The 72,089-nt window shown below is 33.7% G+C and overlaps 3 protein-coding genes across 3 annotated transcripts; all 3 read right to left on the reverse strand.

Moving 5' to 3' along the window:
• Positions 1-2,368: 2,368 nt before the first annotated feature.
• LOC127733712 (uncharacterized) lies at positions 2,369-22,284 on the reverse strand. Its single transcript, XM_052243026.1, has 7 exons — positions 22,088-22,284; positions 21,448-21,679; positions 20,966-21,239; positions 18,266-18,525; positions 8,894-9,131; positions 7,603-7,706; positions 2,369-3,623 (listed from the first exon to the last, which is right to left on the reverse strand). Exons 1-7 carry the CDS (start codon positions 22,282-22,284, stop codon positions 2,703-2,705), a joined length of 2,226 nt encoding a protein of 741 aa, XP_052098986.1. The 3' UTR covers positions 2,369-2,702.
• A 16,986-nt stretch (positions 22,285-39,270) lies between these two features.
• LOC127733713 (uncharacterized) lies at positions 39,271-46,126 on the reverse strand. Its single transcript, XM_052243027.1, has 3 exons — positions 46,009-46,126; positions 43,585-43,718; positions 39,271-39,439 (listed from the first exon to the last, which is right to left on the reverse strand). The coding sequence occupies exons 1-3, from the start codon at positions 46,105-46,107 to the stop codon at positions 39,271-39,273; spliced, it is 402 nt and encodes a 133-aa protein (XP_052098987.1). The 5' UTR covers positions 46,108-46,126.
• A 2,089-nt stretch (positions 46,127-48,215) lies between these two features.
• LOC127735739 (uncharacterized) lies at positions 48,216-52,994 on the reverse strand. Its single transcript, XM_052246024.1, has 2 exons — positions 51,668-52,994; positions 48,216-49,369 (listed from the first exon to the last, which is right to left on the reverse strand). Exons 1-2 carry the CDS (start codon positions 52,212-52,214, stop codon positions 48,384-48,386), a joined length of 1,533 nt encoding a protein of 510 aa, XP_052101984.1. The 5' UTR covers positions 52,215-52,994; the 3' UTR covers positions 48,216-48,383.
• Between the last annotated feature and the right edge of the window lie 19,095 nt (positions 52,995-72,089).

Here is a 72,089-nt window from a genome sequence, read left to right on the forward strand (position 1 = left end):
AAGACAACAAGCCATCTTGTCAGGATTGTAAGAACAATAAGTGCAAAGCTTTCAAAGAAGAGGAGATTCAACAAGTTTTATCGTCAGTCAGAGGTAACGGTACATTATATTATAAACTTAAGTTTACCGATAAATTAAGAAACACAGAATGGTATTTTCCGTGCAAGGTCCCAGCAAAATTAATACGAGAATTTCATGCGCAACGAACAATGAGTGGTAAGAAAAGAAAACGCCCATTACAGCAGAATAAACATAAATTTTTCACAAAACCGGATCCAGCTGTTAATAGTGTACAATATATTTCAAGTAAAGTCACAGCTGATATAAGCACACAAACTGAAACCATCAATGAACAAGATCAAGCAAAAGAACATCAACAATTATTAGCCGTAAGAATTGTTAACAACCGACCATACTTTTTAATTAAATCTGGAAATACTACAAAATACAAATCAATGACTTCAGTACCAAATACTGCACGACAAGTTTTGATAGATCATAAGGAACATTTCAAACAAGCCCTTTTACAACAAGACATTCAATTTACTATGGAGAAAAGATTAGGAAAGGAAAATCAACGCAACTGCAGTTTTCAAATAGCCTCCGATGGAAAAATACATGAAATTCGATACAACATAGATGGCACAAAGGAATATTTATCAGGATACAGAAATCCAGTCATTGCACCAGAGTGGGATACGTTTGATAGTCTGTCAAATGCATCAATAAATAACTTTATAAATGTATTAGAAACACAATACAAGATAGAAATAAGTATGCGGAGAACATAAATTTGTGAATAGTACATGTACATTTGTGAAATATGATAGTGTTTTATAGAATGAAAATAATGAATTGTAGCTACTATTTTTATAAAGCCACAAAAATGGCCAAAGAATAGATTTTGGAATAAAGCCACATAGATTGGTATTTAGAATATTATAGAGTATAGCCACATAGATTGGCAAATAATGAATTATAGAATATAGTGATTGTTAAAAGATAGATACCGGTATTGTAAATAGAGTGTATGTCTTGTATTTTTATTGTAATACTAGCTAGTATGTTTTTTGTTGTTGTTTTTTATGTTACATTTTTTAAAAGTATATTGACAATCAATGATTAAAACCATTTGGAGTTGGACTGGTCATTCAACTCCACACCCTGCACTTGTATAGGGCTGACCACTTTATACAAGGAGCATACAGCATAAAACATTTTCTTCATTTTTATGTATTTTTCAGTCTTGAATTCTTCTTTGCATATGTTTTGTCTTATTTTTGATTTTCATTATTTTGGCTTTTCATATCTTATCTGGCAATTTTCTTTATCTACCAATTTTGTCTCAAATTGCATTTTTTCATCTTGTCTTGCAAAATATGCTATCTTTATATATACATTTTCTTGTGTATATCATTCTACAAAACAGTTTATTCTTCACTATTATTGTATATATATTCTTTTATTTTGAATGTTTTTTTTTTGTACATATGTATATTTTCTCATGTTTGGGGACAAACATATTGGAGAAGGGGGGAATTTGTCATAGGTGTTCTTTTATGTAAAAGTTTTTAAAGTGAATTTTATTGAGAAAAATATATTATTTTAGAAAATATGAAATTATGAAATAATTGCATGACAAATTTTGATTTAATTACTCAGGTAAATTTTGTGAAACATGTCGCTTGTTAATAATTGCTCTGAGCAACATTTTGGTATCTTGTCAATGGTCATTAATTAATATGAGCAATATTAGGTTTTAATTAGTATCATAAATGTAATTAACTTGTATCTCTGTAATTGACATTATTCATATTTCACCTTTGGACATTTTTGAACAATAGTATTAATACTCAAATTATCTCAATTATCAAAATTATCAATGCCTGTCATTTTATGAGTAGTTTTCAGCATTCGCCTTAAATATCGGAGTCAAACAGTTATTCGTCAGTGTAGTCTCGTCGGTGTTATCCAGATAGGAGTGCTTCAAAAGCCAACCAGGCTCAGCTACTCAGGAGAAACCAGTACTCAAAAGACAGCTCAACACAACTGTAATCGTTCAAGCCGGACAACATTAACTTGGAATATTTCGAACATTTTGGACTTAAACTCAAACTGTGAATGGATTAGTGAAATTAGTGACTTTGTTATTTGGAACATTTGGACTTTATTTATTTGTAAATTGTTTTGGCATCATTATCATCATTTAGATCTGTTATTATATAAAACTGTTAAACTTGCTGCTTGCTTTATAGTTTTGCCTGCCATCGCTCAAGTCTTGTGAAAGACTGACCTCCTGTCCCTTGGGTTGTGCATGTTCGATAGTCCCCCTTAAACTCGACGTGCACTGGCCCTTGGTGACAGATATAAGAAGATGTGGTATGAGTGCCAATGAGACAACTCTCCATCCAAGTCACAATTTGTAAAAGTAAACCATTATAGGTCAAAGTACGGCCTCCAACAACACGGAGCCTTGGCTCACACTGAACAGCAAGCTATAACGGGCCCCAAAAATGACTAGTGTAAAACCATTCAAACAGGAAAACCAATGGTCTAATCTATATAAAAAACGAGAAACGAGAAACACTTATGAACCACATCAACAAACGACAACCACTGAACATCAGGTTCCTGACTTAGGACAGGTGCAAACAAATGCAGCAGGTTAAAAACTGTATCATTTAAAGCTGCTCCTAAAAAATTTACAAAACTGTACAAGATTTGGACTTCTTTTGTTCTTTTTCCTTTTTTGGAGCAGTGTTCTGTTCATTTTTATTTTGATACACTGGCTCTGGTGGAGATTCAGCAATTGTGTTGGTGGCAGCGGCAGGCTTAGGTTGTCTTACAGGAGATGGTTTGTTCTCTGTTGATTGTGGACCACCAGCCCCTCTGGTATTTCTGGAGCTGACAGGTCTTAGAGACATACTCTGATGTGCAGGTTTCGACTCTGGTTCTGTATTTCCAGATTTTTCATCATTATCCTCTTCCTTAATGCTTTGTTTTTCTTTATTTGTATCCTCACTTTGCGTAATCATTGGCATATGATCTATTTTCTCCATTAATTCATTCAATTTTGGAGACATACTCTGATGTGCAGGTTTCAACTCTGGTTTTGTATTTCCAGATTTTTCATCATTATCTTCTTCCTTAGTGCTTTGTTTTTCTTCATTTGTATGCTCACTTTGCGTAATCATTGGCATATGTTCTCCTATTTTCTCCATTAATTCATCCAATTTTGGTCCAGTCCATGTCATTTGTACTTCTTCATCACGATAAAAGTTAATAAACAATAATTGGGTAAAGACCATACTCATTGGTCCAGAAGGTGGCCAATCCATTTTCTCTAATAGCAATGGTATAATTGGTTTCTTCAAAGCATCAGCCAAACTCACTTCCCTACGACAGTTAGCTGAGAGTGAATACTTTTGTGTGATACAGGTAAGTACTACCTTACACCCACGTACACCAGAATCTATTTTCTCATTCAATGAGTCTCCACCACCCATTTGGTAGATGTCCATCCAACAACTCAGACCCATCCCCGTCAATCTTTGGTAAAAGGCCATAATCTGTTTCTGTTTACCCCATTGGTAGGATATAAAGATATCTGGTGACTTCTTGTCCTAAAATTATGAAGAAAAAAACTTCAAATTCAACAAATAAATATTTGTGAATGTTATTAAAATAAATAACTAGAGGCTATAAAGAGCCTGTGTCGCTCACCTTGGTCTATGTGCATATCAAACAAAGGACACTCTCCAACATTGTAGAGGAGAATAGACTTCATGACAAAAACCTCTGTTTTGTTGATCTTTTAGTCTGTATAGTTTCTCTCTATCTTCTTTAGTTTTTGCTCAAAACACAAAAGAGGGTAAAAAAAATCCTCTTTTGAGGGCAATCACTCCTATGAAGAGTGACAGTCTACTAACTATATAGGCAAAATTTGACTTTTTAATAGATGTTGCCTTGCTGATCATTTTATGTGATTTAAAGTGTTTATTTATCTATTATAATTTAAATCATATAAGGCATAACGGAAAATAAATGTTTTTCTCTAAATATCATAGTTTCCATGATAATAGGAAAAAAATGAAAAAAATGGTAAAATTTGTCATTTATGGGCAATAACTCCTATAAAAATTTGTGTAACAGTTTTGAGGCATATAGACAATTGGTAGAGCTCATTATTCTGAACATTTTTACTCCTTTCAGATTTTCGATATTTATAAAAGTTCAAAAAATAATAGACAAAACTATTTTACCACTATGTTCTATTTTTAACTATGTCGGCCATGTTGGTTGGTAGGCGGGGTCATCAGACACATTTTTTAAACTATATATATTCTAATGATTATTGTGGCCAAGTTTGGTTAAATTTTACCCCTATGTTCTATTTTTAGCCATGTCAGCCATGTTGGTTGGTAGGCGGGATCATCGGACACATTTTATAAACAAGATACCCAATTAAGATTGTGGCCAAATTTGGTGAAATTTGGCCCAGTAGTTTCAGAGGAGAAGACTTTTGTAAAAGATTACAAAAATTTACAAAAAATTGTTAAAAATTGACTATAAAGGGCAATAACTCCTTAAGGGGTCAATTGACCATTTTGGTCATGTTGACTTATTTGTAGATCTTACTTTGCTGTACATTATTGCTGTTTACAGTTTATCTCTATCTATAATAATATTCAAGATAATAACCAATAAAATGCTCTGCTGGGAGCAGCTTGATACGACCGCAGAGGTCGAACCCTGAACAGTTGGGGCAAGTATGGACACAACATTCAAGCTTGATACAGCACTGAATTTGGATTGTGATTAAATATTTGACACAGCATAGGTTTCTCACACAGAATGAATGTGGTCTAAGAACTTAAAATTTTTTAATTTACCTATTCAAACCATATCATTATTATTTGCTTTTATATATAAATCAGAAATAACCAATTTAAAATGGAAAATTTTAAAGAAAAAAAAAGGAAAAAAAAATCCCCCCGCCTAATTTTTTGAACCCCCTTATGATTCATCACCCCAAAACTCAATCCCAGCCTTCCCTTTGTGGTATGGTACCTTGCAGTACAATTTCAGAGAGATCCATACACTTGAACACAAGTTATTGTCTGGAAACTAGAAAAATGCTTGTTTTTTGGCCCCAAATTCCTAAACGTTTAGGGCAATTACCCCCAAACTCAAACCCAGTTTTCCCTTTGTGATATGGAACCTTGTAGTACAATTTCAGAAAGATCCATACACTTACACACAAGTTATTGTCCCGAAACTAGAAAAATGCTTGTTTTTTGCCCCTTTTTGGCCCCTAATTCCTAAAATTTTGAGGCAATTACCCCCAAAATCAATCCCAGCCTTCCCTTTGTGGTATGGTACCTTGCAGTACAATTTCAGAGAGATCCATACACTTGAACACAAGTTATTGTCTGGAAACTAGAAAAATGCTTAATTTTGGCCCCTTTTTGGCCCCAAATTCCTAAACATTTTGGGCAATTACCCCCAAACTCAAACCCAGTTTTCCCTTTGTGATATGGAACCTTGTAGTACAATTTCAGAAAGATCCATCCACTTACACACAAGTTATTGTCCTGAAACTAGAAAAATGCTTGTTTTTTGCCCCTTTTTGGCCCCTAATTCCTAAAATTTTGAGGCAATTACCCCCAAAATCAATCCCAGCCTTCTCTATGTGGTATGGAACCTTGCAGTACAATTTCAGAGAGATCCATACACTTGAACACAAGTTATTGTCTGGAAACTAGAAAAATGCTTTTTTTTGGCCCCTTTTTGGCCCCAAGTTCCTAAACACTTTGGGCAATTACCCCCAAACTCAATTCCAGCTTTTCCTTTGTGATATGGAACCTTGTAGTACAATTTCAGAAAGATCCATCCACTTACACACAAGTTATTGTCATGAAACTAGAAAAATGCTTGTTTTTTGCCCCTTTTTTGGCCCCTAATTCCCAAAATTTTGAGGCAATTACCCCCAAAATCAATCCCAGCATTCCCTTTGTGATATGGAACCTTGTGGTACAATGTCAGAGAGATCCATACACTAACACACAAGTTATGTCTGGAAGTTACAAAAATGCTTATTTTTGGCCCCTAATTCCTTAACTGTTGGAACAATAACCCCCAAAATCAATCCCAACCTTCCTTTTGTGGTATTGAACCTTATGGTAAAATTTCATAGAGATCCATTCACTTAAACTAAAGTTAAAGTGCAAAAACCCATGTGTCTTCAGACATCGACGACGACGCCGCCGCCGCGGCCGATGACGCCAACGTCATACCAATATACGACTGCAAAATTTTTTTGCGGTCCTATAAAAACTGCAAAATTTCCTTAAAATTACCAATTCAGGGGCAGCAACCCAAGAAAGGGTTGTCTGATTTGTCTCAAAATGTCATGGCAGATAGATCTTGACCTGATGAACAATTTTACTCTAAATACTTTGGTTTCAGAGATATAAGCCAAAATCTACATTTTACCCCTGAGTTCTATTTTTAGCCATAGCAGCCATCTTGGTTGGCGGACTGGGTCATCGATACCCCAATGATGATTGTGACCAAGTTTGGTTAACTTTGGCAAAGTAGTTTCAGAGGAGAAGATTTTTGTAAAAGTTAACGAAGGACGACGGACGCCAAGAGATGAGAAAAGCTCACTCAGCCCTTTGGGCCAGGTGAGCTAAATAATATTAAACTAGTTCTGGTCAACAAGCACTGTATGCATGCATGTGCAAGAGTCAAAATGTGACGTCTAGTACTTACAGTATAATCAAGTGCTCATGCATGAGTGTGATGACAAAAACTGTCTTTTGGAAAGAAATGAAGTATTGCTTCTTTTTTTTTTCTTTTTTTTTTTTGCCTAATGTTTTGTCTGTCTTTTTTAATCTATGGCTCTGAATGTGACACTATCGATCCATTATTTGCACTAAAGGTTTCAGGCCCAAAAATCATTTCCAAAGTACTTTATTTCATAATTGTTTGTAAAACATGGATTTTGTTCATGCATTCTATTTGGAAATGGCAGATTTTATGTGCTAAACAAATTGTATTTTTTCAGTAATTTTATATAAGTTAGTAGATAATAAACATATAAAACAAGATCTTTTCAAATTTATCACTTTCTCCAAAACTACAAAAGTTGGTCAGCTTAATTGAATCAACAACATAGTATTTCCGTCTTTCCTATCCTTTTTAAGCAGTTTATGAGTTTTGAAACAGACTCATCAGAATGTGTATAATTATTTCTGGAGTAATAACATAGCTACTTTTCCAACATGAAACCCACATAAAAAAAACTTGGGGTGAACTGAGATGCTCCAGAAGGGTTCCCAAAACAGAAATAATACAGATTACATAAAAAATCTTAAAAATATTTCTTCTTTATAGCTTAATAAATTCCAAACAACTGAAAAGCCGACTCTTGTAATCCTTGAGCCAAAGCAAGCTTGATGTATGTGTATAAAAGTCTAGAAAGGTCAAACATCAGTATAACTAACTATACAGTTATTTAATCATTTTAATCTACAGACAAAAATTTCAAAGGATAAAATCCAATGGTAAAATTACATATGAAAATGATTGCGATATTACCTCGTCTTTGATTTCTTTCTGCTTGGCTTGGCTCTGACTTTGTTTCTTCTTATTCTTGTCTATCACTATAACTTCCTGTACTGGTATCCACCATTTCTTGTACACTGTTAATACAAAATAACTGAATTTAAGACAAATCAAGTAGTGAGGCGGAAGGACCATTTGAGGGAATTTCGAAATTGAGCCATATAATTTGCTGGAATTATGGAATAGACAGTTATTTCATCAGGCATCCGAGAATTCAGGATTTAACATGATGTGGGAACAGACACATTATTTTCACAGGAATTCTGGATCTGACATTTATTTTCTATGGAATTTGGGATGAGACCCCGACCCTCCAACCCCCCTTCTAAGACCTTATTTAAATGTTCAGGCCTCTTGAAAAATTGACAGACTATTACTGGTTGCTATAGAAACCTAATGGGCAATATAAATGGCATTTTAGACAATTCCAATTTTTTTAATAGCTGCATATTCCAAAAGGACTCAATAAAAAAGAATTTAAAAGACCTAATGACCCATTATCCAATGTTTTACACCCCAACCCCCCATTTTTAGTCAATTTCATTAAAGACACTAACTCTGTGTTAATATTAAAGCAAAATTACCCATTTGTTCAAGAAAAGCCATTTTAAAACTGTCCATTCATTTATTTAGGGGGGAACCAAATGTTCAGAGAAAAATAAATTTCATTGTAGAATACTTCAATTTTGTGTTATTACCTATACTTACTTGATAACAGGGTTTAATATATAATGAATAAAATGAATTTTGTGCGGACATCTCGATGATAGTGAATGAGATTGAATTAACAGGTATACCAAAAATGCCTGGCCATTTTGTTATTTTTTTCTTTCACTAAACAAAGGAATGGGGTAGTCTTAATTTTCCAAATCTTTGGATTTCTCCATTTTTATACAACACAAATCTGCTGTTACACAAAAGTCACATTACTACATACAAAAAAAGACATTTCCATAAATCAGATTGAAATGTTACCTTAATACTGTCGGATTCTACAAGTATCATATTTTAAGGAGAACATATTCTAGTGTGAGTTTATGGATGATTAAAATCACAAACTTTTATTCTCCAAAAATAAACATAAAATCACAAAAAAAAAAAAACAAACCGAACAAATAAGCAATGCCAAAATAAGTCTAAAAGTAGTTTGATGGAATTTAATTTTGTAATTTGTCTTTACATTGCATTTTTATTTTACAATTTCTTCGGAAAAGTGAGCAAACTTTTATTTCATTGTGCAGTTTTTGCAAGAAAAAATACATACTATCATCAAGCAATGTTTCATCAGGCAGAATACCATAACAATTCAGCTGCATCAGCATTTCCTGGAACTTGGCAACAGGCCAAATTCTGTTATCATCTGTCTCTTCTCCAGCTCTCTGGAAAAACCTTACAAAAAGATACTCGCTGAAGATAGGTCCCATAGATCCTTTAGGTGGCCAACCCATTTTCTCCATTAACAGTGGTATCATTGGTTTACCTAAGCTTACAGATAAATTTACCTGAAAGTAATTAATACTTTATAAATTATGATTAGATGCTGTAACAATGATTTTGAGTGGGGTGGGAGTAAGGGGATCGAAGCTATGTACACAAAAATACCCAAAAAAACAAAATTTAATTTCACAATGACCAAAAAGTTTACCAGTAATTTAATTTCAGCAGGGAGAAAAATAACTATATGAAAAAAATACCTATCAATCAAAAACTATTAACATGGAAGTAAGTTAATTAAAATGGACATAAATAGTTCAACCACCATTAAATAATAATAATTCTATATCATCAGCTTCTGCAGGAAAAATCTGTGAGTAAATTCTTATAACATTCATTAATTCTAACTTAAGGGCATACGATACAGTAGAGATCCCTTGTTGATTTTTTCTTGAAATTTTGGTAGAAGGTCAATTTCGAGGGTCCCGGTAAAGTGAGAAACGGAACAGAAACAAAACAGAGCGAAACGAAACGAAACGAAACGAAACACAGCGAAACGAAATGAAACGAAACACAGCGAAACGAAACAAAACACGACGAAACGAAACACGACGAAACGAAACAAAACATGTAAATTGAGAAACGAAACGAAACAAAATCTGTATTTTGAGGAACGACCTATAGAAAATCTTCCTGACATAGCCGGAGATCAATGTGGGTTTAGAGTGCCCTTTTGATTGAAATCATCTAATCGTTTGCCTAAAAAATCGTCAAAAAAACAACATTGGTGCATGGTATGTTTATCTTTTTGGACAATTATGCCTCCCCTTTCCTTAAACTCTGGATCTGGCTTTTTTTGTATACAAAAGATCTCATTTAATCCAAAGAGAACGTGTGATTAACGGTTTATTCGAACACACATTACACACTGGGATTAACTACACTGGTTGCCGCACTAGAAAGAACGCATTACATACCAGTTCTATTGTGCTTTGTATTTTTCTATGCTTTATAGTCCCACACATTGTTATCATTAATAATATTATGATATATTAGTATGTATAACTTTTCATTCGATCACGTCTGTTAATATCATTGTATATGCAATAATCTGAAATAGATTTTTATCATTTATTGTTTATGAGTTTGTGCCAAGAAAGGTATTTGATTCATGAATGAAACACTTACATGTACGTATCCCAAGTGAAATAACCATAGCCAAAATATGTAAATGGTATGGACACTTTGCCATACATAACTTTAGGTAGTAGGATCCAAATGTTCAAGTTGAATGAATTCACCCTATATGTGGCTACAACATTGTCAAGTCCGACCTGGGACGTCAAAGGGGGGATTGACCACGTTGCGACCTGACGTCTCTTTTGAAAGTACATGTGACCTTTAAAATGTTTAAACCGAGAATCAAATCAATTTATGAGTTTGTGCCAAGAAAGGTATTTGATTCATGAATGAAACACTTACATGTACGTATCCCAAGTGAAATAACCATAGCCAAAATATGTAAATGGTATGGACACTTTGCCATAAATAACTTTAGGTAGTAGGATCCAAATGTTCAAGTTGGATGAATTCACCCTATATGTGGCTACAACATTGTCAAGTCCGACCTGGGACGTCAAAGGGGGGATTGACCACGTTGCGACCTGACGTCTCTTTTGAAAGTACATGTGACCTTTAAAATGTTTAAACCGAGAATCAAATCAGTTTAGAACTGAATAGTTTGCTTAAAAGTGACCTGGTGACCCGAGGCAATTTTGATCGTGACCTTGTGATCTAAAGTGGGTACTGGAGCAAACTTTTCTCCTTTTATTCATACAATATTGTATGTTCGACTCGTTATGTTCTACTTTCTTTTTTAAACTTACGGTACCGAATATTGTGTTTTGTTATTCGCCATTTATCTTGACAGACGCATGTTACTAGGCATTGTATCTACCACATTTTCAAAAGATAAGCTACGAAGTACATACGGCATCTCCATACAGTTGAAGTCGATGGTACCTGTTGCAAGTTGTTTAAAAGGTTGATATGAGTTGAACTTGTAACGAGATTATGTCTTGCCTGATTTGCAACAAAATGAAAGAAGAATGTCATCATGGTCATGGACTGCCATAATACAAAATCTTTGAAACTTAAAAAATAAAGATGAAACGAATACAAACTGGAATATGTTATAGTTATTGATCAAGCAAGTCGGTATAATATATCATTTAATCTGCACGGCTCGGGTGACCCTAACTGACCCGAACGAGCAGATTAAATATATACCGATTTGATTGGCCAATAACTGTTTTAACACATGACACCATCAATCTATGTGAACATTTTGGAAATATATGCGGACGATATTCCGCAATCCACGGCTCCTAGGAAAGTTTCTTGTAGGATAAAGAAAGGGGGAAATACGCTTTTATGTAGTTAAAATTGGGTAAATATTAAATTATTAACTTTTTTCATATTTAGGTTTTCTTCCTAAAAAATTGTTACCGGTACATTATTTTGAGAATTGCGATTTAATGGTAGCTTTTTATTTTTTATCATTTCTGTTAAATTTATTCACAATTTGTATATAAGTTATAGTGACGAATTTGAAATGGATATTTTGTGTAGACACCTATCTATTGTTGAAATTATACTATATGTTGCCTTCTAGATGGCCTTAGTTTGTTCTTGTCATTTGGTTGCTGTCTTATTGACGTGTAACCTACATTTCATACAGTTTTAGTTCCGTTGAGTGTACTTTTAAATAGGTGCATGAAAAATCATAACTAAACTGGTTATTGTGTATAGATTAATTGTCTTTCTTTCCCTCAATAATTCTAAGAAGATGAACCAAAGAGAGATGTACACAGGCACTTGTTTCTATCAATATATAATACATATGAATAGTCGACCTTCCCATGTGGAGATGTACCTAAATTAAAAATATTAATATGTAAACAGAAAATAATGTTACACTTTTCAATCTTTGACTTCCCCCCCCCTCCACTGTATCAATTTTAAAGACATGTCGCTTCTAAGCAAAATCTGATTGATCTGTAGCTTATCCCCAACCTGTTTTGATACAAACTTAAATATGTTCCTCATTAAATTCGATCCCAAAACTTAAAAGGCATACATATCTAAATAGTCGTAATTAATTCCATTGAGCATGAAACTAATCCAAATCAGATTTTATTTATTTGGATATTTTAAAATACATTTCTTTTTCGGCAGAAATTACAAAAAAAATAATTATTATCTGGTTTGACTGGGAAACACTGATTTCAGATGTACATTGTATACAAAATATTATAAAATATTTTATGTCCCACCCTTTGAGTGGAAAACATATCATGTTTTAGCATAAAATCGTCTATTTTGGAGTGAAAAAAAATTTGATGTTTTAAATAAATTAGATGTTTTTGATGGTCCTTTGGATTCTGTTGACAGTTTTGACTTTTCTACTCTTTACACTACACCTCCACACAAACGTTTTCCTATTTAATAAAATGGTCGTTTGGAAAATCTGAATGCGAATTTTCTACTCTTTACACTACACCTCCACACAATCTTATCAAACAAAAGTTTTCTTATTTAATTAAATGGTCGTTTGGTAAATCTGAATGCAAATATATTTGCTGCAATTCATTTAAAGCCTTATTCTCTAATGAGAAAGGTAAATATGCTAGATATACTTACTGGAGGTGTGATGAGATGATTGAAGCTGTTAATTTCCCCTTGATAATATTTATGTACGATTTGGCAACAAATTTATCGACAGGTTGTAGGTATTCCAATGGGCACTAATTGCGCCCCTTTAATTACAGACTTGTTTTTGTACTGTTATGAATCATAGTTTATGACCACACTAAGTAAAGACCCGTCAAAATTGCATTTAATTGATAAATTCAACAACACTTACCTTTATCTTGATGATATTTTTTTGTTAAAAAATCAAGAATTTTCTAAATATACTGCCGAAATTTACGACAAAAGGGACGATTTTTCGTTCCTGATTGTTATTTATCCCTTTTTGGATGGTGATGTTCCATTGGCACCATCTTATCGTGTTTGAATTTCACAACTCGTTCGCTATGCCCGTGTCTGTTGTGACGTTTTTGATTTTAACGAACGTATTACTGGTAAATTATTAAGCCAGGAATTTCGTTACCACAGATTACTTAAAACTTTTACTAAATTCTTCCATAGATATAAAGATTATGAAGTTCAAATGGGATAGCACATCCTAATCTTTATGGAAATGTTGTTTACCGTGCCCGGAAATTTAGAAACGATCCTGGTAAACTTGTCGATCCTTGAAATAAACTTATTCTAAAAGGTTACCAATTCAACACTGTAATTAGATCATTGAAAATTGTTTTATTGGTATCAATATTGATTTTGTTGTCAGTAAATTAAAAGCAAACTAAATATTATTGTTATATTCATATAAACATTCATGGATCTACAATCTGTCGATACCTATCTCTTGGCATTGCACAAGGTCGTGTTTTTCCTCTGACTGTTAATGACGTCTTTACACTAAATCCATTGGATGTTGGATGTGTACTGATTAATAATTTAGTCTTAGATGCATGATTTTTTTACAAGTATACCCGGCCACGTCCACTCTGTGTGTTTTTGTTAGATGTATGTTATTTGTATCCATCTGATGAGTTAAGCCTTTTTCAACTGATTTTTATAGTTCGTTCTTATGTTGTACTGTGACACCACTGTCCCCGGTTTGGGGGAAGTTGGGATCCCGATAACATGTTTAACCCCGCCACATTCTGTATGAATGTGCCTGTCCCAAGTCTACAAGAGCCTGTAATTCAGTGGTTGTCAATTGTTGAAGTGTTACATATTTGTTTTTCGTTCATTTTTTGTATAAAAATTAGGCCGTTAGTTTTCTCGTTTGAATTGTTTTACATTTGTACGTCATTTCGGGGCCTTTTATAGCTGACTATGCGATATGAGCTTTGCTTATTGGTGAAGGCCGTACGGTGACCTATAGTTGTTAATTACTATGTCATTTGGTCATTTGTGGAAAGTTGCCTCATTGGCAATCATATCACATCTTCTTTTTTTATATTCGCTATATGTACACTCTGTGATATTTTTAAAATTTTATATGGAATTACACTCCTTTCAAAATCGAGGGTCCGCCCCTATAGGTAAGAGTACTTTTGAGCTGTGCAGTATATCTGAGGTAGTAAATGCACACCTTTGCTGTGCATTATCAAGATTATAGCACAGTTAGAACAAAGAGATTTTACTCATGTCATATGTTAAATATCCATAGGACAGTATGACTCGCTTAAAATATCAAATTTTCATCTTTATTGAATCGCAAATTATGGTTCAAATTCCTAATTTGGCATACATTTCAAAAAGAACATGTCATAATGAACATGTGCATAGTTTCAAGTTGACATGAACACAACTCCATTGTAATTTAATCTACCTTAACAAACAGAATAAACCTAGTATTGGACTGACGGACTGCAGCACAGACCAGAAAACATTATGCCCCACTACCATAGGCGGTACATAAAAATCCTAGTCACAAAGATAAGAATGGGCAATTTTGTTTGAGGCTGATATTCAGACGATCCACAGTACGTAGTAACAGCTATTCTAATTTCAATGTTCCCTCATTGTTGCACGTGACAAGAAGCCTTAATATTAGAACAGGCTCTGTAGCATAGCTGACGCACCTAAGCCTCACATTTAACAAAAACAAGTTGATTAATTGCAAATATTGCACGAAGATACCAATGTAAATGAGAGTAATTTTTTCAAAGTTGAATGGAATATTCGGTGTCTTCAGCTATGCACATATCTCGTCAGGAAGATTTTCTATAGGTCGTTCCTAAAAATACAGATTTTGTTTTGTTTCGTTGTGTTTCGTTTCGTTTCGTCATGTTTCGTTTCATTTCGCTGTGTTTCGTTTCGTTTCGCAATGTTTCGTTTCGTTTCGCTCTGTTTCGTTTCTGTTCCGTTTCTCATTTTACCGGGACCCCAATTTCGATGTGTACTTTTGAAATATGCAAAGAAAAATATACCTTCATGACTTACTTTTTGAGATAATTTGGTTCGAAATTTGCATATTTGAAGGAAAAACCCTGAAATTTCATAAATAAGGACTTTTAAGGAAAGTACCAATACTTTTGAAAGAACAGTCATAATTTATCCGGGTGTTTCGTACAATGTTCTCTTGATCCATGGCATCAGCATGTTGTAACAAGTTAATGGTTGACATAAATAATTATATCCGAAATTCTTTTAATACAAGTGAAATAAAGAAGTTGAAAATATTTTTGCATCTACACAGAAGTGCAGAAAAAATTCTATCGTTGATTTTTTTTTTAAATTTTGGAGGAGCGTTCTTGAAACAGGACTTGATCGATTGCAAAAGAAAAAACTGGGGGTCCATGTGCTTGTTTTTTGAACAAAAGCAATAAACCTTAATTTTTATTGGCAAACGGCACCAAACTATGTTGGAATAAGTTTTATCCGCAACAACGTTGTGAAATCTTTCCCACCGTTCACTATACTACGTTGTCAATTTCAGTGGTAAAGCCAAGGTGTTTTTTTTTTTAAACTAATGATATTAATCATAAAAATTAATAAAGCTGGCTCCTCGTAAAATAGCATCATATTTGCCAAACCTTTATGAATTGTTACGAAACTTGGATAGAAAAAGTATTCTAGTAAATTACTTTTTAAAAAGAAATGTTCGGAAACAAAACAGATATATATAATAAAAAAATTAATTTGCATCTCTGTCCGACATTAGTCATACAATTCATGTAGACAACACAGCTTGAACATAGTTTTAATTATTCAAAAGGCCCCGACATGACAAAATGTGCAACAATTATAAAGTAAGGGGATGATATAAAAATAAGAACATTTGGTATGATTGCAAAAGAGACAACTATCAACCATAGTTCAAATGACGAAGATAAACGCTATTAAAGGTAACCCTACGGCCTTCAAAACAAAATAAAAAAAGAAAAAGAAAATGCCACACCGTATAGTCAGCTTTAAAAAGCCCCGACATGAAAATGTGAAATAATTCAAACAAGAAAACTAACGACCTACTCTATAGGCATTACATGAACACAAAATCATACCCACATTAAATCGGGTCAGCTTAGTCAATTACAGTGTAGTATAACATTTCATACAGCAGTCAATATTAGAGCATGAAATTGAATGATTCTGTATCAATAGATTAGTTACCTAAGCTTGTTTTCAGGGTACTTTTTTTTTATTACGGTACATATAATCATTGAATTACTTGTCTGTATTATACCTTCAATCTAGGAGTGAGTGCAACCACATTGTTTGTCCGGTCAAACAAATATTTTGTTTCTTATCTGAGAAACTACTTTACAAAAAGACTTCGTAATTGATCAGTAACTTAACATCAATGAGTTGCAACTCTGGTCTGTCAAATACCTAATTCCTGTGTGCCGATTTTCCTCTCTCAATATGTACATAGAGGATATGCTTAGCACATCAACGGGTGCGTTTTTGTTTTTGGTCTATAATACGGGGCTTATAACTGAGTCATTTTAACTGACAATTCTTCTTCATACACTTATATATTCCACGGGTTAATTTCTAAAAATGCCGTTAAACTCTTTAATGTACCTTTTCAAAGTCAGGAACAGTAAGATGCGCTGTCATTATTTATTACGTTTTTTTGTCATTTTGTTGATAGTCTCTGTTAAATTTATCCGTACAATTCTCATTACGATTTAGAGTTAGCCAAATGGTGAAGTTACTATATAAATTACTTATGTTTTTTTTTGTGTAGTTGGGTTTCTCTCTCATCGACGTCTTATGTTTTTCATATCTCTAATTCATTTCCTATATGAAATAACAGACATACAAAATTAAGAATGTGGATTTGATTTTTTTCCCATTCGAAGTTAATATTGTTGACTTCCTTATTAATGAATAAATATAACAATTCTCGTGATTTGGCCGATTTTCATTGCAGGTACTTTTTTCAAATTCGCGCAATCGGGATTATGACGTCATTGGATTTTCGCAAATGTGACATCTAAAGCGACATCCCCAAATGTAATCGTTCTTATAAGAAACATCGCGAAATTACAACGTACTGATTAACAACGTCGCGAAAACAACACGAAAAGTTTTGAAAACGTTATTATCTGCCCCTGCTACTGTATCGTATGCCCTTAACTAAAAGACATGAATGAAATGAGATTATTTAAAAGTATTTTTCAACCAACAAATTGTAAACTTGATAAAGTAAATAATTACTGATTTTTAAAGCATTAGGTTATTTGAAACAAGGAGAGATAACTTGTTTTCCAAAATTATATATGATTTTACTTCATTTAGCACTACCACATTAAAATTATCTAATTTTATTGTGGAGTTTTGTTTCTGATATTCAAGATTCATTATTTGACAAAAACTGTAAGATTCACCGAGAAATGCTTATACTTAAAAAAAGATGTGCATAAATGAGATTCTATTAAACAGAAAGATAACAGCAAATATTAACATTTTAGTTGTAATTTACTTGCACATCGGATATTATCCATTCAAAGTTTTTTAACTACTTTTGAAATTTGTACAGTATTTCAAACTGAGGGCTGTTCAAAATGTTTTTGTGGTCCGCGATTGGGAGGCACTAAAATTGATTAATTGTAGATGGTTGCAATTTCTGTAGAATTTTATAACAATTATAAGTCCAAACTAGAGGCTCTAAAGAGCCTGAGTGTTGCTCACCTTGGTGTATGTGCATATCAAACAAAGGACACTCTCCAACATTGTAGATGAGAATAGGACATGGGACATCTTTTTTAAACTAGATACCCTAATGATGATTGTGGCCAAATTTGGTTAAATTTGGTCCAGTAGTTTCAGAGGAGAAGATTTTTGTAAAAGTTAACAACGACAGACGATGACGACAACAGACGACATCGACGACGGACAACAGACGCCAAGTGATGAGAAAAGCTCACTTGGCCTTTAAGGCCAGGTGAGCTAAAATTATATCATTGGTGGTTGTGGTCTAAAAAGTGACTTCTGTACACCCCATGCTTTTATTTCAGGAACAGCCCCGAGCTCTATTGAGTTGTTTTGTTGTTTTTTTAAAAAAATAATCAAATAATTGTATGAAAATATGAATTAACACTTGTCCTGTAATTACCTCTCTATTACAATTTGGAGACTGTGCATATTTTTCTGACACACAACAAATGATGACTTTTGCTCCTCTGATACCATTGTCAATTTTCTCAAATAATTTATCTCCTCCTCCCATCTGACCAATGTCCATCCAACATTCATATCCTGCCATTTGTAGGTGGTTACGGATTAGTTTGACCTCATCCTGATGACCCCACTGGTAACTAAGGAACACAGCAGGAGGGGAGGCGTAATCTACTTCTTCATCTTCTACAACATCAGCTGAACAAAAAAATGTTGATTTTTAACAGAGTATTGTTTGGAGGGAAACTGTTTGAGGTATAGTTGAATCAAACATGGTACCCTCTTTTAGTATTCAATGAAAAAATGGACTGAAATTATCAAGTTTAAAATTAAAACATAACTAAATTTGTATTCTTTTCGAATGGTTTTTTGGGATGTATATGTACACATCCACGTTTATTTTCTATTTAGAAATTGTTTTATCTATATATAACATCATACATATTTATTATAAGGTTAAATCCTAACTATCCTACTGCCTGTCGTTACTTTTATTTTGGCATTGCACAAGTCATGTCTTCTTTGACTGTCCATGACGTTAAAACACTAAATCCCTGCCTGGGATGTAATTTTATTGATTTTAGTCTCTGATGCATGATTCTTTATTATTAATTGTTTTTGGCTTTTAATTACTTTTCAGTAACTTCAAGTACTCTCAAATCATACTTTCGTGTTAATTTGACCTGTTGACACAATTTGTAATGCATTTCTGTTATTCAATGTTTACTTATTTTGTGTTATATCTCGTCTCACTATTTTTTAATATGTACTACCTTTGATAAGTATTTAGTATGACGATAAATTTTCACTTCTGTACTCGTACTGTGAACAACAAATTTATTTTGTAAAAATTGTGTCTGTGCTCCTAATAACAAAATTATTATATTTATATTTACCTGTGTATGATACTTTATTTAACACAATTTTGTCCTAGGTTAAAGTTGTCTTTTCGACATTGTTATATCTTTTTTATTTATATTGTGTCATAGATCAAACTTATTCGTTCAGTGTATATTTACCTGTTTTTGTCTATATGTCTTTTTGATCGAGTTAATCGAGGAGCCTGTTGTTCAGTGGTTGTCGTTTGTTGGTGTGGTTGATAAGTGTTTCTCTTTTCTAGTTTTTTATATAGATTAGACTGTTGGTTTTCCTGTTTGAATTGTTTCACACTAGTCATTTTGGGACCCTTTATAGCTTGCTGTTCGGTGTGAGCCAAGGCTCTGTGTTGAAGGCCTTACTTTGACCTATAATTGTTTACTTTTTACACATTGTGACTTGGATGGATAGTTGTCTCATTGGCACTCATACCACATCTTCTTATTTATATGATTCACAAATGGGGAACCAGAGAAATAGTAATTAAAATTAATCCAAACTAGAGGCTCTAAAGAGCCTGTGTCGCTCACCTTGGTCTATGTGCATATTCAACAAAGGACACTCTCCAACATTGTAGACGAGAACAGAATTCATGACAATAATCTGTTTTGTTGATCTTGTATTGCTGATCATTTAGTCTGTTTAGTGTCCCTTTTTCTTCTTTAGTTTTTGCTCAAAACACAAAAGAGGGTAAAAAAAATCCCTCCATTCGTCTTAATTATAGATCTTGTCTTGCTAATCATTTTTGCTTATTTAAGTTTTTATCTATCTATTATAATTCTTAAGATTGAAGGCAAAAAAGAAAAAAAAGTAAAAATCGTCATCAAAGGGCTAAAACTCTAATGAGAAATCGACTGATGATTTCGACCATGCAGACTTATTTGTAGAACTTGTCATGCTGATCATTTTTGCAATTAAAGTTTCTCTCTATCTATTATAGTTTTCAAGGTAATAGGTAAATATGAACAAAAATGGTAAATTATCATTTAAGGGAAATAACCCCTATAAGAAGTCGTCTATATGGACATTTGGTAGAGCTCATCATTCTGAACTTTTTTGCCCCTGTCAGATTTTCTCTATTTATAACAGTTTTTAAAATAATAGACAAAACTTGCATTTTACCACTATGTTCTATTTTTAGCCATGTCAGCCATCTTGGTTGGCATGCGGGGTCATCGGACACATTTTTTAAACTAAATACCCCAGAGATGATTTTTGGTTAAGTTTGGTTAAATTTGGGCCAGTAGTTTCAGAGGAGAAAATTCTTGTAAAAGTTAACGATGACGACAATTGACAACGGATGCAAAATGATGAGAAAAGCTCACTTTGCCTTTTAGGCCAGGTGAGCTAAAAATGAGGCTTCAATACATCTTTAATCTGCAATCACTTTGTATAAAGTTAGAATAATGTTGAAGGTAAAATGTTTATAACTTAAGTATAAGCATAGAAAAAGGCAGGACAACTTTAACAATATTTCAAAGAAAAATAACAGATGAAAGACATTTAAACATTTTAAGTGTTTAAAAGCCATCATCTATCATGTTATGACATGTTTAAAAATCTTTGCTATTAAACTAACTGAAAGCTATCATAACATAATTACTCTTTATATTACACATTTCTTGTGTAGTATTTTCTACCATTATTCCTATTTGCTCTAAATATAAAATAAAAATGATTCCACTTTTCTCCTGCCTTTATAACATTTTCTACAAAGGCAGCACCATCTATCACGTTACTTAGTATGAGTAATTTCCCTTACCGACTGCCTTCATAGCATTTTCCACAATAGCAGCACCATCCATTCGGTTCATTTCCTGTAAAGCTGTTAATACAGCATAGTTTGCCTCCCTTGTTTTGTGTGTAACATACCATTCACTGAGAACAGCCATACAAGGATCATGTTGTGATGCCCACGCTCTGATGTCATCGTTACTGTAACCAAGACGTTGGGCCAGTAATCTCCAATCATGTTCTGTTTGTGGATTCATTATCTTTGTTAAATCTCTTGACCATCGAGGTGCATTGGTCATTGTCTGAAATGATGAAATTAATCAACTGCTATAAACATCTAAATTTTTAAAAGATATTTGTAAAAGTTATGAAGGAACTGGTTCAGTATTTTTGTCTTCCCATAATATTGCTATAACAAATCTTACATAGGTTTTTTTTCAAAATATTTATGTTCTTTCTAAAATATCAAAATATTAGTTTTAAACCTAATTTCAATATACATATAAATACCTTCATGTCAACTTCTTCCACTTTAATTTTCATCTCCTCAATATCTTTCTCAGCAAAGTCTACCCTCTGAGTGACAGTATCTAGCCCCTCCCCTAATTCCTCAATGTTTTCATCATGTTCATCTATTCGAGTGGTCAGTCCTACTACAGCCACCTCTGTGCCGGTCACTCTTTCGTCTAATTGTTCCACATCCTCCTGAGTTTCTTTCACATCTTGGGCTACTGTTTCCAAACTGAAGTTGTAAATTATACATGGGAGTATGATTAACAGGCATATGCATGTGCAAGTACCACAAAAATATTTACATGAAAGGTGTAAAGGTAAACAACTGTATATCTGGGTTTTTTTCTTGTGTGTTTAATTTTTGCTTTGTTCTCGGCAGCAAAAGAAACACAAAAATTTAACTCAGCGTAAATTTCCTAAACTATTTTCACAAATTGCCTTTTCTGTGATGTCATAACTTCATTTACTATGCATCATTTATCTAAATCTAACGTTCCTAATTTTGAAATCACTTAACTTTAAAAGAGACATAAATGGAATTTAAAATAATAAATTCAAATAATGCTCTTATTACACCCGATCCTTTGACTACTTGTATACAAAATTTGGTCATATTTATTTTCTAGCTTAAGCTTACCTTCTTCCTTCAATTTGATCAATCAATGCAACTATCTGTTGTTGAATAGTTGTACTTTGTTCATTCTGTTTTTTTTGTGTAAGATAGTCCATATGTGGACCAAACATTTCTGGTCCATAAATCACACACAGATCACGTAGTCCTATCAATGTTACTGTAACCTGAGTAATATCTGTAGCTACCTTCAACACACTCATAAGATAGTTGAAAACAGGATCTTTGAATTTCTGTTGAAAACAATGTACATTGCAATCTCTAGCTATTTATAAACAAATGGATCTACTGAATGCAATTTAATGTATAACAGAGCGAAATAAGATTCATATAAAATCCTTAATCTGTTACTCGACTGTGCAGTTTGAAACATCTAACCAAACTGATCAATTGATTACAAAATCAAAGCGCGAATGCACTGTAAAGGCAGTTACCTAAAGGTCGTGTGATTTTACAGTCCAGATTGATTATAATCATGTTTAAACATGTACATCTTACAGCTATTCCATACACCAAATATAGATGACCTATTACTGACGGTAATTGGGGAAAAAAGACCAAAACACAAAAAATTGACAATGACAAACGAACCATGAAAATGAGGTCAAAGTCAGATGATACCCACAAGACCGACATGTACACCTTACAATCATTACATACACCAAACATAGTTGACCTATTGCTTATAGTACCTAAAAAATCAGACCAAAACACAAAAACTTAACATTGACCAATGAATCATGTATATGAGATCAAGGTCATATGATACCCGCAAGACCGACATGTACACCTAACAATCATTTCATACACCAAACATAGTTGACCTATTGCTTATAATACCTTAAAAAACAGACCAAAACATATAAACTTAACATTGACCAATGAACCATGTATATGAGGTCAAGGTCAGATGATACCCGCAAGACCGACATGTACACCTTACAATCATTTCATACACCAAACATAGTTGACCTATTGCTTATAATACCTAAAAAAAACCGGACCAAAACATAAAAACTTGACATTGACTAATGGACCATGAGAATGAGTTCATGGTCAAATGATACTGACACGAAAAACATGTACACTTTACAACCATTCCATACACCAAATACAGTTGACCTATAAATGTTTATAGTACTCAATAAACAGAAAAACAGACCAAAACACAAAACCTTAACATTGACCAATGAACTAAATGTATGAAAATGAAAAATACACCATATATAGTTGACCTACTGCTTTTCGTATCTGAGAAACGGACCTTATCACGTAACTTAAACCTTGATCACTGATCCATGAAATGAGGTTGAGGTCAGATGGCCCTGTCTGAGGGACAAGTAGACATTGCAAATTATTGAACCCATATACCAAATATAGTCAGAGGCAGATTTAGGGGGGGGGGGGGGGGGCAGGGTGCCCGGGCCTCTCCTTTTGTGGAAAAAAATTGGTTGATTATAGAGGGAATCACTGAAGCATGACTTGAGCGGGCCCCCTCTTAGACAGTCAGTGGGCCCCCCTCCCCCTTATGAAAATTTCTGGATCCGCCACTGATAGTTATCCTATTAATCATAATAAGTGAGAAATGCACATGACAAAAAAACTTAAATTTTTTTAAGCAATCACTGCTGCACCATGAAAATGAGGTCAAGGACAATGTACATATGATGGTCGGAAACTTCGTGATATAAGGTATCCGCATACAAGGTAATGTATGAAGCTAACAGTTCTTCCACCTTCTGAAATATGAAGCTTCATTCAAATAGTTTACCCCGCCACAGGATAGTAATCCCCATGTCTTGCATACTACAAATTTCGTCACAGGCATGTAAAACTAGAGGCTCTAAAGAGCCTGTGTCGCTCACCTTGGTATATGTGCATATTAAACAAAGGACAAAGATGGATTCATGACAAAATTGTGTTTTGGTGATGGTGATGTGTTTGTAGATCTTACTTTACTGAACATTCTTGCTGCTTACAATTATCTCTATCTATAATGAACTTGGCCCAGTAGTTACAGTGGAAAATATTTTGTAAAAATTTACAAAAATTTACAAAATTTATGAAAAAATTGTAAAAAATTGACTATAAAGGGCAATAACTCCTTAAGGGGTCAATTGACAATTTTGGTCATGTTGACATATTTGTAGATCTTACTTTGCTGTACATTATTGCTGTTTACAGTTTATCTCTATCTATAATAATATTCAAGATAATAACCAAAAGCTGCAAAATTTTCTTAAAATTACCAATTCAGGGGCAGCAACCCAACAACGTGTTGCCTGATTGGTCTGAAAATTTCAGGGCAGATAGATCTTGACCTGATAATCAGTTTTACCCTATGTCAGATTTACTCTAAATGCTTTGGTTTCAGAGATATAAGCCAAAATCTACATTTTACCCCTATGTTCTATTTTTAGCCATGTCGGCCATCTTGGTTCGCGGGCGGGGTCATCGGACACATTTTTTAAACTATATACCCTAATGATGATTGTGTAAAAGTTTGGTTAAATTTGTCTTAGTAGTTTCAGAGAAGATTTTTATAAAAGATTACAAAAATTTACGAAAAATGGTTAAAAATTGACTATAAAGGGCAATAACTCCTTAAGGGGTCAACTGACCATTTTGGTCAAGTTGACTTAATTGTAGATCTTACTTTGCTGAACATTATTGCTGTTTACAGTTTATCTCTATCTATAATAATATTCAAGATAATAACCAAAAACGACAAAATTTCATTAAAATTACCAATTCAGGGGCAGCAACCAAACAACGATTTGCCTGATTGGTCTGAAAATTTCAGGGCAGATAGATCTTGACCTGATAAACAATTTTACCCCATGTCAGATTTGCTCTAAATGCTTTGGTTTCAGAGATATGAGCCAAAAACTGCATTTTACCCTATGTACTATGTTTTAGCCATGTCGGCCATCTTGGTTCCCGGGCCGGGTCATCGGACACATTTTTTAAACTATATACCCTAATGATGATTGTGGACAAGTTTGGTTAAATTTGTCTTAGTAGTTTCAGAGGAGAAGATTTTTGTAAAAGATTACAAAAATTTACGAAAAATGGTTAAAAATTGATTATAAAAGGGTAATAACTCCTTAAGGGGTCAACTGACCATTTTGGTCAAGTTGACTTAATTGTAGATCTTACTCTGCTGAACATTATTGCTGTTTACAGTTTATCTCTATCTATAATAATATTCAAGATAATAACCAAAAACGGCAAAATTTCCTTAAAATTACCAATTCAGGGGCAGCAACCCAACAACGGATTGTCAGATTCATCTGAAAATTTCAGGGCAGATAGATCTTGACCTGATAAACAATTTTACCCCATGTCAGATTTCCTCTAAATGCTTTGGTTTCAGAGATATAAGCCAAAATCTACATTTTACGCCTATGTTCTATTTTTAGCCATGGCGGCCATCTTGGTTGGTTGACTGGATCACCGGACACATTTTTTAAACTAGATACCCCAATGATGATTGTGACCAAGTTTGGTTAAATTTGACCCAGTAGTTTCAGAGGAGAAGATTTTTGTAAAAGTTTACGGACGACGGACGCAGGTTGACGGACGCAAAGTGATGAGAAAAGCTCACTTGACCTTTCAGGTCAGGTGAGCTAAAAAACCACAATAATTGTAGAAAATAATATAAAAAGAAGATGTGGTATGATTGCCAATGAGACAACTCTTCACAAGAGACCAAATGACACAGAAATTAACATCTATAAGTCACCCTACGGCCTTCAACAATGAGCAAAGCCAATACCACATAGTCAGCTATAAAAGGCCCCGAAATGACAAATGTAAAACAATTCAAACGAGAAAACTAACGGCCTAATTTATGTACAAAAAAATGAACGAAAAACAAATATGTAACACATCAACAAACGACAACCACTGAATTACAGGCTCCTGACTTGGGACAGGCACATACATACAGAAAGTTGAGATTACAAGAAATTTTGTTTCTAAAATAATAATTTGAACACTAAAAAATTTTTTTTAAAAATGTCCATGCCCAAAACGCCTGTGCATTAACTTAAAAACGAAAATGTCGACAAGGTAAAAACTCTCTAGATTTATTCTAGTGTATGCAAAATAACAGATACATCAAGTTATATGGTCATGATCATACGTGTATGGTCCAAATACTCATATAGTCCGGAACAGGTATACAAGCCTGTGTTTGTGTATGGAGAACTTTGTCTGGCATGTCAGCGATTCTAAAGGTAGAGAATAGGGTAAATGAATTGTAAAATAGAAAAACAAAGGATATGGGGTATCCATCGTTAACTTACTACTCAAATACTTTAATATATATTAGCTATAAAAGCAATGTCTATATGACATTGACAAATGTTGTTTAACAACTGAAGCACTGGTCTTGGAACAATGGGTCATGTAAGAAGTACAAGCTGGCTGCCTGTAATACACTTGACTCTGTACTAAAGTAATCCTAATCCTTGTAACAGTTTGTGTAGTTGTTTATCTAAACACTGAGAGGCTGTCAATTGTCTTTGAGTCATTGCTGAAGGTCCTAAATGTCCACATTGGAGTGTGAAATAGTGAGCATTTCTTTGCTGAGTTGTAAGTTTATCAATTTTTTTGGCATCAAAACCTTCTGATTGATGTTTTGACAACAAGATTCCACTTTTCTATCAATGCCATTATTTACTTTGAATAATCATCTCTTGCATGTGCCATAAATAGAAGCCATACCAAGCGTTTAATATTCGATCACCTGTTGTTTGTTCAATCAAACTATTATCACTTGTTAATTAGCATTGGGCCAGGGTTTAAATCAACGAAAGTTTCGTTCGGTACTCTCTGGTTTTTACATCTTCAATTTATATAGGTAAAAACATGAGTGTATCGTGTCTGCATACATTCCTATAAAAATCTGTAATTTGTCGAAAATGTAAAGTGTGGCTCCCCATTACCCACAGAATCCACAAGAATTGGTATCCAACGAATAATAATGAATCCACAGTAAGCTATTTTTCTGTTTTTGTATATACAACACTAAGGTATTTATAAATCCTTTGCTTTGTTTGGTTTTGAGTGCATGCGCTGTTCCTGATTCAGCATGAAGTAAGTGTAATTTTGTTTGTAAAAAAAATTCAAAAACTTTCTATTACACTATAAGACCTTATTTTTGAAACAAGAAATTATTCTAGTCTCTTAAATAATGATTCAACTTTGTGTTGCTTCTCTTAAGACATTTAATAACTTTGTTGAGAAAAGGATTTAGTTTGAGAGAATATGATTTATTTATTAGTTGTAATTGGCTTCGAACTAGCTTTCAGTAACTGTGAGTACACTTATTTTGTTGTTTTGTGTCTATTGTTTTTATGTTAGTAGTTTTTGTGCCTCATACCAATCTTTTGAGTGAAGCCAATTGCAACTGATTTTTACAGTTTGTTCTTATGTTGTGCTGTAACACCACTGTTCCAGCTTAGGGGGATAGTTGAGCGCTCACAAACATGTTTAACCCCCACATTCTTTTTGTGCCTGTCCCAAGTCAGGAGCCTGGAGTTGTGGTTGTTTCATGTCTGTCATATTTGTTTTGTTTTTAATTAGGACATTAGTTTTCTCATTTGAATTGTTTCACATTTTTCGTGTTGGGGACTTTTATAGCCGACTATAAGGTATGGTTTTTGTCGAGCCTTCAACTTTTGTCAAAAAAGCGAGACATAGCAATCCTACATTCCGTCGGTGTCGGCGGCGGCGGCGTCCACAAATATTCACTCTGTGGTTTAAAGTTTTTGAAATTTTAATAACTTTCTTAAACTATCCTGGATTTCTACCAAACTTGGACAGAAGCTTGTTTATGATCATAATAAACATAGTATCCAGAAGTAAATATTGTAAAAAGAAATTCCATTTTTTCCGTATTTTACTTATAAATGGACTTAGTTTTTCTGCCAGGAAACATTACATTCACTCTGTGGTTAAATTTTTTAAATTTTAATAACTTTCTTAAACTATCCTGGATTTTTACTAAACTTGGAAAGAAGCTTGTTTATGATCATAAGATAGTATCCAGAAGTAAATTTTGTTAAAAAAAAAATCCATTTTTTCCGTATTTTACTTATAAATGGACTTAGTTTTTCTGCCAGTTAACATTACATTCACTTTGTGGTTAAAGTTTTTAAAATTTTAACAACTTTCTTAAACTATCCTGGATTTGTACCAAACTTGGACAGAAGTTTGTTTATGATTAAAAGCTAGTATCTAAAAGGAAATTTTGTAAAAAATTGTTCCATTTTTCTGTATTTTACTTATAAATGGACTTAGTTTTTCTTCCAGTTAACAAAACATACAGTCTGCAGTTTAAGTTTTTAAAACATTTATTAAATTCATAAACTATCCTGGATTTTTACCAAATTTGGACAGAAGCTACTTACAATCAAAAGATAGTATATAGAGGAATATTTTTATTTATTTTTTTCCTCATTTTTGTTGAGCCTGCGATTAACAGCAAAAGTAGGCGAGACACTGGGTTCCGCGGAACCCTTACAAATTTTTTTAATGTTGAAGGCCGTACGGTGGCCTTTTATTGCTTATATATCTACATCATTTGAACTCTGGTGGATAGTTGTCCCATTGGCAATCATACCACATCTCCTTATTTTCATAGTGTATCAAATATTGATAACAGAGCTAAGACATAATAAAAGCCAGATGATGTTTTGAAAGGAATTATTTAAAAAATACTTGACTGTGGTTAGGGTCAAATGACAATTCTAATATGACGTGCTTCTTTCGCTTTGTAAACACCACCGTGATAAAATTCTTGATATATCTATACTTAGCGCAGACTCAGAGATGTACATATTAATGGCTGTTACTATTTACCTCCACGTAAATCCACATGTATCGTAACCTATGTGTTAACACTACTTGGAATTCGTTGTGTTCAAATTCAAATTGAAAAAGAAACTACAGAACCGTTATTCCTATTCTAATATAATGCATAACAAAAAGAATTAATGCATAAGATCTTAAATAAAATGCTTCGCTGGGGCGCAGCTTGATACGACCGCAGAGGTCGAACCCTGAACAGTTGGGGCAAGTATGGACACAACATTCATGCTTGATACCGCTCTGAATTTGGATTGTTATTAAATATTTGACACAGCATAGGTTTCTGACACAGAAAGAATGTGGTCTAAGAACTTGAATTTTTTTAATTTACCTATTATGGTCCAATGTCCAAAATCAAAATACATGGTTAGATTCAGCATATCAAAGAACCCCATATATTCAATTTTTGTTAAAATCAAACAAAGTTTAATTTTGGACCCCAACTTGGACAAACTTGAAAACTGGGCCCATAATCAAAAATCTAAACACATGTTTAGATTCAGCATATCAAAGAACCCCAAGAATTCAATTTTTGCTAAAATCAAACTAAGTTTAATTTTGGACCCTTTGGACCTTAATGTAGACCAATTTAAAAAAGGGACTTAAAATTAAAAATCTAAATACACGGTTAGATTTGGAATATCAAAGAACCCCAATAATTCAATTTTTGATGAAATCAAACAAAGTTTAATTTTGGACCCTTTTGACCTCGATATGAACCAATTTGATAGCGGGGCCCACAAATAAAAAATCTAAATACATGGTTAGATTCAGCATATCAAAGAACCCCAAGAATTCAATTTTTGTTAAAATCAAACTAAGTTTAATTTTGGACCCTTTGGACCTCAATGAAGACCAATTTAAAAAACGGGACCCAAATTAAAAATCTAAATACACGGTTAGATTTGGCATATCAAAGAACCCCAATAATTCAATTTTTGATGAAATCAAACAAAGTTTAATTTTGGACCCTTTTGACCTCAATATGAACCAATTTGATTGCGGGGCCCACAAATAAAAAATCTAAATACATGGTTAGATTCAGCATATCAAAGAACCTCATATATTCAATTTTTGTTGAAATCAAACAAAGTTTAATTTTGGACCCCAATTTGGACCAACTTGAAAACTGGGCCCATAATCAAAAATCTAAATACATGTTTAGATTCAGCATATCAAAGAACCCCATATATTCAATTTTTGTTGAAATCAAACAAAGTTTAATTTTGGACCCCAACTTGGACCAACTTGAAAACTGGGCCTATAATCAAAAATCTAAACACATGTTTAGATTCAGCATATCAAAGAACCCCAAGAATTCAATTTTTGTTAAAATCAAACTAAGTTTGATTTTGGACCCTTTGGACCTTAATGTAGACCAATTTAAAAAACAGGACCCAAAATTAAAAATCTAAATACACGGTTAGATTTGGAATATCAAAGAACCCCAATAATTCAATTTTTGATGAAATCAAACAAAGTTTAATTTTGGACCCTTTTGACCTCAATATGAACCAATTTGATAACGGGGTCCACAAATAAAAAATCTAAATACATGGTTAGATTCAGCATATCAAAGAACCCCATATATTCAATTTTTGTTGAAATCAAACAAAGTTTAATTTTGGACCCCAATTTGGACCAACTTGAAAACTGGGCCAAAAATCAAAAATCTAAATACATGTTTAGATTCAGCATATCAAAGAACCTCATATATTCAATTTTTGCTAAAATCAAACAAAGTTTAATTTTGGACCCTTTGGACCTTAATGTAGACCAATTTGAAAACTGGACCCAAAATTAAAAATCTAAATACACTGTTAGATTTGGCATAACAAATAAATAAATGCGATCAAAGATTTTACAAATCTAATGCGCCATACTGTGCAATTAAAGATTACTTCTTGAAATTTTTCAATATTTGAAATTTGAAAAAAAAATATTTGAAGAATAATTCTTTTTAATTTCTGAAATCTGAAATGAGAAAAAATTGACCCCCCACAATTTCTTTTTATCCCCCCCCCCTTTTTTCCCCCAAAAAATTCTTTCCCTCAAGATATGGTCATAATCTCAATTCAAATTTCCAATGGAGTTGGCAACCATAATTACCCATTTAAATTTACCATAGTGCTAACTTAATCTATTTTATAATAGAATTAAAAATATAGTGTCAAATCTTTCATATGGATTTTTTTGTAAAAGAAAAAGATGCAACATTTGCAGATATTTTTACTGGTCTTCCTTTATAAATATGCATTTCTTTAAACATAATTTAAAAGCAGTGTAAGGGAAGTAACCAAAACGTTGTATTTGGATTACCTCCCTTACACTGTTTTAAATTATCTTTATTGTTCATTAACCATTACTTTATACATAATTTAAAAGCAGTGTAAGGGAGATAATTTCAATGATGTATTTGATTTATCTCCCTTACACTGCTTTAAATTATGTTTTGTACTAAAGTATTTGTCCATTAACCAGGACAACCTTGTTTTTCCCCCTTTTTTGCCCCTAATTCCTAAACGGTTTGAGCCATAACCCCCAAAGCAAATCCTAACCATCCCTTTGTGGTATGGAAACTTGTAGTATAATTTCAGAGAGATCCATACACCGTTCCACAGTTATTGTCTGGAAACTAGAAAATGCTTATTTTTGGCCCCTTTTTGGCCCCTAATTCCTTAACTGTTGGTACCATAACCCCCAAAATCAATCCCAACCTTCTTTTTGTGGTATTTAACCTTATGGTCAAATTTCAAAAAGATCCATTCACTTAAACTAAAGTTAGAGTGCGAAAACCAATGTGTCTTCGGACGACGACCATGACGACGCCGGACGACAACGACGACGCCAATGTCATACCAATATACGACCACAAAATTTTTTTGCGGTCGTATAAAAATGTAAAATATATAAATAAAATAAAATTCCATGAAATTTCAGGAATCATCTCGGCATTAACATCATGTCAAAACATGTCGTCATACAAATGAAAACTCTCAAGCTGAAGATTATTCAGTCATGTGTACGCTCTAAATTCGGATAATATCGCATTAAAATGAAGTTTTGAGGTAGGTGTTGTTTCATTTTCTATTCTATTTCATCATTCGTACATTCATGGATTTCAGCAAGTCAACATGGCGGCTCACTCCTTATTTTCGACATGTCAACTGTGGATTTGACAGTATAAGTAGCGATAGAAAAAAAATGCTTGGGTTAAAAATTATAAAGATTGAACACATTTTTTCTAGTGGTTATTTAAGAAATAATTCATGCAAGCCTTGATTTATTTGAAATTTGTAGCTTTTATCTTACAGGGGGTAAAATAGAACAGCCATACACAAGGCAATCTTACCTTTGCTTCAGTTTTTAAAATTACCATATTCGTCCTATTAGAATCGAAATAATTCATGCGAGCGATAGATATGTTACCATTTTAACATGGCCTGGGCCGTTAAATTCATTAATTTTATCCCTCACTAACGCTCAAGATAAAATTTGAATATAACGGCCCAGGCCATGTGAAAATTTCCAACAAATCTATAGCTTGCATGAATTATTTCTTAAATTACCAACCTTAATTTTCTTGGTCACATTTACTAGTGTATTATTCACATAATGCTGCTCCATTGCAGTAACTGATTTGTCTCCAATCAGTTTGTCCATATATTTTTCAAAAATGATTGGGTTAACTTTAGTGGCTTTCTCCATAACCATCAAGACTTGAATTCTGCTATTGCTATCATTGTAGTGATTGTTCATCAATGTGTCTGCCACTTTCTGAGTTATCATCTATTGTGAAGACAAAAATGTCATTCAATAATACTGAAACTGACATAATGGTTACTTCTCCCACCTTTTCACAAATAGAACCAAGATTGAAGATAAAGACTATTATCATGGTTATAATAAATCTATTTCTCATAATATAAAGATTGAAAGTAGACACCAGAAACCACTATAATTTGTTCTCAGTTTCCTGGACTTAAAATTTTACTGTACACTCTTAAAATTGTGTAAAACATTTTATAGTGAAATACACTCCTAAATTCATGAAAATATTTTTAAAGTGAAATATATCAGTGTAAAATATACTATTAAGGAGACAGTACTGACTAATTTATGTAAATAAACTCATCATAGATACCAGGATTGACATTTTGTATGCCAGATGTGCATTTCGCTAGACTCATCAGTAACTTCAAATCAGCCTTTGTCATCATCTTCTTGTAAAAGATTTTGTCTACTGTCCTTGGACATTTTAGACACTGCATATATTGACTGATTAAGAATTTAAAACACATGAGTTCTGTATTAATTTCAAGTTTTTAAACCAAAAATATTTTCATATCATTAACAATTTGCAACACTATTCCTACATGTATATGTCCATATTAAACTGAAAGCATTTGTAGAAACGCTTCTAACATACCTCTGGATATTTATTTGAAAGAGCAAAAAATACTTGGATCTGCAGAGGCCATGTATCTTTGTCATCTTTACAGGTATCAAGGAATTTATCCATTCTGCTTTTCAAGGCATTAGGACTAAGTTCAACTACTCTATAAAAAAAACCTGAAAAGAAAAAAAACATCTAGCATAAGGCGAGGGATGCTGTTTTCCATAATTATGTTACATAACGGATTTTAAAAGGCCAATCCTTTTCTTCCAATATTAGATAAATTAGTATGATTGATAACAATTTCATATTTTTAAAGATTGATTCACATTGATATAAACTAGAGGCTTCAAGCAGCCTGTATTGCTCTGCTGAGGTATCTAAGCATAATATTGTAATGACTTGAATTTCTGCAAGATGTTATGTTAACAATAGCATGGTGTTTTGGCACCTGAAAGTGCCTTAAAAATGCAGAATATTTCATATACAACTTCATTCAAAAGAAGTTTGATCAGATATTGACCCTTTACCCAGCCTAACCTGGTTTGTCTAAATGGGAAAGAAAATTTTTAATACCATTTGAGACCTCAAGATGAAATGAAATCTTTTTGGAACCCCATGCAGAAAAAACAACATCAGAGGAAAGAGTTCTTAAAAATCAGATCAAGGCAGCCATGTTTTTCATTCAATCTGGACCAAATCCTGTCTAGTTTGGTTAAAAATGCCTGAGAAAGTTTAGACAATCAGGTGAAGATGTGATTTTCCACGATTCTTCGAAACTATGAGCCACCAATGCAGCCATATGTGCCACCAAGTCAGGATGAAATGAGGAGTGCTAGTAAAGGGTCTTGGAGCCATCCATTCCTTTAAGTTTCAACAACATTTTTTTTTAAGGTAATTTTAGAGGAGAAAATTGTTTGAAAACTTGTCAAATGCCTCCGATGACCATGTTTTTCATGTTATCATGACCAAATGAGGACCATTGTGTGAATAACCTCAATTCATCATTCCTACCTAGTTTGGTTTGCATTGGCTGTGTAGTTTCTGACAAGAAGATGAACAAGAGGCTCTCAAGAGCTTGAATTGCTCACCTGTAATTTTTTGCTTAAATCTTTCATCAATGATTATTTTTGCTTTTCAATATATATTAATGAGTGGCTTAAAAATGCCATTTAAATATTCTTTGTATCTGTCATATTTTCTTCAAAAGCAAAAAAATGCATTTTACCCCTATGTTCCATTTTAGCCATAGTGGCTATGTTTCTTGACGTACAAGGAAATAAAATACAAAATTTATACAAGATACTCTGAAACTCATTCAGCCCAAGTTTGGCTGAAATTGATTCAGTTTCAAAGGAGATGATTTTTTAAAGTAAGCAAATTAGATCAGATGAACAAATTGTGAAAAATTGTCTTTAAAGGACAATATCTCCTTAAGGGGTCCAATTGACAATTTTGGTCATATAAAACTTATTTGTAGATCTTAAGTTGCTGAACATTTTTGCTGTTTACAGTTTATCTTTATCTATAATAATATTCAAGATAATAACCGATAACTGCAAACTTTCCTTAAAATCATCAATTCAGGGGGCAATAACCTAAAAATCTGAGATTTGGCTGATAATTTCAGGGCGGGTAGACCTTGACCTAATAAATACTTTAACTTCTTGTCTGATTTGCTCTAAATGCTTTAGTTTTTCAGGGCTCGACAATAACGCTTCTCTGATTGTCTGGTAACAGAGGAAAAAAAGGTCGGACAAGTAAAAGCCATATCAAGCTTGTCCGATGGCACAAGTTAAATCATTCTGAAGAAAATAAATTAAATCCAACTTTGATGATCAAAGTAATAAACAAAAAACAAGAAAAGAAGATAAAAACAAATGTTAATTTGACATGTTTACTTGCGATCGATAATTTAAAACTGGTTCTTTGTCAGATGCTTTATAACAGATAAAACGCATACTTTTCTTGGAAACCAGTCTTACTGATGGAATCAGCGATGCGCTTTGTAGATAAGGTAACAAGACACTAGTTTGGAACTGGCACGGAAACAAATCGGCTCCATGTTTAGGTTACAAGAGCGCAATTATTTTTTTACATTTTACCGGCAAGTTTTTTACCCCAAGATGGTACTCAATAGAATCTTGTATGGCTTCTGATTGGATGATACAGAATTGGAATTACTTTCAATAGAAAGCTCATCCAATTAGGTTTAAAAAATCCAGAAAATCAAATTCACAGTTTACAAAGTATAGAAAATATCTTCCATTTCTGCATGTCAGAGCCATTAAAAATATGCCTTTTTCATTAAGCGAAAAAAATAGACGTTGTTTTTCAACATCATTTTAAGTCAATTTTTGCCGCATGACCATATATATTTTTTTGGTTGTTATGCAAGACTGGCATTTCTAGTAACAGGAACTGCTACCCGTTTTTTTCTGGTTTTTGTAGTCTTCAAGAAATGAAATACGGAACACCACTGGTACCCTATGGAAAATGCATTACGAATAATTGCACTCTTGTAACCTTTAATAGACAGTTCGGCGCCTTAGGAGACATTTCTGGACCAAGACAAACCAGTACCTCGTTTCCCTACCTTATTCTGTTGCTTTATAATAAATATGATAATATTTTTTCAAATAAAAATGAAGAAATTATTGACCATAAAATTCATAAAATCATAAAATCATATATGGACAAAACAATTTGTGATTGCGTTTGAATAAACATTTTAATATATTAAAAACAAAGCTGATTGTAGTAAGGCATTAATCATAATAATCAATATTTTATCGACATCAAAGACGAGGATACAAACCAAATGAGTGTAGACTAACAGGCCTACAAGACTGTGCCTCATGTGCAGAGTCTGGTGATACTTTGTCATTGATGAAAACTAGAACCTATGAGTCCTGTGACATGACTAGATTCAGTTGTTCTCAACTCATATTTTTGAAAAGGATATCAAGAGATATAAATCAAATTCTGTTCTATTGTTTTAATTCATTTTGTTCATTGAATTAACTTAAAATCCAAAAAAGGTTAGTATTTGGATTTTTTTTGGACAAGTTACAATTCCATTCGGACAAGTAAGTTTTGGTATGTACGTGTCCTATTGGGCAAGTAGAAAAAAAAGTTACTTTAGAGGCCTGTTTTTGAGATATAAGTCAAAAACTGCATTTTACCCTATGTTCTATTTTTAGCCATGGCGGCCATGTTTTCTGAGGAAACAGAAAATAAAACACCAACTTTATTCTAGATAACCTAAAGATCATTCAGCTTAAGTCTAATTTAAATTGGTTCAAAGTTTCAGAGGAGAAGATTTTTTAAAGTTAGAAAACATGATAAACAAATTGTGTAAAATTGTCCTTAAAGGGCAATAACTTCTTAAGGGGTCAATTGACAATTTTGGTCATATAAAAACTTATTTGTAGATCTTACTTTTCTGAACATTTTTGCTGTTTACATTTTATCTTTATCTATAATAATATTCAAGATAATAACCAAAAACTGCAAAATGTCCTTCAAATTACCAATTTAGTGGCAGCAACCCAACAATGGGTTGTTAGATTCATCTGAAAATTTAAGGGCTGATAGAACTTGACCTAATGAACATTTTTACCCATGTCAGATTTGCTCTAAATGCTTTAGTTTTTGAGATATAAGCCAAAAATTGCATTTTACCCCTATGTTCTATGTCAAGCCATGTCGGCCATGTTTTTTGACGATACAGAAAATAAAACACAAATTTTATTCTAGATACCCTAAGGATCATTCAGCCTAAGTTTGGTAGGAATTGGTTCAGTAGTTTCAGAGGAGAAGATGTTTGAAATAGTTTACACCGGAAGGACGACGACAGACGATGCTGGACGATGCCGGACCCCAAGTGATGGCAAAAGCTCAAAAGTGTTTTTCCGTAGGGTTTCAATGAGAACTTTGTGCTGCTGAATGCCAACATATTTGGTTTTGGTTGTAATGAAATGTCAGATATTGCAAATTACTGAATATGATAAACAGGGAAAAGAATTTACGCAAATAGCTGAACAGAACAGTAAATTAATGCAGCTGACTTTTTTCACATTGTCACATGTACATCAAAGAATTCAAATGAAGTGAACTGTTCTTAATTCTGAGTGAAATTACATACTCATCAAATCCATTGATGGTTCTTCAATATACCAATCCAACAATGGTCCAAAAAAAAAAGGCACATATTTCAGGACATGAGTGACCAGCTATTTGCATTGAATTTGTGCAGGCTTCTCGCAAGAATTCCTCTTCTGAGTGTCGATATTTGAGCAATTTCTCTAAAACAGGTATAACAACTTTACCAGTACCACCATTACAATGCTAAAACAAACAAAGATACTCTATCTAAACAAAGTTCATTACGCAATTAATTAAAAGCACTGCAGAAAATAAATAATTGGAAGGGGAACAAGAAAAATCATGAGGCAAGATCATTTTTTTCCAATTTAAAAACAAAATTTGACAGCAAAAAAACTTTCTTTTGCCATTAATATTTGGTGCTTTTTATTAGCTTTTTTAGGGACTTTAAAAACCCAAGGTATACTATCTTCAGTTTTCATCACATTACATTATAGCCACAAAAGTTAAGAGGAGGGCTAAAATCATATGGCCATTCAAATGCCAATATGATATAAACAAGATTGAATTTCATAAAAATCTGGCAAGAAATATAAGCTAAAAAATCTATTCAATGAGTACATAATCATTTCAAACTATTAACAAATAAGAATTTTTTGTATCAAATTTGTAAACTGCTTTCACACTGTGCAACTCATAATAAAGATTTCAACCATTAGTGAGCTAGGACAGTTTACTTCTGCACACGCATGTATCTCTTAATAAAAACCTTTCAGGATAAACAAGTTGAACTGTGAGCTACTTCTCACTAATGATGGCCCTGTTTGAAGTTTTTGGTAAACATGGAGTTGATTCACAATGAATATGAAAACACATCATAAGGTATGGCATGCTTACATGAATGTTGAAATCAATTTCAGAGTGATCTGATTTGAAGATCCCAAGAAAAATAGATTGTCATTTTGTGTAAAAATATATTAAGTATTCGGTAAAGGTAAACAGGAAGTTGATAGTAAATGAATAATAAAAGAATCACAAGGTTTCGGTTGTTCCCATGCCTGAACAAATTTCAGGAAGTTGTAATAGGCAGTTCACAAGAAAGACGTGACAAAAAATTTCATTCATCATTATATGTGTAAGAATATTATAAGTATGTAAAAAACAACAAGTTTATGAGTGATGAATGTGAAAAAACATTCCACAGTATAGTATGCTCAACAAAGCATGATGACAAATTTCAGGAAGCTCTGATTTGCAATTCTTGAGAAAAATTTGATACCAATCTTCTGGAAAGGACAGACAGACAGATGGAGAGACAGACACACACACTGACAAGCAGGAGTCAAACAACATACCCCATCCTTGGGAGCTGGGGTATAAATATTGAATCAACTTCTCCCTTTTAATTTTTAATTGTTACCAAATGTGTGTTATATTTAAGTCATTTAACCGTTTGAACTTTTGTGTATATATTTATCACTTTAGAGACAGTTACTAATAAATCAGTTGGATTATCACAGCAGTATATTATCACAAGAATTGACACATTAAATCACCTCACTTGCTGATAGTGACAATCAAAAATAAACATAAAATTCAATGTGAACATGTTAGAACTGCACTATATTGACACACCCTGTTAACTTTCTTCAAGAGGAATTACAAAAAAATACTATAACTTCATTTCGGTTAAAAGCTCAAACGAGCTTATATTATGTCGCTTGTTTTTTTTTATACTATATTGACTCTAAATAACGCTTATTTATTGTTATCATTTATCATACTTATTATTCACTTTTAATTTAAATTATCTACTCCCTACCTTGCCCACAAATGAAGGGGCATTGCGAATTATCATTCCCCAAACAGTATCTGAACCATCCTCTAAATCAATCATTTCTCTCTCATCCTCCATACAAAAATTAAGAATTCTGATCACAGTCTGGTTTACTTCATCTGGTATATCTTCTGAGGATCTGAAAATACAAATCTGTTTCTACAGCAAACAATCTTGGTCAACAGTGATTCAATTAAAAGATGCCTGCTTACAATTTTGCAAATGTTTCAACCAAAATCAAAGGAGTAAAACAGTGGTATATTTTGAGAAGTAAATATACCAAATTTCAGGGATCTAGTTGGTGGCAAGATGCCCTTTATGACCCTAAATCAATAACATTAAATCTTTATCTAAATGTTTCAAGGAAAGAAATGTCAACTTCACCTAATAAAGCCTGCAGTATGGATTTTACTCATTGTTGCAGGCCATATGGTGACTATTAGCTGTTAATTTCTGTGTCAATTGGTCTCTTGTGGAGAGTTGTCTCATTGGCATTCATACCACATCTTCTTATTCTTATATCTAAATCCTTTTTGGATAACCAAAGAAAAATCAAAGGGCAAGGTTCCCAGATCCTACTGGAATATCACAAACTGCTGAAAAAGAACCATGTAACAAACTTACATCCACTTCATTTTAACTTTGGTGGATAGTTGTCTCATTGGCAATCATACCATATCTCCTTATTTTTATATTAGTATGCCATTTATAATAACACACCAAAAACTGCTGCATAGAAGATAGCCATTGCTTTGAAACAAAAAATCTATGTGTCTTCTAAATAAATGTCTATAATACATTATGGATTATGAAAATGTTTTAAAACTTTTTTAATGCCTATGGAATAAAATTAAGATTGCTTGTGTCAAAATTTACAGGCTGCTCTGCTATCATATAACTGATTATTGATATTAGGACTTACTAACATAGTAATGAAAAATACTTTTAAGATAAACTGTTAACACTGAGATATGTCTTTAGAAAAACAACAATCTGATGAACAGCAACATTGCTAATTAATTCAAAGTTGCTGGACCATGACATAGAAGGGCAGCGTGTCAAAATGATCGTCAAACTGAGATGTACTGATAGAAATGCATCTGTATAGAAATTATTTTGGCCTATCTGAAGCAGAAAACTTAACATTAAAAATTGCTTATTAATTGAAAGTTGCTGGACCATGACCTAGGGGCAGGGCCTCGAAATAGTTGTCAAACTGATCTGATATGAACTGATAGTAATGCAGCTTTATAGAACATATCATTGATCTATCACAAGAAGTTCCTATCAAACTGACTTAAGCAGAAAACTTTAACAATTGTTGACGTCGTCCCTGACGCCGCCAGAAAAGCTACACCTATGTCTTGCATTCCCAGACTTTCTTCGCAGGCGAGACGAAAAGTTTTTTTCATCTTAAAATTTTTTCAGGTATTATGAGTCATATGAAAAATGTGTTTGGCATATAAAATCTGCACAAGGTTTACATGTACCTTCGACATGAACCACCTGACCTTGACCTCATTTTCATGGTTAATTGGTCAACATAGAAGTTTTCTTGATAAGGTCCATTTTTCAGATACTATAACAAATAGTAAACTATATTTGTAATATAGATTAATGATGTAAGATACACATGTCTGTCTAGCAGGATTCTTTTAACCTTGACCTCATTTTCATAGTTTATCAGTAATCAGTTTAAATTTTGTGATGAAGTCTATTCCTCAAATACTTTAAGCACTAAGTCAACTATATTTGGTGTATAGAATGATTTGTAAGGTGATAATGTCTGTCAGGGTTCATCTAACTTTGAACTCAGTTTATATGATACCTGAAGTAGACTTTCAACATAAAATTCCATCATGATGACTAAAGCTGGCCAGACATTTCAGGATGTCCTGACTCTTGTTTATAATTATTTATGAAATTTTTTGTCAAACAATTGGTTCTTTGCAAATTTTTTTTCTTTAATTTTCTATTATATATAATTTATTAGCCTCCTATTGGAGAGTATATAACAAAGCAAAGACAATTACAATTAATCATATACAAACAACACGAGTTATGAAATACACAGAGACAGTTAATAAAGACAGGATCACGACGAAAAGTTCAATTATTTACATATGTGCTTTAAAGTTTTTTAAAGATAATTTGTGTACTACTAGTAGCAGTTGCAGTTCTGTAACAATTTACAAGAATTGTAAATAAAATTTACACACACAAAGTTAAACTGTTCACGTTCCTCATTCTCTAGATCAAAGTGGGTGTCACAGGCAAGAATACAATTTAGCAATTTATTGTCAGTCATATTTCCTAAGTGAACACTAAATGTAATCGGGTTTATGTCTATAACACTCCTCCAAAATTGATCTCGAGCATCAACTGTATAGGCACATGATAGTATTGCATGGGTACAAGGATCATCAAAAAGTTTACCACATTTATCACATAATGTTCTGTTGTTTTGTAAGTTTTCACGTATAAGACAGCACATTGATGTTACAAAATGGGCCTGCCTGCGCATCAGTGGGTGACGTAGTGCTACTCTCCACGCCGCATGCGATACACAAAACAAGTGAATGTCTTTAAAAACAACAAAATCGGGATCCACTGCCATACGATGATGCCACTCTACTACTTCAACCTGATTAATTGACGACTTGACTATCAATTTCCAAGTTGCAGAACTTGGAAATTGTCCATCATTGAGAAACTGACCTACATATTTCGATAAACCATATTTTGTGAGTATTTCAATAATGTCACAAGCGAAACCTAATCTGGTGTCATATTGATTATATCTAGCATCAATGAGTCTACGGAGAAGAATACAGAATGAAACAGCTGAGTATAGAAGGCGACATGTTCTTCCAAAGAACAACAGTTTTCGTTCACATATAAAACTTTCAATTGAAAGCCATCCTAACAATTACAAGCACATGTCGCTTCTTGTTCTTCTTGGTAAACCTTGTATAAATTTACAAATATAGTGGTGAGTTCTTTCAAGCATCAGTGTTTCAGTCCAGGTAAGTTTTCCCCAGAGTTCACAATCGTATAGTGCTTTTGGATAGCAGAGCTGACGGATAATCTTTGCACATACAATTGGATTTACAATGGCTGGGTGTATTCCAAGGCATATAACTGATGTCGTCGTCGAGCGCAAGGTGCGACAAGCTTTAAGAGTTCTGTCCATTGTTTTTAAAGATGTGTCTAGTTGAATACCAATATGTCGAGCAGAAGTTACATAGTTGATCGGTTCTTGGTATAGATATGTTGGAGTAGAAGTTCTGCGTTTACTGAATTGTAATAATTTGCTTTTTGCTGGTGAAAACATGAAACCCCACATGTTACTATAGTTCTCACATATTGTTACCATCCCTTGTGTCGAAACGCAGTTTGTAGCAATAAGAGCAATATCGTCTGCCTGAACTGGAGAGCTAGCACTAAGATCATGAAAGAATGCACCTTCTTTTGAAGATTCTAGTTCTTTTATAAGGTCATTTATTAAGATCAAGTACAGTTTAGCTGACAACGAACTTCCCTGACGAATACCTCGCTTTAGTTCAAACCATTTAGACAATTTACCATTTGATGACACGACACCATACAGATTAGTGCACATACTGTCAATCAAAAGCCAAAGTTTACCATGAGCTCTGTACTCGTGCAGTTTAAGACGAAGTCCATCATGCGGAACAGTATCGAAAGCTTTCGTGCTGTCGAGTAAAACAATATAAATAGTCCCATTCTTTTCAATATGATGGAGGGTGACTTCTTGAAGATTAAAAGACACATTGAGGCTGCTTAAGAGCTTTTGATACGCTACTTGCTGTCCGTTTGGAAAATCTGTTCGTATGCTGGAGAGCTTAATGTCGGTAAGTTTTTCATACACTTTTGTAATACTTGGTACTAACAAAATTCCCAGATAAGAATTTGTATCAGTTCGGCTTTTGTTATCACCTTTATACAGGAGGATAATCATACTTTAGTGCCATTCCTTTGGTATGTAGGCATATCGCAGAATCAGATTGAATAAATAACACAAGTGCTTCATTAACAGTTTGCCACCAAAACGCAGGTGTTCGTAAGCAATGTCATCATGACCACATGCTTTGTTGCGTTTTAGCTTATTACATATGTCATGAACTTGCAGTGCAAATTTATTATTACTATTTAAATTAAATAACGAGAGTTGATAAAAAACATTTTCAAAGAACTTCAAACTTTTTTGAGTATATATATTTGACTTTTTACAAGCAATAAATTCATAACAAAATAACTTACTTGTAAGATTCTATAAAGTAGTTAAATAAGTCAACCCCATTACTGCGAACCCAATTATCTAGCCATGGATAGTCTTCATCTGTTATTAAAGGTTCAAAACGCCTTGCTAACTCTGGAAGAACATCTGTACATTTCTGTAAAATATATCACAGTTTAAGAAAGTAAATTGATAAACAAACAAGAACATGTGTCCACTGGACACCTTGGACACTATTTGCCTTATATCTAAAAAAAAGTTCTCAAAACATATCAACATGTGTACTTAATTTCCAGTTAATGGGACCTGATTTCATGGTTAACTATCTTATTAAGTCATTTTTTTAAACTGAAACATATCAAAAGGACAGACAAAGGGATGGACTGATTGACAGAATCACAGAAATGAAAACAATGTGCCTCCCTACTACCGTATAGCGGGTTATTTTCACAGGTGTAAAATTTCGCAATTTAGGAAAAACAAAGTACTGTAAATTCAGAAATTATTGCGATGTTTTTTTTATTGCGATAAATGCGACAGGGTTAGAATCGCAATAAATTAAACTCGCATTTTGAAATTTTGTATATGACTTAAACAGAATTTTTCTCAATATCGCAAAAATTAAAATCGCATTATAGTCTAAAATGACAAAATCGCAATAATAAATGTACGCAATAATTTCTGAATTTACAGTATACGAAAAATTTTGGTGGTTGTTATTTTGGCGGATTCTAAAAGGGGCATTAGCTACGAGATATGAAAAAAATTAAAATATGATTTTTTTTCTTCAATCATTAATAAATGTGAAATAGTGAAATAATAATTTGCTTTTAGCAGCCAGTTTGGTTCAATTTAGTCAAAATACGCTAAGAAACATCGCTTATGAATTATTCACTTGCAAGTGAATAAATCGACCTCATTGAATCCGTATTCATGTGACCTTCAATTTAATCCCTTAGCTAGTGATGGGTTACGCATGAATAAGGCATGTTCAGTTATAAAAAGGAAAAGAATGTCAACATTGAAAGTGAAACAAGGGTAATCCATTTGATTGACTGATATGATCCACAAAAACTCATTCTTATACAGGTAAAAACGATGATTAACATTTATATTTTAACCTATAATATGAAATCAAACAGACCTAGAAAAATCTAATTGCACGAGTTCGCTTTCTATTTCTATTTATGTTTATATCAGGTTATATGACAGTCTGCAGTCTTCGGAGGTCACCTCGATGGTTAATTAGATGGCATCTGGACTAAAATACGCACAAAATGCTGATACATATTATCAACTCATGCATTGTAAATTGTTTGTTTTATACTTTTTATAATTTGTATATATGTTTAGTATGTTATAAATCAAATATGAGAATTTGAGTCAAATCGGTGAACATGAATTTGATAGCTAATGCCCTTTTAAATCCCAATTAAATATTTTGGCGGATACTGAAATTGTTGCAGTTAAAAAAGTTGTAAAAATAGAAAAACAAGAGTCTATTGTTATGGTTAAATGATTGTTTTACCTGCATGACGTCTTATTTATTGATTATATTTGATACAGTTAATCAATAGATAACTGGTACTTAGATATTTTTCACAGGTGTACAAACTTCTTGTAAATGTTACGGTCAATAAGTTACGAAAATGACCGGACCTTTGATGTACTAATTAGGTAATAATATTATCAAGAGTGACTTGCAACTCTTATATAATTTGACACCAATTAATAAGGGTAAATACCTGACAGAGTACCTTACACTCTTGTATTATTTGATACTAATACACTAATTAACACCTGACAGCGATTTTATAAATTATATGTGAATAATGCCCTTTGACATTTATATTATTTAATCTAACATAAATCGTTATCCACCCGTCGTCCGTAAAAAAATAGATCGTTTACAAAACGCTTTTTAGCTATTAGAAATTACCAAACGTATGCAAAAATTTTCGCGGAATTCATTTTCACGATTTTCCTTTATCCGCCAAAATAAGCGAAAATAAAAACCCCGCGAAAATAACCCGCTATACGGTATCATAGGTCTGTCAGGCTTATGGAGCACTAATTTTTTGTATAATTCATGGTGCCTTCAACCAGGAAAGTCAGTACCAAATGAAAACATATTTTCAATTGTTCCTGTATATGTTATTCATAACAACACCAATTAAAAAAACCAAAAACCAACACTATTTTCATTAACCACAAAATTTCGAGTTGTCTTCAACTTACAATTTGAAAACCTTGCTAAAAGAAAAGTGTTTCCAAAGAAACATATAGGGAAAGTTCTAAGGTGAAAGATAATTATGGTCAAAGATTGTTTTATTTAAGAGAATTTTTTGACAGGTTCCTTCTGGCTAAATTAATTCATTTTTTATTATCAGGGAATGTAACAAAATCCCTTATAAAGTAGTAACAGATGAGCAGTAAGCAAACTTTACCTGAAAATCCATATCTCCAAAGTATTGATCGATCATATAATTCAGGAGAATTGACTTCTTTTCCATGCGTGACAAAGACATTCGTGCAATGTCAGGCATAATAAGATGCTCTATTTTCAGTATCCTGCAAAACACAGCATACATAAATAAATACTGTTAAGTCTTTACATGAACAAATTTAATTAAAAAATTCCACAAAAAGCCATTAAAATAATTCGTTTGTTTTAAAAGCTCTATTTTAAAATTTGATTCATAATAGTTATAAATGTTTATATACAAATACTTGTAAATTTGGTAAAGAGAGTATAAATCTGGTATAAAATCTTTCGGTTTCCAATTCCAAAATATGTTCTTTAAACAAGAGTGCACAAGATGAAATGTCTCGCCTGCTTTACTGACCATTGATTTTATGTAGAAAGTCTTAAAGATAAAAGTTTTACTACACGTATCACATAAACTTAACATTTTTAAATATCAATGGCAATAAGGTCAAGGTCAGATAATCCTGTCAGACAGACATGTACACCTTACAGTTATTATTCAATATATCAAATAAAGTTCACCTATTGTTTATGGTAATTGAAAAACAGACCAAAACACAAAAACTATAAACATTGATCAATGAACCATAAAATTGAGGTCAAGGTCGGATTATACCTGCCAGACAGACATGTACACCTTACAATCATTCCATACAACAACTATAGTTGACCTATTGCTTATGGTAATTGAAAAACAGACCAAAACACAAAAAAACTTAACATTGACCAATGAACAATGAAATTGAGGTCAAGGTAAGATTATACCAGCCAGCTAAACATGTATACCTTACAACCATTCCATACACCAAATATAGTTGAATTACTGCTGATAGTATTTGAAAAACAGATCATAACACAAACACTTAACATTGACCAATGAACCATGAAAATGAGGTCAAGGTTAGATTATACATGCCAGACAGACATGTACACCTTACAATCATTACATACACCAAATATAGTTGACCTAATGCTTATAGTATTTAAAAAAACAGACAAAAAACACAAAAACTTAACATTGACCTATGAACCATGAAAATGAGGTCAAGGCCAGATGAAACCTGTTAGACTGACATGTACTCCTTGCAATCATTCCAAACACAACATATAATTGACCTACTGCTTATAGTATCTAAGAAACAGACCTAATCATCTAACTTTAAACTTGATCACTGATCCATGAAATGAGGTCAAGGTCAGGTGAACTCTGTCTGATGGACATGAAGACGTTGCAAGGAACCCATATACCAAATATAGTTATCCTATTACTCATAATAAGTGAGAAATTCACATGACAAAAAAACTCTAATTTTTTTTCAAGCACTCACTGAACCATGAAAATGAGGTCATGGTCTCAAGGACAATGGATATATGACAGACGGAAACTTTGTAACATAAGGTATCTGCATACAAGGTAGAGACAAAAACTATTCACTAGGGGCATGTATACCTTTTTTTCCCATCTTCCAAATTGTCATTTTAAAGGAAGTTTATCACCAGAATTGACTTGAACCCCAAAATTAACGTTGCAGGAATTTTTTGTTCATCTACTGGAAATAATTGGGTGAGGATGGGATTTAAAAATTTCCAACTGCAAAAATATAATGCTTCTGCTTCATGCAACTGAATTAGCTTGAATGCCTATGAAGACGCGCAATTGTTAGAACAAAGAACCAACAGTAATTAATTAACTATCTGATTGGACATTTTGAAATGAGCGCCCTATTCTGATTGGTTCTCTAACTAAATCTCACTACACAATTAGGGAACGAGATTTCAACAGCAGCAACTAGGAAAACCCAATCTTCTCATTGGTTAAAAGTTTACAATGACATACAAAGCTAAGGATACACTCATTTCCATAAATGACTGTATCCTGATATGAAGTAACTTAATATGTTGTTGATAAGAGGCAATGCAATCACAAGGATGAATTGCATTTCACTATACTGTGTATTAATACTCAATTTTTATTTATATAAAAATACCACATTAATCTACAGCATTCAGAAATAAGCCCCCCTCCCCCCCTTAACTGACAGTGTAATGTGTTGGAATCTAGACCAGATTCAGAACGGATGCAGAATAGCATCTGACCTACTCTGTTCGGAATGCAGTCTAGAAACCAGTGAATCCAGTTGGGTACTTAAGTAAAACAAACACATGTTTGGGAAAAGAACCACAGTTTAATGCTTATAGTTTTCATATTAATAAAACCACAAACAACATTACAGTTTTCAAACAATACACAAATTAATTAATGAACAATCTGTGGTATTCCAAACTTCCCAAACATGTAAAGTGGAACCAGTAGGGGTAGGTAAGTATAGTTATTTATTTCCCAAGGGCCGCAGCAAATTTATTCATGACTTTCTGTCGATGAGCAAAGGAAGGATCCAAGTATAACTTATATGCATCTGATTTCCAATCACCCTGGGACTGAATATGATCAGCTGGTATCCCACATTCTAAGGCGAAGGAAGCTCCCCCTCTACGAAAACTATGTCCCGAATATTTGGTGCTGTCATAATTTAACAATGATAAGTTATGTTTTAGCATTTTTACAAAGGTGGCATAGGTAAGAGGCGTTACCTTGCCCTGCACTAAGTACAAGAAGACCGGTGATGGGGAGCTTATGGCTGGTACCTGCTTGAAATTAAGAAGGAGAGCCTTAGAGGGACATAAATGAGAGTTGTTCACTCTTGGAAGTGGGATTTCTAACACACGCTCTGAAAATTGAATGGTTTTGGTTTTCACTACTCTTAATCGGACACCCTCTGCATGAAAAGTGATATCTTCTCGAGATAACTGTCGCACAGGATCAAAAGCTGAAAGAGACGGAGCAAATAAATTTGACTTTCTTAAAAAGGAAAAGAAGGCAACTAAGCAGGCTGCCCAAAAGCATAAGTCCTTACTACTGCTTAATGACAACAAAGTGAATATTTCATTTAAAATCTTCGGCGTTAAAGGCAATTTGCTATGAACTGTGCATCCTAATACACGCTTAGCACCTTTTAGTACCGAATCCATAAAAAATGACTCCAATGGAGACGTAATCCCTGCTTCTAAATGTAACAAACGGATAATTGACAAGTAATTATTTATGGAGTTAAACTGTAGTCTCGCAGACAAATAGGCTACATATCTTGCTAAGTTCAAAGGACTCAAAGGAACAAGGGCAATGTTAATTCTTCTACAGAATTCCATATAGGATTTTAAATAGTTCTGATACGTCTTTTTGGTAGACTCAGCATAAGTATGATTTCTAAATTTTGCCACAATACTATCCAGTGTTGTCATCTCCTTGGATGCCAGTGAGCCTAAATAAAAGAAAACGAAGGGCGTTACTAGACATGTGCTTAACCAGATCGCGTACAAGCAATGGTGGTTGAACATAAAACCGCAAAAATTTTTCACAGTAAGTTAAATCATGTAACCGCGAAATGTGATCTGCAAGTATATTTTCTTTGCCTGGCACATGCTTAGCTATTAAATGAAAGTTGTATGTTGCTGACAACCAAAACAACTCGCGCAAAAATGACATCAAACTTGAATTTTTTGATGTACATTTATTGATGCAGCTTACTGTAGCCGCATTATCACAGTAAACTATAATACGCTTGCCACGCCAATTTTGGGCCCATCGCTTTACTGCCAACGCCACCGAAAACGCCTCTAACTCATTAATGCGTAGCTGTGTTGCAAAGGGGTAATCTTCTACCCAGTTAACATAAAACCAATCACTGTGGTAGAAACCCCCTGCACCTGATTTACAAGCATCAGTCACTACTGAAGTGATAGGAACCTTTGCCAAGAAAAAGGACTTCCCATTAAAAGTCGACATAAAGTCATGCCACCATTTTATATCTTGTAATATTTCACCTGACATACGCAATTTATGCCAATCCTGCTTTAAGCGCATTATGCCATTTATGATTCTACGGAGAAAAACTCTCCCGCCTCGAACCACTGCAGACGCCCAATTAAGCTTCCCCGCCAGGGATTGCAATTGCTTTTTCGAAGCATGCTTACGCAATAAAAATTCAGCAAGTTCTGATTTTAAATCAGTTAATTTTGATATAGGCAGCCTAGTCTCTAAAGTGGTAGAATCTATCTCAACCCCCAAAAATACAATTTTTTGACATGGGTCTGTAACTTTAGACCAGCTTATACAAAAACCTAATTTTCGCAACAATGCAATTAATACTGCTAATGCCTGAGCACAACGCTTTTTTGTCCTCTCGCAAATAAAGAAATCATCTAAATATGCTACAATGGTGAAACCTCTGCGTGACATCATTCTTCGAACAGCTTGGGACAATCTATGAAAAATGCCTGGTGCCAATTTTGACCCAAAAGGGAGTTTTTTATCAATAAATGTGTATTCATGACCATCAGGAAATGCCCATTTAAGCCCAGTAACCTTTTGACTTTGTTTACTTATTCTAACAGACCTATATGCAGCCTTTAGGTCCACTTTAGCCATATAAAAATTTTTTGAAACTAACTTGCAAGCATCATCTACTGTTTGGAACCTTTGTTTGTCAAATTCACCTGCAAAATCATTCACTGCAGAACCCATTGGTCTACTACAGTCATGAATGATTCGAACTCCACCGTCAGGTTTTGGAATCACTCCAAGCGGACTAATTATTTTAGGAGGGGTATTTACAAAAACATAGTTTCCATTTTCAATTTCTGTTAGGATCTGCTGATGGGCCTGTTTATAGAAGGGGCTACCGGGTTTTGCTGAAGGGTGATTTTTTGAGCGTATATTTTTTGGTATGGGAACATTCATGACAATGTCGAACCCATGTTCAATGCCAAACAACAAAAATTCTTTATCAAAGTCATCAACCAGTTCTTCTGTCCATGCAGACAGATCAAGTACACGCGAAGGCTTCACCATTGTTCTTAGTTTTTTGTATGCTGAAAAGCTGGATGTTTATCAGCACATGCAGGAATAGCACATACATGTTCAAATTTACAGTGAGACATAAAGCAGCCCTTGCGACTATTAAATTTCTTACAAATCATCTTACCACCTGGTGCATGAGAAGCATATGTGATTAAATGTTGCTTATTGCTCACTCCTTTCGAGCCTTGAGTCTGAGGTGTAGTGCGGGAATACTGACCCTGCAAAAACTTTGGCCTCAAAAACACAGAATGGAGATGTGGAATGTCAGTACCCCATCTGAACTGGTGTTGTTTTTGCAGACGCCGATATTCCCGATCAAAAAACAAGACAGACACCAACTCGCAGCTAGAAAGGAAGAGGTAAACACGCATGGTGTATGACAAATAGTCCATAACTTGTGATGAGGCAAGGTCCCCTACAGCTAACAACTTATGCATAATGGACAAATTTGCCATGGACCATTGTGTTACAGTTAAAGTTTCTAATTTGGGCTTGGCTGGCCCTGACTTAAACACAAGTTTGCCACCTGATGATTCTGAAACTAATTTTTCTTCTGACTCTGTCAGTTCTCCTAAGGTATTAGGTAAAAATTCAGTGATATCAAAATAATTTACATTAGGATCAAAGCTAGCAGATTTTAAAAATATTTGCGGATCTTTCCATGAAAAAATGTCATTGATAAGCAAATTATTGTCTCTACCTTGAGAATGAGAGGATTTAGCATTAAAATCATTGATTGAATGACCATTATTGTCCTTTTGCACTGCCATCATTTTCATAATTTCCTGGATATATGTATCGTCCGCTCTAGGAATGTTCGCATGGACGCCGCCATCTTGAATGTTTACGGAAGTGCTTCTGCCGCCATCTTGGATGTTTACGGAAGTACTACTGTCGCCATCTTTATTGTAAACCCCGCCTCCAATCTCTCTTGTGGTGACTCCGCCTCCGATTTCACTTGTGTTGCGCATTGACGCCCCATTAATATTTCCACCATTCTCGTCTCGACCGGTCTTGAAAGTTTTCTGCAACGCTCTAAGCAAAACTTTTTGCTGGCCTAACGGGATGTTGAAAGTTGGCATATCTTCTGACTCAATCATCGAAATTGCCTCCATAGTGTCAAATCCATGTCTCAATAACTCCGATGAGGTGTTATCGTTTAATTTCATAGTTGCTGCCCACAACTTAACCCGATCACTGTCATTAAAGATCTCCACTTCGCGGTCGCTGTCGCCGTTTTCCGCCATTTTTGCAAGTCTTTAAATGAATTTAAGCAAACGTGGTATTGACTATTGTTCCAAATATAGATTTAAAGTTCACATTAAATCCCGACTAATCGGACCTGCTTTCTGCCTTGACGCTTCCACTACACAAATTCTTTGTGAAACCACAAAAATAGCATCCATTACAACACGCTGCACAGTCTAAAGTAATGCTCCAGTAAACGTGAGCACGATCTGCTGACGATTCCACGATATACGTTTTAATTGTTTCCACTTCTTCTGGAGTTAACAAATACCATTCTGGGATAAGTAAAAATGTTCTTACAAATTTTTCACTATCCATGGTAAAAACGATCTATCCATAAACGAAATTTTACATATATAATTCGTAATTTAAAAATTTCCAACTGCAAAAATATAATGCTTCTGCTTCATGCAACTGAATTAGCTTGAATGCCTATGAAGACGCGCAATTGTTAGAACAAAGAACCAACAGTAATTAATTAACTATCTGATTGGACATTTTGAAATGAGCGCCCTATTCTGATTGGTTCTCTAACTAAATCTCACTACACAATTAGGGAACGAGATTTCAACAGCAGCAACTAGGAAAACCCAATCTTCTCATTGGTTAAAAGTTTACAATGACATACAAAGCTAAGGATACACTCATTTCCATAAATGACTGTATCCTGATATGAAGTAACTTAATATGTTGTTGATAAGAGGCAATGCAATCACAAGGATGAATTGCATTTCACTATACTGTGTATTAATACTCAATTTTTATTTATATAAAAATACCACATTGATAAAATGTTTTTTGGATTTCCAAAAAAAAACAAAAATTATAAATTTGTTATTCAAAATGTTTTTTAGGGAATAGTAAAGTGGAACAATGCAGGTCTTGAGAGGCAAACATTTTTTTGGATTGCTAATGATATGATTTTTTTAATTTTCTTAAAAGTGATAGTATTTTTCCAAAATAGGTTTGATTTTTTTTCAGAAATTTAGTGTTAAGATCAAATAAATTGATTAAATTTTTGTTTTGACTACTACTACACAGTGAATCAGTAAACATGATCTGAACAAAGTAAACATTTCAAAGTCAGTAAAATATGATTAAGGTGGCGGAGCCTCATATTCTCCTAAAAATGAGAGCACATGGATGATGAAGCAATAGCAATGGTATATGGCCACTAGATTACTGACCAGCAGGAGTCCCTTTTTCACATTTTTGTGTGAGGCACACAATCGATTATTTAATTTTCATGTTTGGGTTGTTACAAGAAATCACAAAATATGATACCCAAGGAACATGCATTGCTTAAATGTTTGCATCAATATTAAATAATTTAGTGCCAAAATAAATATATTTTTCAATTGATTCTAAAGTATTAATCTTAAAACTATGCGATTATTAAAATGGCAACCATTAGATCCTTTGAAAATGACATATTCCCCATATTCCCCATTTCCATTCTCAATTTTATTTGATGGATAATTTTTCGAAAATATTAGTTTATTGGATAGTTTTTGAAACCAGAAATCAATTTATGATACAAAAAAAAATGAAATAGCAGTAGAAGAATTTGTGCAAATTTGGTTGAAATCTGTCATGCATTTTGGAATCAAATTTTGCACCTCACAGACTCCACTCAAAGGACATGCAATAGTTCTATTAATATCAATCAATGTGAAATTGATTAAATCTGTATTATGTTATTTTTGTTTAACTCTCATACATTAATTTTCATATATAATATGGTAAGCTCTTTTAGATACATACCTAGCAAATATTTGACATTTTCCCCTTTATTCACCGATACTTTTGAGGAATAATATTCTCTAACATAAAGTCCTTCTTACTTGAACATTTCCATGAGTTCTTTGATAGCATTCCCACATTCAGAATTAATATCTCTTTCATCCCTGTCACCTTCTTCTAGTGGAAGGTCTACTTTCTCTGCATTTGCTATCATGTCTTTAGCCTCCTGGATATTTTCCTGAAATTAAGTTAACATTTATACATCTTATGTCTCCCCTATTGTCAAATATCTGCTGTTTCAAAATTTCATTCAAAGGCTCCTATCTAATTTTTCTTAAAACTATGTGTTACACATCCATTTTTGGTCAAATATGTCAATTTCAACATGTTTATGGTGTCATAGTGACAGCACAATCGACATTTCTGCACCGAAATATCCAGAATATATCCTATAATTATATTTTCCATAAAGTTTACTTATTTTTGATTGAAGAATATTACCATTTTTTTGCAACTTCTGACAGAGGCTAAATAATGGCTCTTAGCATACCTACTCCTTTGAATTTATGAATCTGAATAAATGTGGATTGTGTCCACATGTGTCCACAGATGATGCCCCCACTTGCATATCATATAGTTATAAAGGGACATAACTGAAGAACATTAAAAGTGAAGCTACCCACATTTGAACTTGATCTGAGTTTTGTGGTAATAAGCATTGTGTGTAAGTCTCATAACATTTGGTTGAGGCAAACTTAAGTTAGAGAACGGAAACTAAAAGTTTTGCAATTTTTCCATTTATAAAGGCGCATTTCTCTAGAACGGTTTAAGTGACAACACCAAAATTCACCCTTGATCTGTATTTTGTGATAATTAGCATTGTGTATAAGTTTCATAACATTTGGTTGAGGCAAACTTAAATTAGAGAAGGGAAACTAATAATTTTGCAATTTTTCCATTTATAAAGGAGCATTACTCTAGAATGGTTAGAGTGACGCTACCAAAATTCAAACTTGATCTGTATTTAGTGTTAATAAGCATTGTGTGTAAGTTTCATAACATTTGGTTGAGGCAAACTTAAGTTAGAGAACGGAAACGAAAAATTTAGCAATTTTTCCATTTGTAAAGGGGCATAACTCTAGAACAGTTAAAGTGACGCCACCAAAATTCAAACTTGATCTGTGTTTTGTGGTAATAAGCATTGTGTATAAGTTTCATAACATTTGGTTGAGGCAAACTTAAATTAGAGAAGGGAAACTAATAATTTTGCAATTTTTCCATTTATAAAGGAGCATAACTCTAGAATGGTTAGAGTGACGCTACCAAAATTCAAACTTGATCTGTATTTAGTGGTAATAAGCATTGTGTGTAAGTTTCATAACATTTGGTTGAGGCAAACTTAAGTTAGAGAACGGAAACGAAAAATTTAGCAATTTTTCCATTTGTAAAGGGGCATAACTCTAGAACAGTTAAAGTGACGCCACCAAAATTCAAACTTGATCTGTGTTTTGTGGTAATAAGCATTGTGTTTAGTTTCATAACATTTGGTTGAGGCAAACTAAAGTTAGAGAACGGAAAACAATTTTGGGACGTACGTACGTACGTACAGACGGACAAGGGTAAATCTTAATGCCCCCTCTGCTACGGCGGGGGCATAAAAATTAAATCAATCTTATATCAGGAAGCAGCAAAATGGCTTATCACTCTACATAATCAAGTTTCAAACTAAATATAAAACCAATCCTTTATATAGAGATTGAGTAATATGGAGAAACAATGTGGTTGATGCGTGAACCAAATATTTCAATGATGTTTCACAAAATTAAAAGCTCAATTATCTTTATTGAAAAATTTTTTAAATTTCATTTCATCTTGACTTCCATTTTGTTTTCTGCAAATAATGTTTTTAACTAGTCTTCATTATTTTAGAGTAAAAGAGTCATTGGGAGTTAGACAAATAACATGTTTATGATGCACCTTTGAACACCTATGACATTTATATATTTTTACTCTTCACAAATAAATTTGAAACAATCTTATCAAATATTTCTATAGGTCAATAAGGTGTTTCAAGAAATAAGATAGTTATGAAAACTAAGAGTTGACCAATAAATCATATAAATGAGGTCAAAGCCAGATGAACTCTGTTAGAAGGACATGTACATCTCACAATCGTTCTATACAGCAATATTGGTTGACCTTTTACTGATACTACCTGAGAAATGGACTGTATCCCAAAAACTTAACATTGACTAATGAACCATAGAATTGAGGTCAAGATAAGCTTAACCCTGCCAGATAGACATGTATACCTTAAGCTCGCAATAACTCTATATACCAAATGTAAATGTCCCATTACTAGTGATAACAGAAAAAAATTCAGAAGTTTTTTATAGCAATGACTGAACCACAAGAATGAGGTCAAGGACAAGGGACATATGACAGATGGTACTATAAGACATATCAATTTTTTTGCAGTCAGACAATAAAAACATATACAGATTTTTATTCATTATAATGGCCTAGTCCGCAAGATAATCGACTGACAAATATTTTTTACTGAACATTTCATATTAACCAAATTTTCAAATTGCAAGAGAATGAAAAACAAATTCTTTAATAACATGAACACTAGAAAGCTCATCCTTCAAAAACTGTGTAGAACTTTGTGATTATGATAACAAATATTGAATAATTATTGTGTTAGCCAGGCCTGATATGCCAAAAAGATTGTCAAAACTGTAGAGTTGAGGACAAAACTGTGTGTAATGCATACTTAATATACCCCATTCAGTAAAGAGGGAATTTAAAGTGAATGTTGTATTTAGATATAAGAAGATGTGGTATGAGTGCCAATGAGACAACTCTCCATCCAAGTCAAAATTTATAAAAGTAAACCATTATAGGTCAAAGTACGGTCTTCAACACGGAGCCTTGGCTCACACACGAACAGCAAGCTATAAAGGGCCCCAAAAATTACTAGTGTAAAACCATTCAAACAGGATGTATTTGTTCCTTCATCTAACCTTTTTCTGGTTTGTTTACTTGTTCATTCATTTGCTCATTTAACTGATTTAATATATTTGTAACTCCCCCAAAAACCATCTACTGAATTTCAAAAACTTTCTGTGGAAAAAATCTTCTGTATCAAATAGCATTTTGCACAATGCACATTCTATCTTTTTTATTTGAAAATTTTTGAAGTTTATCATAAAATAATTTAATTTTGGATGTAACACGCCTTCTGATTGGCTGAAAGTTTTTTGTCTATCAGTTCATAGACATAATTTTGTAATGTGATCGTGACGTCATCAACATTTTTTTCATGATTTACTCCTTTAAGATGGAATTTAGAATTCAATTTTAAGGAATGACTGTAATATTTTTTCTGTCTATTTGAAATATCCTAAAAAATGTGGTGCAGACTTTTAAATAAACCGCTCTGCGGGTTATTCAGTGTGCACTACATTTTTGATGTTATTTTTTCATACACAGAATTTTTTTTTACAGTCATTCCTTAAACAACACGTACTAGCTTTACCCATTTCCATGCAATGGGTTAGTAAGGGTATGAATCTGTGCTCTCTCCTCAGCTTTTTTCTAGTACAAACAGCTAATATGGTATCAATATTTGTGTATTAGCTTGAGCAAGATATCTGTGAAAATTGATAATAAAAAAAAACATCTTTTTTTTAAAAGTCAGAAGCAGTTGCATTTGTTTGAAAAATTTATACCTTCCAGTTCCACATCCTTCTGAACTTGGTATTTTCCAATATATCCTTAACAGTATACATAAACTTCTTGGTAGGAACTAACCACATAGCTTTAAGAAGAGGAAACCAATACCTCTCATCTCCTCTGTAATGTATACATCACAATATTGTATATAGTTAAAAGAAGATTTAACATTTAGACAGTAGCCAAACAACAAAGGTACCTCAAATCTATCAAATCTATTTTTGTATTAATACATAAAAGAAAAGCTGAAAAAATACCTTATTTACATTTGAATTTCTGTTTTCATCATTTAACTGTATTGATAATAAACTAGAAACTCAAAGAAGCTTGGATCATTTGTCATCTTTGCTAGTGTTTCCAAAAGGAGGTTTTGGCAGGGCTAGGAGCAAGCCATGTTTTCTTGACGCCCTGTCATTTTTGTAGAAATTTTCCCTCGCCATGCCCCCATTTCAGTCGTATTCAATAATTCCCTGCCGTTATTTATGATCGCTATTGAGATTTATCTTTTAATAAGACCATTGTGTGTTATTTCCCTTTGGTCAAAAATTGAAATTTTAATGGCAAACATTTTATTGAATTTCATATTTATATTGTAACACTTTTGAAGCGACCCAGTACAAAACCAGTTGATGATTGAATGGAATTTAGATAACAGCAACATTTTACCTCCACGAATTTTAAAATGATTACAATTTAGAAGGGGAACCAGGAGATTGTTTGAAAATTTTACGACGCATGAAATGTTACGTAATCAATCAGCTGATTGTTTATATTTTACTTTAGCATGACCAGTTTTACTTTTGGATCAGTCGATGGATGGGATTGGGTGGAATTTACAACAACTTTCTTTCTGTTATAATCTAAATATAATGAAAGTTACAGCATAGTAAGGGTGATAATAAAACAAATTTTCATGAAAGATAATTAGTATTTGATTTTGATTTTTGGTGTTTTAACGCCACTTTTAAGCACCGCTTTTGGGCTAATTCGTGGCGGCCAGTTTTTATTGGTGGAGGAAGCCAGAGTGCCGACCTTCGATAGGAAAACTGACAATCCTAGTCAATTAAGATTAAGTCGAGTGCACCCGCACGAGCGGGGTTCGAACTCACAATCTCAGTGTTGACTGGCTAGTGATTACAGTAGTAACTACTTAGACCACTCGGCCACCGAGGCCCCTAAGATAATTAGTCATTTACAGGTTACACTGTTAATGTTTTAGCACCAAAAAACCAACAGTTTCAATCAAAAAGAAAATTGAAAAAACACAGAATTAACTTAATAAAGAAAAAATTATTGGCTTATAAGGTTTTGTAATGTAATGAGCCAAGGTAAAGGTAGCTTTGATAGGTATACACAAGATGGGGTTCGTGTTGCATCTTTAGTTTATGTTGTGTTTTGTGTACTGTTGTTTGTCTGTTTGTCTTTTTCTTATTAGCCAAGGCATTGTCAGTTTATTTTCGACTTATGAGTTTGAACGTCCCTTTGGTATCTTTCGCCTCTCTTTTATCTAAAAGGTACAAATGTATGTTGTACTCATTCTATTGTGCAGTTAAAAGGCAATGCATTAGCTGTTGGCCATTCATGCTAAGTAGTTCCTGCTCCACTAGAGACAAAATCAATAGTGTTTCTCATGGCAAGTAAAATACGATGGTAAGTTGTATTCAGTGATAATCTGTTTCATTTCATTATCAAGTTGTTGACAAATAATTTTGGGACTTCTCTATTTATATTGTGTAAAGCTACATCAGTAATGTTCTTACTTGGCTGGTTTATATTTAGAATTCATATCAGAAATCATTCTAGGAACTACATCATCAAGCAATCTGAAATTTTCAATCTTCTCTACCACCTCAGTTACAGTTTCTGCCCAGGACTGAAAAATCTTAGGATTCTTCTGTAAATGTATAATACAAAATAAGACAAATGTACATAGGTTGACAACTGTGTGTCCCAATTAAAACATAAAGCAATTTTTTAAGAAATGTTACTACTGTAGTATATGGCAGCATATTAGTGTAGAATTTCTAAATTAAACTCAAAAGATGCACATAGTTTCAAATGTTTAAGCACCTGTGTGATGTCATCATATCAGTTGATCATATTAGCTTTATTTTTCAACAAAAACTGTACTCAGACTGATATGCCAAGAATGAAAAATTGTGCTAAAAGAATTATTGGAGATATTTTTATGACATGAAAATGGATATATATTTGCAACCTGAAGAAGTATGCATAATAAAGGCACAATATTTTTTAATTTCCTGATTGTAGTTCAGGAAAGATATTTTATGAAAAATAACTTTTCATAAATGTCTATATATTATCAGCAGGAGAAAAAGAATTATTTTTATTGGACCTATTTGTTCATTTATATCTGACATGCCCCTGTGCTTGGAACATTTTTTTGTTGTCGAGCCTTCAACTTTTGTCGAAAAAGCGAGACATAGCGATCCTACATTCCGTCGGCGTCGTCGTCGGCGGTGTCCACAAATATTCACTCTGTGGTTAAAGTTTTTGAAATTTTAATAACTTTCTTAAACTATCCTGGATTTCTACCAAACTTGGACAGAAGCTTGTTTATGATCATAAGATTATATTCAAAAGTAAATTTTGTAAAAAAAAAATTCCATTTTTTCCGTATTTTACTTATAAGTGGACTTAGTTTTTATGCCAGTTAACATTACATTCACTCTGTGGTTAAAGTTTTTAAAATTTTAATAACTTTCTTAAACTATCCTGGATTTCTACCAAACTTGGAAAGAAGCTTGTTTATGATAGTAAGATAGTATCCAGATGTAAATTTTGTAAAAAAAAAATTCCATTTTTTCCGTATTTTACTTATAAATGGACTTAGTTTTTCTGCCAGGAAACATTACATTCACTCTGTGGTTAAAGTTTTTGAAATTTTAATAACTTTCTTAAACTATCCTGGATTTATACCAAACTTGGAAAGAAGCTTGTTTATGATCAAAAGCTAGTATCTAGAAGGAAATTTTGATAAAATTTTGTTCCATTTTTTCCGTATTTTACTTATAAATGGACTTAGTTTTTCTTCCAGTCAACATTACATACATTCTGCAGTTTAAGTTTTTAAAACATTTATTAGATTCATAAATTATCCTGGATTTTTACCAAACTTGGACAGAAGCTACTTACAATCAAAACATAGTATAGAGGGGAATATTTTATTAATTTTTTTCCTCATTTTTGTTGAGCCTGCGATTAACACCAAAAGTAGGCGAGACACTGGGTTCCACGGAACCCTTACAAATTTTTTTTTATAAGTGAACACGTTTTTTATGAACATTAGCTTTTTAAACTGGGCAAAGGATAAAATGAATCTTTCATTCCTTGGAAAATTCAAATCATATCAAACTTTTCCAAATACATGACCTCAGTACAGCCCTCTAAACACAGATTTATGTTTCTTTGCATTAAGACATAACAACAAAAATAAAAACCAATAATATTAGTTACCTCCATAGCTTTATCATCCAACTTATCAAACAGGTATCTGAATCCTCTTATCATCTTGGACATTTCATTGGCCTTCTTACTCAAGCTGAGAGCTTTGAATAAAGCCATCATGTCTGGCCACAATTCTACTAATGTGTCTCCTCTGAAAATATACAATAAAATACATTTCTAGATAATTTCTAAGTTCCTTATTGGCCAACTCACATTCCCTATATCCCATGCTGATACAGGAGAAGAACCATAGAAAGAGATGATATATTTCCACTGTACTCACATTTCCAATATCAAGAGCTGATACATAACTAGATTCTCAATAAGAGAAGGTTCTTTTTCACTGTACTCACCAATCCATGCTGATACATGACTATAGATACAGTAATCATAACGAGAAGGTTCGCTTTCAATCCTCATCACATTCATGCTGACACATGAGTAGATCCATAGAAAATGAAGACATGGCCACACTGTACTCATCATATCCATGCTAATACATGAGTAGAACCATAGAAAGCACTGTACTCACCATATCCATGCTGATTCATGAGTAGAACCATAGAAAAAGGAGGTACAGTTTTACTGTACTCACCATATCCATGCTGATACATGAGTATAACCATAGATAGAGGACACAGTTTCACTGTACTCACCATATCCATGCTGATACATGAGTAGAACCCTCGAAAGAGGAGGTACAGTTTTACTGTATTAAACATATCCATGCTGATACATGAGTATAACCATAGAAAGAGGAGACATAGTTTCACTGTACTAACCATGCTGATATAAAAAGAGGAGGTTAAATTTCACTGTACTCACCATATCCCATGCTGATACACAAGTAGAACAATATATAGAAAGAGGAGACACAGTTTCACCTTACTCACCATATCCATGATAATACACAAGTAGAACTATAGAAAGAGGTGGTTAAATTTCACTGTATCACTGTAATCACCATATCCCATGCTGATACACAAGTAGAACCATATATAGAAAGAAATGACACAGTTTCACTGTACTCACCATATCCATGCTGATTCGAGAGTAGAACCATTGCAAGAGGAGACAGGTTTCACTGTACTCATCATATCCATGCTGATACAAGAGTAGAACCATAGAAAGAGGGGACAGGTTTCACTGTACTCATCATATCCATGCTGATACATGAGTAGAACCCTAGAAAGAAGAGACACAGTTTCACTGTACTAAACCATATCCATGCTGATTCATGAGTAGAACCATAGAAAGAGGAGACACAGTTTAACTGTATTAAACCATATCCATGCTGATACATAAGTATAACAATAGAAAGAGGAGGTACACTTTCACTTTAATGAATAAGGCTAAATAAAATCAGGTATAAATAAGTCTCCAAACTTTGTTTGGGAGACTTAACTAGACAAAGTGATGCCCCAGCACTCCACTCTGAAGTAACTGTATTATAACAAAGTCAATGTAGGACTTTCTTTGAGATATTATTGTGTCTGGGAGACACAAATGATGCCCCCGCTGCAAAGTGTTATTTTAAAATACACAAAGTTGAGCATGGGAGCACATAGGTCTATGGTTCACTGTAGGAGGAGTTATCCGGAAAAGTTATGCACCTCTTATGCAAGTAAATACTCCAAAAAATTACAAAGTTCAACTATCTCCCAAAAGAGCAAATATTAATAAAAATCAAAACCCTGACCACATGCACACCTTCAATATATGTACAAACAGCTAGCAAAGTGAAAACTTCCTAGCATTCAAACTGTAGGAGGAGTTATCCGGAAATGCTATGCACCTCTTATGCAAGTAAATACTCCAAAAAATGACAAAGTTCAACTATCTCCCAAAAGAGCAAATATTAATAAAAATCAAAACCCTGACCATATGCACACCTTCAATATATGTACAAACCGCCAGCAAAGTAAAACATTCAAACTGTAGGAGGAGTTATCTGGAATAACTATATACCCATAATGGGATGGACGGACGGAAGGAAAGACGGAAGGACGGACAGACAGACGGACAGACAGACGGACAGACAGGGCTAAAACAATATGCCCCCAACTTTCAGTTGCGGGGGCATAAAAATACTAAGGATCATTAAGTATTAGTATAGCATTATTACCTGGACTTTTTTTATTTTAAGAAAAATCTTGGTTGTGCAACTTATCCAACTCCATAAATTGAAATACTGATAATCAGTGTTATTATCTTACTCTATTTGTGCCAAATATTCCACATAATCAGTCGCTCTTTCAAGCTGCCTGCCCCTGGGAAACTCTGGTGAAAGGATAAATGCTGCTATCTTTTTCATGTGCTGTCCAAGAACCTTTGTGTCTGGAAATCCCTAAAAACCATTTACAGATAAATAAAAAGCATTAAATTACTGAGGAACTTCAAAAAAAAAACAACTAGAGGCTCTTGAGCCTCTAGAGTCTATGTCGCTCACCTGACTCTACTTTGGTTTTAGATATCATGTAAAGATAGATAAAAATCATAACAGATACCCAAATAATCATTGAGGCCAAATTTGGTTTAATATTGGTCCTGTTATTTAATAAAATATCCTGGTGGCCATCTTGAACAGTAAATTAGCAACAAAGAAGCAACACTTGGTCAGCACCTCATAAGGAACATTCATGCCATGTTTGGTTTCATTCCATTCAGTTGTTCTCTAAAAGAAGACATTTGTATGTATTTCCCATAGGGTCCTATGTTAAACTAAGTCCCCCACTGGCGGCCATCTTGGATGATGGATCAGCTTCAAAGTAACAACACTTGGTAAGTACCTCAAAAGGAACATTCAGGCCATGTTTGATTTCATTCCATTCAGTGGTTCTCTAAAAGAAGACATTTGTATGTATTTCCCATAGGGTCCTATGTTAAACTAAGTCACCCACTGGCAGCCATCTTGGATGATGGATCGGCTTCAAAGTAACAACACTTGGTCACCACCTCATAAGGAGCATTCATGTCATATTTGGTTTCATTTCATTCAGTGGTTCTCTAAAAGAAGACATTTGTATGTATTTCCCATAGGGTCCTATGTTAAACTAAGTCACCCACTGGCAGCCATCTTGGATGATGGATCGGCTTCAAAGTAACAACACTTGGTCAGAACCTCATAAGGAGCATTCAAGCAATATTTGGTTTCATTCCATTCAGTGGTTCTCTAAAAGAAGACATTTGTATGTATTTCCCGTAGGGTCCTATGTTAAACTAATTCCCCTGCTGGCGGCCATCTTGGATGATGGATCAGCTTCAAAGTAACAACACTTGGTCAGCACCTCATAAGGAACATTCATGCCATGTTTGGTTTCATTCCATTCAGTGGTTCTCTAGAAGAAGTTCAAAACGACGACGACAGACGACGGACCACGGACGCCAAGTGATGAGAAAAGCTCACTTGGCCCTTTGGGCTAGGTGAGCTAAAAAAGGCTACTTTGCCTTTATATCATTTAATATACTGTACCATTCTTTATGTGTTTACTATGTTCCTCCCCTCATTTTGCACCACTGTCCAGAACTGGTCATTAAAGATAAAATTGATAATAATAATCATAACTAGAGGCTCTAAGGAGCCTGTTTCGCACACCTGATATTTTTGTTTACAATTGATGCATGAAATAATGCAACTGTTATACTTTTGCTTTAGATTCAGAGATATAAGCCAAAAACTGCATTTTACCCCTATGTTCTATTTTTAACCATGGCAGCCATCTTGGTTGGCAGGCGGGGTCATTGGACACATTTACTAAACTAGATACACTAATGATGATTGTGGATAAGTTTGGTTAAATTTGTCTCATCAGTTTCAGAGAAGATTTGTGCAGGAAATATGGGGTGAATACCTATCTTTCAAAAACTATGGCAATGTTTAATTCGACTTCGGTGCCGTTTGAACAATATGAGTTATAATCAGTTAAACAGAAAGATTTTCATATGGGCATATATTATGAGTAGAAAACACAAGTGTATAAAAAATTGGAATTTTTATTTAAGGAAAACATTTTTTCGAGTGCAATAAAGAACATTTGTGTAACATTACAGAATATATTGATAGTACTGTAAAATTCCAATGCCGTTTACACAAAGGAGTTCTTTTGCCAAATTTCGATGTGAAGTGGCACCATTAAGATTCGAAATAGGGAGATTTGAAAATTTAATTTTTCAAGATCGAGTCTGTGATAATTGTAAAAACATTTTAGAAGATGAAACCCATGTTATTTTATCGTGTCCATTATATGACGACTTTAGGAAAAAATTATTTGATAAAGCAAAACATTTTTATAGTGATTTTATGTCTTTTGATGATAAACAGAAATTAGTGTTTTTATTCACAGATATTAATATGATTCGTAGCTGTGCCAAAGCCTGTTATCTTATCCAAATAGAAATAGAAATGTTTTCTACTGTAAATAATGTACTTATAAATATGTTTTATGATAGACGAATTAGGCAGATAGATCTTAACCTGCTAAACATTTTTACCCTTTGTCAGATTTGCTCTAAATGCTTTAGTTTCAGAGATATAAGCCAAAAACTGCATTTTACCCCTATGTTCTATTTTTAGCCATTACAGACATCTTGGTTGGCAGGCAGGCTTATCAGACACATTTTTAAAACTATATACCCTAATGATGATTTTGGCCAAGTTTGGTTAAATTTGGCCCAGTAGTTTCAGAGGAAAAGATTTTTGTAAAAGATTACAAAAATTTACGAAAAATTGATAAAAATTGACTTTAAAGGGCAACAACTCCTTAAGGGGTCAATTGAAAATTTTGGACATGTTAACTTATTTGTAGATCTTGCTTTGCTGAACATTATTACTGTTTACAGTTTATCTCTATCTATAATAATATTCAAGATAATAACCAAAAATTGCGAAATTACCAATTCAGGGGCAGCCACCCAACAATGGGTTGTCTGATTTGTCTGAAAATTTCAGGGCAGATAGATCTAGACCTGATAAACAATTTTACCTCTAAATGCTTGGGTTTCAGAGATATAAGCCAAAATCTACATTTTACCCCTATGTTCTATTTTTAGCCATGGCAGCCATCTTGGTTGGAGGGCCGGGTCATCGGACACATTTTTTAAACTAGATACCCCAATGATGATTGTGGCCAAGTTTGGTTAACTTTGGCTCAGCAGTTTCAGAGTAGAAGATTTTTGTAAACGTTAACGACGGACAACAATAGACGACGCCGGGACGCTGGACGCCAAGTGATGAGAAAAGCTCACTTGGCCCTGTGGGCCAGGTGAGCTAAAAATGCACCCTTCTTAAATCTTTACTATATATACTCCCCACATTTTGCAGATTAATGTCCGTAAAACATCATCAACAAATAGTTTGAACTTGACATGTCACTTTAGACTTCATAATCTTAAAATTTCCATGCTTCACAAATCTTTCGCAAAATTTCAACACAGGTGAACAATTATTTTGCTTTAAATATCTCCCAGCAATTTTTTCTTACTTGCATAATACTTATATCCAAAGAAATAAAGTGTAGCTGAAATTCCTACCTTATGAAGGCTTCTGTTATTCAGGTACTTATACCCAATCAGGGTGTTAAACGACCCAATTACTACCTATTTGGGTCTCCCACATTCAGACATATACCAGAGTAATTGATTTTTTGTGCCTAACATTCAGTAGGAAATATTTCATGCATATTTAGGACAATCGGATACAAAAATAAGTCTCACCTTATATGGGTTTCTGTCATACAGGTACCAGAAAGTATTACCACAGTAACCCAGTGCTTCATGTAATTCATCTGGAACATCTTTTGTGTGAAGGAGGTAGAAAAGGTATAAATCCAGGAAAACATTCCATACTGCTGGGTCTCTAATATCTTCTCTATCACTGGAAACAATATATAGATTTATAACAAATCAAACATAAAACAGTATTAACAAATATAGGTTCAGTAACGTCAGCCATTATTTCTCGTGATAATGATGACTGACAAGTACACACAACTGAACCTCAATCCTAGAGGTACATATCTCCAAGTAATTACCTGTAAACTTTATGGTTCAATGTTCTGGTCCTACTTTTTTTTGTAAGTAGCCCTGCAGACAACAAGGGTAACTACCTTTCAACCTTTTACAGTACAACTATTGGAAATAAGCTACAGGGCATAGCATTTAGTTTGCATAACCAAAATATATCTATACTACTAAAGGAAGAGACCGATTTCATTGAGCCGCAACTCCTCTGAAACCATACAAAGTCGGAAATATTTGTGATATGATGTATAAATGTAGTGTTTTGTACTTCCTAAATTTGTCTTTGAAACAATCTTTTTTCCCCAGAAAAAGCCAATTTTTGAGAAAATATCCAAATTCAGAGACCGTTATGGATTTGTGTCTTATACGCTTTCGTGCATGCTCAGTCGACGTACTGCCAGACAACTCGGCCCATGGCCAACTCGCACCACTCAAACACTCTCACTAATTATTACAACTTGCATCACTTTATCAAACTCGCACCACTCAAAAAAAAACTCGAAGAAATGTGTTTAATCTTTAGATTGTTTTCTTCTTCTCTTAGTAAATTCCTCCTTTCTCAGAGCACCCGTGTCACACAGAGACAGAACTTGCACCACTCAAAAAAAATACTACAAACTCGCACCACTGAAGAAATGTTTTAAATCATCAGAGAGTTCTAGATTGTCTTCTTCTTCTCTGAGTTATTTCCTCCATTATTTGAGCACCCCTATCACACAGAGACAGAACTTGACTAACACCTTTCGATAAAAAAAAAGAAATACTACAAACTAGCACCACTGAGAAATGTTTTAATCATCAGTGTTCTAGTGTTCTAGGTTGTCTTCTTCTCCGAGTTATTTCCTCCGTTCTAGGAGCACCTGTGTAACACCGAGACAGAAGCTACTAATTGGACATTCAAACTCCTATGGAAGAAGAACTGACAAACTAATTAAAACTATCAACATAATGCATCAGTGCATAAAAACAGTTTAAGTAACACGAACTGAAGCTGTGTTTCACCATAAACATTTCAAGTAGTCTTCAAGCCGTGCTCGTGTGGGTTTTTTCTAGTTGTTATAACTTGAAGGTATCTGAATCACTATTGACCCAATGATAACTCAAAATGTCCAAGATATTTTAATACATTATGTACTAATTTTCAAATTTCAACCCAGGGCTTTTTATAACTTATATATGGTATGGATTTTTGCTCATTATTGGAGGCCCTCTGGTGACAAAGCAATTGTTTACATCTTTATCCTTTGGTATTTAAAAATGGAAAGTTGTCTCATTGGCAATACTACCACATCTCATTATCTTTATTAAGTGAAAACTATGGGCTTCTGCATCCTATATATGGGGCCTTTTTCACTAGGACAAGTTTTATTTACATGAGCATTCAATGAGCAAATGTATTAAACTGTACACCTTGAACTTATTGATACTCACAAATAGACTTGTGTTGTATTGATTTCATAAAAGACTGGAAAAGCTAATACTCATTCCTTAAATTAATTCAGACTGTTTTTTTTTACTTTACTTTGAAACTATTCGGTCAACACTTATATACTTACTCAGTAAATGTTTGAGGAATACGGGACATGTCAGAATTAATCAAACTTGCATAATCCTCCATCTCCATATTTTCTTTGATGTATTTGTGTTCCTTTACAGCTGAAGCCATTTGTTGAAGTTTTTCTCCTTTTAAATTCTGTAATAAATATAATCAGCACTAAATATTATGGATTAAAATCATGAAGTATTCGAAATATTTCGAATATTAGAAGCAGGCATATCATCTGAATTTTGAGCTTAATTCACAATTGCAATGACTTGTAATCACTAAAAAGACGGTAATTTGTAATTGCAAAATTTACAAAACGGCTTTGATAAAATAAAGAATTTTTGGCTTTCTGCGGAAATATCACATATGATAAGGAAATGTTGATAGATTTTCTGTATATAAAACTAAACAAACAGATTAAAAAGATGTCCAGCGTTCATAATATGAAACAAATGACCCAAACTTTTCAAATTATCAATATGTATGGATCCTAAATGAAAAGCAAAGAATAAATTTCAGATTTTCAGTTTGGTAGTAAAATTCTTGAGAACTTTGTGGCTTAAATAATGCGAGTAATGTAACTGTTTTACATTTTAGGTTAAAATAAAGAGAAAGCCATCTCATGTCAATACAAGACCTAATACCATAGCTATAGTGTTGAACAAATCAACACACCATGAATTGACTTTGAGGTGTTTAATTGCATTTAACATCAATGCACTGGTTCCTGCAAGTTTGGAATTACAAAATGTCTGATTTGGGAAACAAGCAATATATGCTCTCTTATTTCAAACTAATTTCATAACTTTTTTCATTATTAAACATAGACATTCAACTAGAGTTCTAAAGTGATCCATATTCCTTTTTGATACGAAATATCATAACATTTTACAATTATTTTTCAAAAGTTACAGCTATGTGTAGGAACTTTTTTGTTTTAAATACTTGGTATGTTCCCTTTCCAGTACGTTCTTTCTGCTAGGGCCCTGGGTTAAGTCTCCTGAGGATACCTACATACAGGCGGTGCTAAAGCAGTTAGCTAACCAAAAGCAACAAAAGAACTTTCATTACCGGTAGATGCAGTGAATTCAGTTTTAAATCCAAGTGAAAATTCTATGAACACTTTAGGTATAAACTCTAACATATCTTGGTAGGATCCTAAAATTTATTTGAAATCATCAAATATAGACTGTAAAGTTAACTTTTATGATATTTAGAACTTTCTTTCATATGATATAGGGGGGACCAGCATGCCTGAGGAACGCCTTACCGATATTTCGGATTCATCAGGGGGGCAACTTGTTTTTTAATCGGGGCCTTTAAGACCGAATCTTGAATCCCTGTCTCTGTGTCAGTGGTCTAGGGTAAATTTGTCCATCATGTACAAATTGCTAAGCACAGGTGAACTGACACAGACACAGGTGCTGTATACAATTTTGTATACAATGCGATTTTACCACTTGGTGTTGTCTTGTGAATTTGTTTCAGTGCTGTTTTTTGATAGGGAATACCGGAGACTCCAAAAACAACACAATTTTAGGTGGGGCACTGACATACCTCATTTGCAGTCTGTGTACCTTCGGCCAAAAGCCATGTACACAAAACCTCAGGCATCTGGTCCACCTAAGTTTGCAAGTAAACAGCAGGATAATTTAAACTATACCCTCTCACTCTTCAGAAGGTATTGAAATTTTCAGAAAGTTTAATAGTGGAAAAGGTTGCGCATTACAAAGCTGTCGCTTTGCACATATTTGTGCCATCCAGGGGTGTGGGGCCCAACACCAATCCTTTGCCCATCCAAAAAAACGGGTATAAAGGTAAAGCCTGTGCGTCACCTAGATTATAATGTTTGGCAAGAAGATCTGAAAAATGATTTTGATAAAGCTTTTCTTTTGCATGGTATAAAAAATGGCTTTGACATTGTTCATAATAATTTGGCTTCACTGAACATATCAGCAAAAAATCACCCTTCAGCACATCCGTCAAGTCCTTTATATGAAAAAGCTCATCAACAGATTTTAACTGAAATTGAAAATGGGAATTATGAGTTTACTGAATCTACACCCAAAATTATCAGTCCTTTAGGTGTCATTCCAAAACCTGATGGAGGTGTAAGGATAATTCATGATTGCAGCAGACCCCTTGGGTCAGCTGTTAATGATTTTGCTGGGGATATGGAAAAATAAAAATTTCAATCTGTTGATGATGCAGCAAAATAAGTGACAAAAAATTGTTTCATGTCTAAAGTCGATTTGAAATCTGCTTACAGACCTGTTGGCATCATTCGCTGTAGTCAACAGGTAACAAGTTTACAATGGACTTTTCTTGATGGTCAAACACATACCTTTATCGGTAAAAAATTACCTTTTGGCTCAAAATTAGCACCTGGTATTTTCCATAGACTTTCACAGGCTATTCGCCGCATGATGTCATGCAGAGGCTTTACCGTAATAGCATATTTAGATGATTTTTTCATCTGCGAACGCACTAAACAGCGCTGTGCACATGGCCTAAGAGTCTTGATTTGACTTGCTGTGCGAGTTAGGCTTTGCAATGAGTTGGTCCAAGGTCTTCGACCCTTGCCAGAAGTTAGTATCTTTAGGTGTGTAGATTGACTCCACAACTTTAGAATTAAGAATACCTATGACATAACTAGAGCAGTTAAGGGCAGAATTAGCAGATTTTAAGCAGCGCAAGCATGTTTCAAAGAAACAATTGCAGTCCCTTGTGGGAAAACTAAATTGGGCTTCTTCAGTGGTTCATAGTGGAAGAGTTTTTCTTCAGAGAATCATTGATGGCATTATGAAGCTTAAGCATTACTGGCACAAAATGCGCTTATGCGGTGATATTTTGCATGATATCCATTGGTGGTACAATTTTATGTCCAGTTTTAATGGGAAATCCTTCTTACTAAACACTGATCCTGTCACCTCAGTATATACTGATGCTTGCAAAACAGGTGCAGGGGGTATTTTTGGTACAGATTGGTTTTATGTTAATTGGAGAGAGGATTTCAAATTTGCGCAATCTTTGCATATAAATGAGCAAGAGGCATTTGCTGTGGCCCTGGCGGCCAAACGATGGGCTAAGTGTTGGAAAAATAGGCGTGTATATATTTTTTGTGATCATTCATCAACTATAAGTTGTATTAATAAGTGTACCTCTAAGAACAAACTCTTGATGTCTTTTTTGCGTGAATTGTTTTGGCTTTCTGCTTCTTATAATTTTCATCTTGTGGCTATTCACTTGCCAGGCAAGGAGAATGATATGGCTGATGCCATTTCACGACTGCATGATTTAAAGTTATGTAAATTTTTTAGGAAGGAATGCTTACCAGCCCGTTGTTCGTGCATCACCTTGT

The sequence above is a fragment of the Mytilus californianus genome, unplaced genomic scaffold (genome assembly GCF_021869535.1).
Source record: "Mytilus californianus isolate M0D057914Y unplaced genomic scaffold, xbMytCali1.0.p SCAF_3, whole genome shotgun sequence".
Taxonomy (NCBI): Eukaryota; Metazoa; Mollusca; class Bivalvia; order Mytilida; family Mytilidae; genus Mytilus; species Mytilus californianus.

Excerpts from the sequence above, each read along its gene's own strand:
- LOC127735739 (XM_052246024.1), bottom strand. The coding sequence starts at position 52,214 with ATGGCGGAAAACGGCGACAGCGACCGCGAAGTGGAGATCTTTAATGAC. Across the intron at positions 49,370-51,667 it reads TAAATCCTCTCATTCTCAAG|GCTCACTGGCATCCAAGGAG; the intron begins GTAGAGACAATA and ends TCTTTTATTTAG.
- LOC127733712 (XM_052243026.1), bottom strand. The coding sequence starts at position 22,284 with ATGAGTGTGTTGAAGGTAGCTACAGATATTACTCAGGTTACAGTAACA. Across the intron at positions 21,680-22,087 it reads GATCAAATTGAAGGAAGAAG|TTTGGAAACAGTAGCCCAAG; the intron begins GTAAGCTTAAGC and ends TTACAACTTCAG. Across the intron at positions 3,624-7,602 it reads AGAAAGAAATCAAAGACGAG|GACAAGAAGTCACCAGATAT; the intron begins GTAATATCGCAA and ends TCATAATTTTAG.
- LOC127733713 (XM_052243027.1), bottom strand. The coding sequence starts at position 46,107 with ATGCCTGACATTGCACGAATGTCTTTGTCACGCATGGAAAAGAAGTCA. Across the intron at positions 43,719-46,008 it reads TTGGAGATATGGATTTTCAG|AAATGTACAGATGTTCTTCC; the intron begins GTAAAGTTTGCT and ends TATATTTTACAG. Across the intron at positions 39,440-43,584 it reads TACTTTATAGAATCTTACAA|ATCCTCAGAAGATATACCAG; the intron begins GTAAGTTATTTT and ends TTGTATTTTCAG.